Source organism: Myzus persicae, unplaced genomic scaffold, assembly GCF_001856785.1.
Source record: "Myzus persicae strain clone G006 unplaced genomic scaffold, MPER_G0061.0, whole genome shotgun sequence".
Taxonomy (NCBI): domain Eukaryota; kingdom Metazoa; phylum Arthropoda; class Insecta; order Hemiptera; family Aphididae; genus Myzus; species Myzus persicae.
The window spans coordinates 38,685-110,773 of NW_019104032.1; the positions used below are offsets into that span (position 1 = coordinate 38,685).

Here is a 72,089-nt window from a genome sequence, read left to right on the forward strand (position 1 = left end):
ATTTGAAAAATACCGGTCCAAGGGTACCAAAAAAGAAGAAAAAAAGGTTATAATTATCCATGCATTTTTATTTAACAATAAGGTCAACCAACACAAATACCTTCATAGTACGTTAATATAAATCTGAAGCCATTAAGGTAATAGGATTTATTGCAGCAGTATCTGATAACCAAACAAACGATAAAATATTAATTTATTTATATCGATCTTTCGCCGAAACTATTACTCTCGATCGGATGGAAATACCAAATCTTTATAGGTCGGTGGTAGGTTTATACCGTCAGCCGGCTTTGTAAGTCCATGGAAGTGAAATAGTAAATACCTACTGGTTGGCAACCCTAGTTTTAATATAAGTACCTCAGTGACTGGTTGGAGGTATTGACGTAGGGTATTCCAGAGTCGAAATTCGATATTCAAAGCAGCAAGATTAGCATCTATGAACGGAGCGCGAAACGAAGCAGTGGAGCAACAATAAATTGCGATTGCAGTAAACCGCGAACGAAAAGTGCTGAATCGAAAACATTTACGCTGCTCTACAGGTAGAGGTAACGTTTACATTATATTTTTTAACTTTTACTGTTGTTATTTTGTTGTGCGGCGTATAACTTCGATTTCGCAAAAATCGACCAACACCTTATACTATTCTTGACAAGTAATGAGTGTATGGGAAGCTTAACAACACAGAGGGCTCATTTTGATAACTCGATTAGGTAATCGTACGGAAAGTAGTGTGGGGGTACTAGGGTAAGAATGTAAGATATATAGATTATTGTATTTTGTCGTAGACAGGCTACACCACTGCGAGATGCTGTTGTCATTCAGTTCTTGTCTAGTAGTATAAGGTCTACGCTGTAGCCTGTAAGCATATATACGCATTGGCATTATGCTGCGAGGTATACAAATTATTAAATAATATAGTTACCGGGTCTCGGCCAAAACAATAACGTGGTTACGACCGCGACCTAAGCCGCGGTAGCAGTAACAACAATATTTAATATACCTAATAGTATAACAAAGACGGCGACGGCGATAACCGTATATCACGGCGATGACGTATCGGGCGTGTGAACCTCCCGCGATAGCGGCTAATTGCGTAATCCGACGCCGGCGTCGGCCGTGGGGGTGTGCTTCTGCGGCGGCCGGATATGACGTTCTTGCACGGGTCACCGATATCGTGGCGCCAGACATCCCCAAAAATTAATTAGTGGAACCAACCGACTGTGTTAGCAGTTTATTTTACGGACGACCGTCGCCATTAAATGTGTATATAATAATATAATATAATACCTCCGTATATAACGTCAAAATACTACGATTCTATATATTATTATTAAATCATACATCGCAAGAGTGCATGCGGCTTACATGCGTATATAGGTACATACCTAATAATTTAATGACATACACACGATTTCGATTTAATGAATATAAACCATATATAGGTGTACATACTAAGTACACGCTTAAAATATATACGCGTCACATAAAATCTGGCGAGGGTTTTTTTTTCCAATAGACTTTCACATATAGTATTATTAATTTCATTTTATCGTATTCTATAAGTAGGTATCGCATTATATACTATTATAATAGGTCCTACTCCCATATAATATTGAAACGCGCACAACATGATACGCGTGTTATTATTTTGCCTGGCAACCTTTTATTGTACAGTACCTATATAATAATATACATATTTTACAGAGCGAACCGATAATTTAAATTTTAAATATTATACATATTATTTGACAGATGTACATTGTGTTTGGATTTTTTCCCCTCCTAATTCCAGAAAATACATTGCTAATGGCATGATACTACGGTATATACACTATATACACAATATAGGTATAGTAGGTACATATAATTGTTATTACTTATTGTAGTATATTTTTTAATTATTATTAGGGAACGGACTTTAATGCTATAAAAAATAAGAAAAATGTTCTAAACAAATACGACTTAATGCCTTAAAAAAAAGGCTTTAATATCTAAAAAACTTTAAAAAACACAATTTTGAACAGATTTCTGTATGTATAATATGTGTAATATAGGTATTAATATTGTTATTATAACTTATCACTTATAAAAAATACATTGTTATAAAAAATTTATCCTATAAAAAAAATATTTAAAGACATGAAAAAAAAACTTCTCTAGTCTTCTCACTCATCTTCTGTTTTAACCTAAAACATGTTTTTAATTATTAATTAATAATTCAAAATTATACATAATATTAGATGAAATTTATTTTAGTTTTTTTACCTGTTTATTATTTTTGTCACCCTGAACAATAACATGCTGCTTAATATTTTCGAACAAAAATCTTCTACGGTTATCCGTGAGTGTCGTTTTGTATGCTAAAAAACTTCGTTCGACGTCACAAGAAGTCATTTGGGTAAACTTCATACATGACATACCATCGCCGGTTAGTTCTTCAGATATATCGTCTCGAGTTGTTATATTTCCCTCCAGAATATTGGAAATATTTTTCATTGCTTTTTATCCTTTATTTTTTTCAAGTACATTTTCAAATTTTTGATTTACGGCTTTCCCTATTTTATTCTTATCTATTCCGATTTCATTTCTTACTTTTTCAATAATACCGCTTGCACCAGCCTACAATAATCCAGATGTTTTTAAAGTTGTTATATACTTAGGTAAAGTACAATAGTTTGCTTTTATAAACGCTAGATTTAATTCCAAACTATTATCGACCAATAATACAATTATTGTAAATTTAATTATATATTTGAAACTTTTATAATTCCAAGTAACAAATATGTATAAAAATTACTTAAAAACATTAAAATGCACTAAAAATGTCAAAAAATGCTCTAAAAAGCAAAAAAATTCTTAAAAATACAAAAAAAATGCAAAATAAAAATTACAATTTTTAATTCCTTGATTTATGAAATGAACTTTGTGCTTGGAAAGAAATGTTTTCGGACATTGAGAATAAGATGCAATTTGCTTTCAAATCCGTTCCCTAATTATTATATATTTATATGGCACACATTCACCTATGCGTACACAAGTAATAATGTATTTATATGTATAGGTCATACTATAAACAAATGTCTAAAACACTTTGTTGACCACAACCCAGACGCAGAGAAATAATTTTACATAATCATAGCCTTTTATTATACACCAAAAATTTTCAATTATAATACTATACACCATAATTTGTTTTCTATGTATATGTTGTACCTATAATATGTACTATGTAGTTTGGTTCAATAATTAATATAAAATAATAAGGCTCAGATACTTTTTGTTTGTGGTGCGATAACACATTAAGTGTTCAAACAGAATTTATTAGATTTGTAATTTATTTATCTATTAATTAATAGTGTAATATAGCATATTGTATTATAAATGGATTTCCGGTAGCTCTATACACTTTATTAAATTATGTTGGTTATCAGTGTTATGTACAAACCTTATTATTTTTCATATACTGTAATTTTCCAATTAAACCTTTGTTTTTTTTTTATTCCCTATACTGATAGCTGATAAGTTTAACACTCATTTCCAAATTAATTATTCTGTAGATATTACACTGACCTTCAGAAATGATCTCAATAAATGTCTTTAATAGTGCGATTTAAGGTTATTGTTGATAGCAGATAAACTGTATCATTACAGTTTTTTTTATAGACAAATTAATGAGGTATTATTTAAAATGTATCGCTTAAAATAATTGGAAATTACTGAAATGTGTATTATTTATTATACCAAAGTATAATTATCTAATATTACACAAACAAATAGTTCAATTAAATTGTATAATTTATTATTCGTACGTGTACATTTCAAATTATTTTATTAATTAGATAAATAAAGTTCTGTAATCAATTTTTACACTTTAAATTATTTTTGACACGTTTTTCCATAGAACCCAATGATGCAATTTCGATTTGATTGCGTTTAAAATATGAACACTTGATTCGAAGGGAGATATTTTACATATATTTATACTTAATTTGTACTCATCTCATATTTTTTAAATGATTGACAGCTAATAAATTAATTATTTACAAATAAGAGATTAATACATTTTTAGACTGATTTCAATAACCTTGATTAGAGACTTATAGTATAAACGAATGAACTATACATATAGATATAGGTTTAGGTATAAATGCGCTTCAACTGTATAAAAATAAGTCGTTTTTCCGTTAGATAATAGCAACGTTTTCTGTGTATACTTTTAACGTAAGTATAACAAATTATAAAAGTTGTTGTATCTAACTTCAAAAGTGTATAGTTAATTTTTTGTGATTTTTATCATCTTAAATAACTACAAGAACTATATATAATAGTATTTATATACCTGTACAATGTTATATACATGTTTCTATGTGTTCAAACTAAATAAAAATTTATCATATAAACCATACGTCAAACAATAATAATAATTTCAGTTGAAAAAGGGTGCAACAAAAATGATAAATGATAAATATTGTTAGAACAACACAATACGTAATTTAACATCTTTACATTTATTTTAATTGGTAGATTACAATATTATGAATATAATATGTAGTAGGAATATTATAATAATAGGTACCTGAAAAAGTTCCAGATATAATATGTTTATATATTTATATATTTTCCGTGGCCAAATGACAACAAATTTAGTCAAAAAGCTTGACAATTCGATACAAGATTTTCATCATTAGAATTTTTAATAGAAACCATATAAATATTTGAAGTTAACATTTCGGCGAAAAATTTGAGGGAAAAAATAAGGATTTTTCCTCTAACGATCTCATAGTTATATTGTTGTAATTCAAAACATATTATTTAGTCATTGTAAAACTTGAAACTTTCCGACATTACAATTTCTAAATTCACAATAGCACTTTCAAAATATTTAGACTGCAGTTTTAAAATCTTTAACTATTTATATCTCGAACCTTTTCCCACTGTTATACAAAAAATGCATCGGGCGTCAGTATTATAATTTATTACTTATGTCTTATGACTTATAACTTAAGTTATAATATAAGTTAACCTAACTTATAATTCATAAGATTTAATACTTTCAAAATTAAAAATCTACTTATGCTAGCAACTATTTCCAGTTTTTTTTAAAATGCAATTTCGTAAAACTTATTTTGGTTTTATGTTAATGTGAATTATAAAATTAATTAATTTATATTGTATATTTAGTATGAGGGCTATATATTTTAAATTTTGTATTAATTTATACATATAGTTTTAAGTTATAACTTAAATGTATTCCTTTCAAGCTAAAAAACATGAAAAATGTATGTAAAAATTGTTCCGTTAACCGGCTCTGTAGTTATGTAATAGCTAATAATGTACCTATATAGGTATCTAAATATTTTATACAAGAGAAAAGAGATTAAATGAATTATGATTATTAATTCAAATTTCTTATAAAGCTATTATTTAATTAATTAATTTTGAAATAATTATTCGATAAAAATATGAATTTACCGGCCATGACATTTGACTTCTTAGATATAGAATATGTTTTCCAACCTACAAATGCTGTACACATTTAAGTCCATTTATTGTTTTCGACAGTTTCTGGAAGCACTTGAGCAGTTGTACAATAGTCTACTTTCATAAAAGATCATTAAATATTTCGGGTGTTATCAAATATACCGTGTTAAGATCAAATATTAGTTTTTAATATAACAATTACTTATCACAAACTACTAAATTTAGGTATGTTAAATAATTAAAATAGAAATGTGATCATACTGATTACATATAAATTCAATAATTTGTTCAGAATTAATAATGCAAATGATAAAAGTAATAAATATAATGGTTTAAATTACATATATTTGTAAAAATGTTATGTGCCATATTTTTATACTAATAATGATATAATCCCAAACCAATAATAGAAACCATTTAAATAAACCAAAAGAATATTCGATTTTCGTGAGCTAAGACTAAATTCACGAGTGATCCAATTTATAGAAGCCTATAGGGGCTTTAAAAAATAAGAACATACAAATTTTGGATAAAATTAATTTTACATAATATTTTAATTTTTTATTACAAATAAGAGTATTGTATTATAACTTATAAATTATAATTATATCATAGAATAAGTAAATTTACTGCTTATTAGGTATATTCGGCTTCTATAAACATAAGTTTAGAACACGTTATATTATCACCGTTATTATGTCCGTCCGTTCGTCCCTAGTAAGCTTCCCTACCTCTTTACTAGTTACATCAGTGCATATGGTCATGATTGGTTGTATTAAGATCCATGGTTCTATTCAAAGTAAATTCAAATAATTAGCCTGCAGTATTAAAAAATATCAAAATATGAGTATTTAATATTGATTTAATTTTATCTAAAAAATAGGTATCAAAATATAAAGGTTATAGGTAGGTACTGAATAATTATTTTAAAATTGTGTAGTAATATTATACTTATTTGCGTTGTATTAGAACGCTTTTAAAACGAGGAATTCAGCACGGAGTAAGGTTTCCTTTATAACTTATTATAATATGATACAAATACTTATTTTAATATAACCTAATTTTAACTTTAATTTAAGTAATTCAAATGACATTATAAATTATTTACAATTACATCATTCTTAAAATTACATATATTATACAACGCAGATCCAAAAATGTATTATGAAATTAGGTTTAATGTACCTACATCGCTTATTTACATACAAAATGTCGACGAATAAATTATTTAAAAAGCCTGTAAAAAATTAAAATCGATAACAATATTATGATATTGTTTTCACATGGTAAAACATGATTGACTTATTAAAATTAAAATTAAAATGTTTCCTTTGAGGCGGTTGGTCTTCAAAGAAGAGTTTAGTTAGAACCCGTGATTTGCAGTCGATCGATTTAACGAATTCTTAATGTGGTTATATAGATAGAAAAAATAAGTTCGGTACATTTTAAAAGATCTTGTGCCATTGGATTTTGTATAATATTAAGAAACAATTTTTTTAATTAACAATATCACTAATCAGTTAATTATATAAAACGTTATAATATAACGAGGCATTCGTTAAGTTATCAAAATTAAAACTGAGTAATCAGCAAATAGCTTATCAAGCATAAAATATGTGCCTGCAGGTACCAACGCATAAGACATTTTTTTGTCTATTCAATCTATATACATAGTGTATATACATTTATAGTGGAAGAAATTGCATGTATATTATATTCGTTTGTGGAAGAATCATATTATTATATGGTCAATAATCTATCGATCATTTACAGCATATATGCATATATTATAATAACATAATTTGTGAATTCATACGAGATACAATATTTTAAGACATATTAGTTTGTTTGAGCAATATGTGCATTGGATAATATTCTAATCGAGTCGTTAACCAACAAAGTATATATAGAGTAAGCTGCGTATAGCTTATAGATATACATATTACATAATACATATATTATAGAGGTACGAGTATATAGTAATACTTTATAATGAAGTGTGAAATAGCCACTGCAGTGAGTATTGAACCATATGGTATTTTAAAATATCATTTATTTTTTTATTTGTATATTCAACAATACTGACGGAAGCCAAAATATTACATGGGCATATAATATTAAAATTAATTGATAATTTATTATACATTATACGGAACATATATATAAACGTTATACTTGCCATAAGCATGATTCTCCAGATTGCATGGTTCTCAAAATAATTGATGTTAAATTTATGGATAGAAAATGGATACAAAGGTGGAAGTGATTTTATACTTTATCATAGAGATTAGTTTACAGGAGAATCAACATAGCCATCAATTAGTTGCAGATTGAGAAAAATTAAATTAGCAACTATTGCCTTCTACCAACTAAAGAAAATAGTTGATAAAAGTCCATTAACTTAATTTCTATCAACTACTCAAACCAAGCTTGTTCATTATTGGATAATAATCATTAGATGAATTGTCAATATATTTAATAAGAACACTGCATAGATATAAGGAATTCGCCCTATATGCCTACCCTTTAAATTTCAAATAATTTGTGTGTTGTTAGTTTTATTTTAACGTACAGACAAAATCGCAGCCGCTGCAGAATCTATCAGTGGCTCCGAAAAATATTTCAAAACCATTCGATAGGAATGTACCATACGTCATTATTAAACGTTAGGTATATATGTAATACAAATTACAATCTCCCGTCGAGTTTGTCGTGGGAGCAAATAACACTACCTGTACCTGTACGCAAGAACGGGCTAAATCAGCATGACAAAATACCCACGATTTTAAGCAGAAGTTTCGGTCGAAATGCTCTTAAATGCAGTGCGTAGGTATATGGTAGTGTCTATACCTATTGCCCAATGTTCGTTTTGCCGAGCACAAAGGCGTAGGCGGTGGATGCGGTCAGATGCATGGTGGTTAGCGAGGGCTAACCACAATTGCTGCATAATAAAATATTATTTTATACGCATATGTACCTAGGTACTTGATATAGGTACCAACTATGTGATACTATAATAATAATGCGGTATGACGTCATGATGTATCATGGGTGCCGCTCGTGACCGCAAAGGCGTAACGATGACGAGATAAAAGGATATTGTTATACTACGGGGGCCACGATATGATATGAGTGGCAGCGGTAGAATATACATATAGGTATAGGCAGCAAAAGGATGACGGCAAAGACGGTGACTTGGAGTGGCGTGGCGTAACGACGAAACTAATACGCAAGGCAGAAAGACGTTGCACAAGTACAAAAAAAACGTAAAAATGTATAAACACGAAGCGAGTGCTGAGCTGCAGATGATGCGATGGCGACAATAAACCCGAGCCGCGTGGCGGTATAAATCATATTGGTTGTCCATTAAAATAAAATTACGAGTCGGAACACGGGAATGCCGCCGCATCGTTGTCGCGCTTGCTGAACGGCTCGAAAAGAATAGCTTCAGTTATACAGTAGGTACGCAAGATAGGTATATAATAATATAATATAACATACGCACGACAACGTCGGCCGTGTGATAATATGGGATATATTGTAACGAGTCGTTTAGACGCGATTCCCGCAGCTGCCGCCTCGTCCGCAGATCGCCGAGTTTATATAATATGCATTATTATTATTATTATTATTATTATTATTATTATTACTATTATTATTATTATCATCATTATTATTGTAATAGTGTATTCGAGTGGCGTAAAGAGGAAGGGTGTCATCGGAGAGGCAGGGGCGGCGCACGGTATACACCGCCGGCTAATGGTAAAAAGAAAAATTAACCATTAATATGACACCGGGGACAATAGATTAAGTGACTCCATTCATTGTTGCCGCCGCCTATTTAGCCCGCACCGCGCAGTAATAATAATAATAATAACGACGATAGACGGCATTATGATATAATATACGACGCGCGCGAGCGTTTGTGTGTGCATGTGTGTACCTATAAACTATTATTATATGTGTGATGAATTTATCGCGACAATAAAAACGAGTATGATATAGTGGGAAAAAAAAATTAAGCAGAGATTTTTTTTATTCGCCATATTATCTACAACTGCGCGCTGCAGCAGGAGTGCCCGGCCGAGTCCTCCTATCGTTGACGTCGTCGTCGTCACGGGCCGCCGATTTCTAGACTCAACGGCCCCGGTCGACCGGAACTAATTCGCAACTCCACATATAGGTATACGTGCCGCCGCCGCCGCCGGTGTGTCTGCCGACACCGTATATTACGCGTATACACACGGTTTTCAAAATTAGATGTATTTTATAATATAATGTATACAATATACATATAGAGGACCAAACGGACGATAGGGGTGGGTACACTCAGCGGTGCACCCCACGTATATCGTTATATCGTGCTGCTTTATTATATAAGTATGCGACTACAATATTATTATACTGCGACGATGCAGATCGACAATGCAATTATCACGCAACACGCGCAGCCATTTTGTTACCAGTTTCCCGAATCCGTCCACCCGAATATGAATTTGCTCCCCCTAGCAACTGCGACTCACGATTTCTTTCGCCACCGAGTCTCCGTAGTACACGAGTTTTGTTTTTCCACTCTCGCAAAGTATAGTCGAAAGTGAATATTTTGCAAGTGCTTTGGTAGTGTATAATTACCACGGTAGATGTATTAGAAATTCGTTTTCAGGCTCATGGGGAGCTAAGAACGCTCATATTCTATGAGACCCCGCACAAACCGTTTGACCGCGGTCAAATAAAATATTATATATATTAAGCGTGCAAAGTTTGACGTCTATAGTTACACATACTTACCTATAGGCATATTATGTACTCTAATTAGAGAACGGACCAAGCCGAGTCGTATAGGTTTTTGCAGGACACGCTATTTGAAAATTAGTTGGTCAATAGTAATATGCGTATTATAATATTATACGCTCGCCGCTGTCGGCCGTTGTAATTCTGGTTATTTTACGAGCGTTCTAAACTTCTATGGACCGTTTAAAATGTTTGAACTTCTTTCACGCCGCCGCCGAGTATTTAGGTGTACATTAATAATTGTATGCATTGGTACAACATCATAGAAATGCTGATTGAGTTACTCATTTACTCTGCTCTTGTTCGGACACGTGACGCACACATTGTCTATAGTGTCTACTATAATACGATGTATCTTAACTGCCGGCAAATGAGAACAACTTATTTATAACACTATTGCGACCTATTATCCGACAACCAATTTATTGTTTTAATTATATAAACATTCCACTATAATAATGTAATATAGAGAATTCATGTAAAATAATTTGAATTGTAATCATTGCAAAGTTGTAAACATTAAAATATTAAAAAATAAATCTGTAAAAATTGATATTGTCTTCGATAAAACATTTCTCGTTTATATTAAGTATACACGTCATCATAACTTTATAAAGGAAACCTCGTTCTGTTTTTAAATCGAAAACTAACACTTCTCACTGAATCGATATAATATACAGCCCGTGCTTGACGCTTGTTGAAATACCTGGTATGGCGGTACAATAATAATTGCAATACCATCGTTGAATGCTTATCACTTCGACGACTTTTTAAATCTTTTTTTTATTATATATGTATTACAATAATACTAACAACAGTTATAATAAGCTCGATCTGCGTCCATCAGAATGCGGTTTTCATGGAAATGGTGTGAAAAAATTGGAATTTACGTTCTTTCGCGTCATTTGTTTACTCTAAAAGGGGTTTCACACTGAAAACTCGTCCAACACTTGTTTCTGGTTTTGTCGCTGCGTTTGGACAGGGATCATTACTTACGCCTCGATTTGTATGATTTTCATAAAAAATAAATAAATTGCTCGTGTTAAAGACTTAAGAGAAAATACACCGCTTTGTATCGATCAATTTATAGTATAACGTCGATATTATTAAACTCGGACATGCTATAAATTAGTAACTCGAGTAGGTCTGCTTGAATAGTAGCCACCACAGTAATTTATTGTGGTAGTGAGATGGTTCATTTTTCTACTGGTTATAAGACTATAAGGGTCGAATAATAATATAATAATTAATAATTATTGTTCTGTAGTCATGGGTCTTTGGTCGAAAGTCACGGTTAGCCAAATACAATGTCTGGTGAACACATTTTTGTCATACGTGGAAGTCGTGAAGGCGATTATAAGGAGTTTATTTGTAGAGCCAAGTCTAAATACATAATTAATGTAAAGGAATTAGATGTGGGCAGACAAATAAATGTTTGAATTATTATTAGTCTCTGTTTTATACTTTTATTTAACATAATGATGTTTAAAAATATAGCGATGTGTAAATGCAAAAACAAATGTGAAATAAGCCAACATTTACTAAACATCAGAACACCCAAAATTTGGCACATGTCAACTTCAAAAGATTATCACATCACTTATATCTGCTAGAATCCTAAACGAAAAATTTAATTGAGCGACATTTTAAATCACCTAATTCATTTATTCGAAACGACACGTCACTTTCATGCTCTGAAGGCTAACCGCTTAAATTGTTATAATTGGTCGGACCAAAATACACAGCGATGCGAAATGTGCAGTAGTCTTCTCGTTTAGAACCATTCATCTCGTCGATCGATTTAAAATAGATTTACATTATGTGGTAGACATCGTGTTTATGGATCACGCGCCGCCATCGTTATGTGGTGAAATTAATTCGTTGTTTGTTATTTACATGAGTAGGCTTACCTATCATTTAAAATATTATGCTTATGAAGTTATGAATATGAAATTTAAAATGTATTAGTTCAAAAACTAAAAAACGATAAAAATGGTAAAAAAATGAATATATTATGTTGTGTCAATTAATTTAAACAATGTGTACAATTATTTCTAATAACATTAATATTATTTTTCTCATAATATACCTAAGCGTTTAAAGTAAAAAAAAAGATTAATGATTCGTATTACTCAACAAAACGCAAAGTAAAAAATAATTGAAAGCGACACATGCAGGCACAAACATTATACTCGACGGCCGCGGCCGAGTGCCAACTACACTGGTCTTTTAGTATACATATAAAACTTTTATATTTATTATAATGCACATGGCGTTTGGTGTCTAATATAATCATATCCGTCTAAACTGTATATTATAAGTCGTATATATATTGAAATAATATACCAATATTATATTTTACACGGTTAATGGTAGTATAATTTTATAAAGAGACGAACACGTCCGCCACGGTGGAGAGAGGCGAAATGCGTGTAAATCGATTTAATAATTCAATAAACAATAATAATATTGCATTATTATAACACGTAATCCTTTGATCCGTGCCGACCGCCCCACGTCCGGCGACGGCAATTTATTATTATTAGTGGGGCGATACGAGTACTTGTATCGGAGACTCGGTTTCACAACAAAACCCACGATAGTACCTATAGTTGTTCGTTTATAAGAAAACGAGAGATCCAATCGTTTGCATATTATTTACCTAAAGATGGATTTTTGTTACTGTAGCGGACATAAATTTACTGTGTCATAATCATCTATATAACTATAGAGTTACTCAATTCATATATATAGAAAGATGTAATATAATTTATCCTTAATAATTAAATCATTGTTTTTAAACATTAAATGGAACAAGCTGTAAGAAAAATTTAAACAAATGCCATGCATATGAACTGCGGCTTACATGGCTTGAGTTAATTTTTTTTTAACAAACAGTTAAATCTTCTTTAAAATGTATAAACATAAATCTGAACAACTACTTTTCTCTTTTGTTTTTGATATTTGGACAAGCGTTCAATAACATCACGCTTAAAAAAATTGTTCACGATTTATTATTCTCTATGTATAGAGAATATAATAATAATATGTAACAAACAAATCATTCCTGTATGACGAATAACTTGCCCATTGTAAAAGAGAGGCAAATAACTATATATTATATAGCATTATAATATACTATAGGTAGGTACTTACATCGAGTGTTATATTAAAGAGGATAATAAAACAAAGAAGAAAATTAAGTAGTTTTATGGGCGTTTGGGGTGGGTAGACGATTCTTGGTAAGTAGGCATATTATATATTTGGCGTGTAAGATCCGATAGTTCTTTTCCGTACAGTGTACTAATGAGAGTCGTTGCGGAGGCGGAAGAGAGTAAAAAACGAGAAAAAAATCCAGCCACATGCGGTTCGATACAACGTAATATGTATATAATAATAATATAATATATTATATTATAATGGTTTCTAAGAGACGCGTACACAATGACCTCCCTCATCTGCAGCGGAGTAGGCAAGAAGACCAAGTGGGTTTCTCTCTCCGTAGCCATCAGCCGCTGAGCGCGTTTAACTAATTACATTTTTTCGGAAGTACCCTCTCGCATATGCACATAATAATAATAATAATGTTATGTCATACGCTTGGCAAAAACAGTATAACACACGGACGTGTTTATAGTAAACTCATTAGCAGAGTGGGCTTTTAATTGGTAGGTTTTTACTGTTGTAGGGCTCAGGCAAACAAGCTGCATAGTGCATAGGTATATTAATATTAACACTACACATGCAGTGTACACAACGGTTTCCTTGTGATATTTTGTACTATACTTAAGGAGTATCATGTGGAGTACAAACTTCTGTTTTCAAATGAGAAATCACCTTTTCTACAGTAAATTATTTAGCAGATAATTTTTCTGATGAGTTGACGTATTAACATCAAAATAAATTTGAACAATTAGTTTTTGAGTTATTTAACTTTGTTAAATGAGACAATGGTCCATATTATGATGACGGGTATGGAAGATAACACAGGAATATCATAATTTGAAAATGTATACAATAAATATTAATCTATCAACATGTGTAACAAGTAAAAATTGTTGAAGTATAATATAATTACGCACTAGATCCAATATTACATCTACTTTATATTTTTGTATAACCATTTTTAGGTACTCTAGTTAGTACTTTATAGTTTATACTGTTTATAGTAAAAATAAAAACATTTGAATGACTAAAAATTACTTTTTCAAATTTTGAATTAGATACCTCATCAATACAAATTTTACCAAAAAATCACCGGCTTAATAATTTACATTAGAAAATGTGTTTTTTTTCCGAAAAACAGTAGATTTATTTAGTTCCAGGACAAATAATAATAAAACCTCATGAATTTGAAAACATGGTCTTTCATAGTGGGATATTTAAGAATTCCAAAAGTCAGAATTTGAATGAATTTATTTTTGAAGAAAAAAAATGATGGGGGGGGGGCTATCATTATTCTCGGTTTAAGTGTTTAACCACCCTGTGTATTATATTGTTATTAATTTAGGTATAGGTATATACCGACCGTTATCAGTACGCAATTAACACGTGCAGCTAGTGCGTGTGTTTTGGACGGTGTTAAATACTCAACAAGTGGATGACACAGAGTACCGCCAAATACCTATATGATATTATATAAATGCAGAGTGTTACGTTTTGAATTAAACATGAGGTTTTTTTTTGTCTACTGGTTTAATAATAATAAACTAACAACAATGTAATATAAGGCTGCTCGCGTTACGACGACCCTGGGCTTCGCGTGGGATGCTGGTTGCTGTACACCGATATGATGTACGATCGACAAGGATTTAGGATATTACACTATATCGTTGTACGTACCTAACTAATTTGCCATCGTTTCATAATCCCGCCCCCGCCACACCCATATGATGGGAACTACGGTGAGGAGGAAAGAAAAAAAATAAAGTATATACTCTATTATAATATAGACGACGTTTTATATACACTTGTACATAATAATATAATACTAATATTATAATTTATAATAACGTACGCGCGAGCTCTTCGGAATAAATTGGATTTATAATATGCGGCGGCGCTCAAGGTGGTCCGTCTCGACCAGCGCGCGATAATAAACGCGTTGCAGTCGTTGTAATTATTACGATTCGGACTCGTAAATATCATTTAGAATCCGTTTTCGTGGGTAACCGGATTTGAAATCAAGTGCTTGTAATGGGAAGGATGAATACGAGTCATATACATACATACACATATATTTATATTTTATTTATATATATGTTTGTTATATGAAATAAAAAACCTAAATTTGTTGATAGCATCAACAATTTTAAGCATCAGTATGCACAGAAAAAGTTTTATTTGTTACACATTACCATGTGTATTATCATTTATAGTTTATAACAAAGTACTTATATCTACCTGATTTTATAGGTACGGTAGGCACTTATTTACGTTTTATTAAAGTAAACAGTTTTTTTTTAAAAATATTGTTTTTCATTGAATTGTTATTATTCATGGTATATATAATTGGGTACCGAAGGTATGAATTTGGCGTGGTGGAATATAACTGTAAGGAAGTCTTAGACTTTTATAATTAACAGTAAATGTCAGAACTGCACTATTAAAATATGAAAAATCATATTAATAATTTGTATTAGTGTAGGTCTGATATATTTATCCAACTGACAGGTCGACTGTCGAAAATTAAACATTTCTCGACCGACCCATCATGTCGGTCTGGTCTGACAAGTGCGATAATCGAACATTATACTAGTTTCAGCCTTTTTAACCCGGCAATGCCAGTGTGACTGTACCAAAATAAGGTTGACCATGACCAGGACAGTTTCCGGATTGATACACACACGTTGCCGAGGGCTGTACGAATAATATACAGAGTGATTCAGCAAGTCCGCTTGCCCCTATTTTGTTGTGATGGAAATGCAAGTAAATAAAGTATATTAAAAAGTTTCAAAAATCAGAATTGTATATTAAGGGTAAATGGGATTAAACGCTATACTGGCCGTTTTTAATGGGTTTAATAAAAGCATAAGGAATTGTCTCCTAAGGAATCCTATAAGCATTAGGAAATTGTCTATGGGTTTGTGTGTTGCTCTTGTAAATGTATGAGTAGTAAACTATCATTAGTATGCATAGTATGTATGACTGTGTGTACTAGAAATAGTGAAGCAATACCTCATGTAGGTACATGTCAATAACGCGCATTCCACGAATATTAATTTTTTTTTGTTTTTGGTAAAAATCATCAATCTTTGACAAATCGTATTAACTTTTCTTTTTAGCCGATAACATTTCTGAACGTATTTGAATTTGCCATGAAGTATAGTTACTTGAAAAAGATTTCCTCATGTTTATGTTCTTAAATTAATTTTTCACTCAAATATTATTAATATTCTTAGAAATTCAAATTCAAAAAAGTGGCAATTTGATTTCGCAAGTAAACTTTATGACAAATTTATTTATGTTTTCAGAAGTTTTATCCGAAGACCGGAATGGTTAGTACAGTCATTAGCATCTAATTTTTGTACAAAACATAGAATCGGGGATCGAATCTCCACCATGGGGTGACCACTGAAGGCATGCTTGGTGAATCCTCCTGTATATTATGTGCGTATGTCGGATACTCGACACGTGTGTGTGTGTGTGTGTGTGTTTTCGAGGACATTGGAGAAGACCTCCCAGCGTGGTGTCTGACGATAATATTATAATAATAATATAAGTTATATAGACGGTATTCGCGGGGGACACGGCCATTTGCCATATATGACAAATGCTCTGCCGTTGTGTTGTTGCAACGACGACTACGCCTCTGCCTCCTAATATTTATAACTACCCGATGATGTAGATGACCCGTGACGAGAAGATCCGTGAAGGTTTTTGACGTTTTGACAGAGGTATTGCGGCGTGTCATCCGCGTTCGCAGTGATTATCTGTAATCCCTCCCCGGGGTCCACACCGGTGCGTGCGTTAAGAATCAGCAATTTTATTATTGTTGAGGAAAAAAAACCGTCCTTCTGGTAATCTCGGTCGACTTACTCTATTGAGCCACATGTACGTCGTCGCCACCGTGACAATTCTTTTCTTCTCATATCTACAAAAAATAACGATTTCATAAATTTGTGGTGTTATTATATAATCGTCAAAACGGATAGTCTCCTTTCGACTATGGTGTATTGATATCATTATATTATATTATTTACGTATTATAATATACACCGAGACGGGTGTGGTGATGCGCACTATTAGTGATTTAGAGATAAGTCGCTCGTCTTCCTTCACTATAATACCTACTCGATTGCCCGGCGATGTTTTTATTTGATTTGTCGGCACGCTGCTATTATATTACTATTAGGAGATAATAATATGCGTTTGTTCGACAATTTCATCGAAAATCATGATATGCCAATACCACTAATATTGAATTCGATTTTTATTTTATCCGCAGTGGCGCAGTAGTTGTGTAACACTGTGCAATAATTGCATTTTACAGTTGCAGTCTATAGTTTTTATAGTTGTATACGGTTTTATTTAATTTCTATGCACGATTGAAAACTCCTACATATTGCATAAAAGTCGGTATTCAATATTCGAAGTTGAGTGTTCATAATAATACAATTATTTGAACATTCATAATAGTTAACAATTATATTAATTGGAAGTAGGTAATCAATATCATGAAAAATATAATAATTTTAAAATTAATTAAAATAAATGGAATATCACTAAGTGTTGTGTAATTGATTGATGTAATAATTATTGTTCGTCATCAAAAAATAAAATATGAAATAATAAATTACGATTAGATGAGGTTAAATGGTTAAAAGAAGATATTACTCAAAATGTCGTAAAATTATAATTAGTAAAACTAATGGTTTTCTTTACATGGATAATAGGTAATATATTTTTGTAAGTTGCTTTCTAGTTTCTAATATAAAGCGAAGTCGTGTAATAGGTATCCATTAAGTGAACTCGTTGATTTAATGATGGATTTTAATACTGAATATTATTATTATTTTTTTTTATTTGGATTAAGGCTTCCACTGCTTGGGTCATTAGCCTGGTACTGTGTGTGTGGGAAGGGGGGGGAAGTTGGTTGGAACACGATTGTATGTGTGGCAAGGATGTGTTGCTCAGAACCCTGGTGGTCACCCATCCAAGTACTATCAACGACGGCCAGTATGGGACCCTCAGAGCGTTGTCGCAGATTGAGCATACGACTACGCCTCACCAAGCCACTGAATCGTAAACTATCAAAAAATTTTAAACTCTAACTATTTAGGTGTACGATTGTAATGTACAGTTCCAATATATATTAATTGTATTGAACATGTTTTGACCTTCTAAGTTGTTTACGGTGTGTTTTGATTTAATTCATTACCGATTTTCAGTGTGGAAATTCTCTATTCTTGGACTAATTAAAATATACCGAGATAAGTAATCGATTATATACGAAATGTTGATGATTATAAACATTCTAATTAGTTGTATTAAGATTGTGTTTAGGTTACAATATACAGGTTAGAGAATTATTATAATTATTGGTCTATCAAAAATATTAACGGTTATCAATGTTTCAAAAGATATAACGAGTAAATAATTTTATTCTTATTTTACTTACTTAATGAATGTAAAAATAATTTAATTGAAAGTAATAATATCAATGGTCAATATCTAATTGATAGGTGAACACTATTTATTCTAATTTTTAACGGATTGTTCAGCGCATTGACGCATTTGTGAACAACAGCTGTGCCCAGTTATAAATTTATAATTATTAAAATATCTGAGTTGGTAAAGAAAATAATAGCATTTAACCTATATTAAATACTTACAATTTAAACAATACAATAATTACTATGATATATATGTATATGAAATATAAATTATTTACCTATAAATCCTGAACAGAGCAGTCTTAAGCAGTTATTATTATTTATTATGGTAGTACAGCAATGTATCGCATGAAAAGTTAAAATGTGTAGTTATTGTGTAGGTGCCTTTACACATTTGTAAATGTATTGCTCTAAATATAGATATTCCACATTATTTAATATCTAAAAAAAAGCATCTATTTCTAATAAAATCTTGATTATTTTGGACATTTATGAGTATTTTTTTAATAAAACGGCATGAATAAGTATCATAGCATGGACTATGGTTATATAATTTATTATGATAAAATTATATAATTAATACAAAGTAAAAATTGAAAATTAAAGAATTTAACCGATACGTGTAAATATTTGGTATATTAAATTATTATCTAGTTCATATAATATTGTGTGTGGTAATATTATTAGAATCACTAGGTATATAAAAATAAATTATTAATATAATATCGTAGGTTAATTATTGCATATTATATAATGTAATGAATGATAAATGAATCTTAGGTTATTACAAAAATTAATTTATTTTTCATATCATTTAATAAACTGCTGTTTTCAGTTAAGTCATAGATCAATCATATAGTTTACAGTTACAGCTTAATTAAATTATAACTGCAGATAAGAACGTCCTGACCAGATTTGATTGTAACAGTGTAAAAGTAGAAAATAGACACAGGTTGCACTCGGGCCAGAATAATACTACTTACGTCTCATTATCCCAATATAATTGTAGTGCCTGTTGTGGAATTAAGTTGTTTATCTGTAGAAACGGACGTACACACCCATATACGTCTGAGAAATTAAAAAGCTTACTTTTTTAAATCAAAAACTTTCAAAATGTTGGGAGGTGGAAAATCTGTAAAAAAGGTTAATAAAATAAAAATGTCATTATCTAGGACTTTTAGTATAGTTTGCATTATAGTATATAACAAGGCTTTGCACCCAAATGATTTATTCGGGTTATGGTTTCAGGTGCTTCAAATAAAAATAGAGGTTGTGGTTTCAGGTTTTCTTCATTTTAAAGAATATGGGTTTTGTTTAGCCAGTTTATTTATTCGGGTTATGGGTTATTTAAAATCGAGTAATATATCAATTTTGTTGTGCGTAAAGTGTTAAATTTGATTAAGCTAAGTATAAAGTTAAACGATCAACTTTTCAGTACTAATGTCTAATACAGTAGTGACACACGTAATATTATAATTTAAATTTAAATTTAATATAATTTAATATTTTATAATCATATGTCACTTGAAAAATGTAATATTTTTTTTATACGGGTTATGGGTTAAAATCCGAATTTAATTTCGGTTTTAGGTGTTTCGGGTTATACTTCATCAAAATCAATCGGGTTATATGGGTTTACGGTTTTGATAATTTTTAGGGGTTTTTTAAGGGTTTTGGCTATATGGGCTAAACGGGTGCAAAGCCTTGGTATGTAATAAACTGTACGCATTATTGTTTTGGACTCATGTTTTCGTGATTTGTATTCGTATTTTATATAATTGAAATAATTGAAAATAATTTAATTAGACGATTAGTTGAAAAGTTAATATTTATTTAAAATAAAAACTGACACAGACTGTGGTGCCCAAACTATATTTTTATTCTGTTACAAGGTTGAAAATTCAAAAACATATAACCACCCTCCCCTTTTCATTTCATGTTAAATGTTTCATAAAAACATATAATCATAATTAACATAACTAAATTTAACCATACATGTAGAAATTGTTTATTACAGACCTGGGTCTGTGAAATGGAAAGGAAGATATTTTTTTTTTTACAAAGTTTGACGGGACTCAATTAGAACGTTCATTATTAAATCAATCCTGGACTCAATATGTTCTAAAATATTTTATTGGGACTCAGTTCGTATGCAACCCTGAAATTAGGACCCCTTAAATAACCTACACAAAAGATCAAAACACAATACTCCATACGTAATTATTTACATTTAGTTAAGTTGATGATTATTAAAACAAATCTACATCTCATACTATAATCAGCTAAAAATAATTCTGTTCTAATTCATTTTGGATATTGTTTTACTGTTACTCGCTAATTTATTATAATTTAGTATAGTAAATATATAATTGTAACTTTTTTATATATTATATTTATTTGGGTGTTCCTTTTTTTTTCGAAAAGAAAATACATTATAGCATTTTCAATAAGTATAATTGTCGATGAATTTGCTCGCGATTTTAACTACAATAGGTATCAGGTATAAATTTGTCTAAAACCAAACCATTTGAATGCAACTTATCAATGGTAATCTCATTCAAAATATGCTTCTGAGAAGGAGTTGAGGTTGAAAGTTATTCAGACTTTAAATTTGTACGTAATGATAGTTGATCGAATTAAAACAGGACATTGTCAATACAAATGTATGACGTTCAGATATTTCAAGCATGACCAATGCCCATTGACCTTGAAATTATGTATACATTTTGTATAAGTTATTTATTATCATGCTTGTATCACTATAACAGAGGGAAATAGGTATGACAGATTCATGAAAGATATTAGTGAACATGCACTATAAATGACACGAATTGAAATCATACCTAATATTCCTAAATTTTTTGCAAAATTAAAAATATGTACCTAATTTATATTTTTTCAGTAACATTGTATAAATATCTGTAATCTGTTAAATATATATATAAATATGCTATGACATATTATAGGTATCTACTGCAACAATACTAAAAGCAAGGTCAATTAATAATATAACTACACATTATTATATTACAAATTAAAAAAGATTAGGCTCAATAGATTAGGTACAATAGTACCAAAAATCATTTGAATTTGAAGCCTGAATAACATCATAACTATAACCTGCGTTGACATATATGTATATGGTAATAATATAGTATACCAAAAATGAAGTGTTCACTAATCAATTTTATTGTTTTTGGAATTGCTGTTAATTCGTATACAAGTCAACATTTGTTTTTACCACAATTACCGGTTGTAAGTATCTAATTAGGTATATTTGTCAATAAATCAACCATCAAATGTGACATAAGAATGTTCTCTAATACCATCATATAATATAATATGATACAACTTAAAATGATTTAATATTTATTTTCAGGGTGAATACCGAGTGAATTTCTTAGGAGTTCTGCGTTGTGCAGATTTAATCCAGTCGAATGAAAAGATTCAATTTAATTATTACTTAAACAAAACATCTGCCAACACTACCGAAATCAAAGGAAACTTTACCAACAGCATTCCAATAGATGACTCTTTTGATGTAAGTATAGATATTAATATTATTAACTCATTTTCTCTTGATGTAAGTTGGTAGAATTATTAAATTGTATAGTGTCAAAACATATATGTATAAATTGTTTTCTTTATAGATTGAAATCAATATGGCAGTAAAAGATTCTATTGGTGGTTGGAAGGAGAATGCTCATATTTTTAAGACTCCCAAAGCTTGCTCGTCAATCAAATCGTTCTTCGGAGACACTTTCAATCGAGTATTGGATGGCCTAGGAATGTACAACATCTCGTATTGTCCTTTTCCTGCGGTATAAAAATTTTTTATACATTAAAAAAAAATATTATAATTGTTGATTTCATAACATAAGACAAGTTCTTAAATATCAACATATTTTCGATTGAATCACTTAAGATGAATAATCGAACCATTGACATATTTATACTAATTGAGCTATAACGATCATTTCTAATGTAAAAACGTTGTCTAGAAATAGTGCATTTTTTTTTGTCAAAATGTTAAAATGGTTAAGTCTCAAAAATCTCGATACATTTAATTGGACACAGGACTTGTAAGTTGTAAATGCATAAGTGTTATAATGAAAAGTTTTTTTGTATTAAGAAAATCACGATAAACTGGAAAGTACTGGTTTGCTGTAATTAGCTGTTGAAAGCGAACCATTTTTAATGGTTGGATTTTAAGGCTACATCTCATATCCATCGAGAGTGATATGTGACTGTGTGTGTAGGAGACTGATCATTAGTGTGCGTGAGCTCCTTGAACGTTTTATGTCATTAAACATAAACTACAGCTAACATTTTTGAAAATTTGTAGCGTACATACACGCAGTCAAACGTTCCTATATTTTGCGATCAAAACAATTTAAACACGCGAAAGTCCCAAAAAGCAGAAGAAAAATTCACCCAGTACCAAAAGACCGATTTTAATTTTGAAAACATATTTGAATTCCTCATTTTCTTTTCTAGGTTATGTAGGGAATGAATTACCAAAAATACTAATTTTTACGATTACTATTATAATCTGCAAATAATTGCACTGATTTATAAACAAAAAAAATTATTTTCACCGTGAATCTCTAAATTGTTGTCTGAGGACCTCTTTGAACTTGAATTTCGGAAAATCCTTTCTAAGTGAGTCTCCACATCATAAAATAAAACTACAGATCAAATTGCATATACTTATAAGCAGGGCTGGGATTTTATAGCATTTGCATATTTCTTATGAGATGCTTAAAAAATAGCAGAGTAAGCTAAAAATGTGTTTCATGATACAGAGAACTCAAATTAAAAATTTTATTTTGCTTTTTTTTGCATATTTTACTACTTTTTTAGTTTTTATTGCTTTTTTTGGGTTTTTTAAGACTTTTTGTATTTTTACCTGTTTTTGAATCAAAATCTGTCAAAATGTTATGAAATTATATTTTAGTAAAAGTGTTTTAAGATTTTTGTCAATTGAATTATCAAATAAATTGTATTTAATTTATTCAAAGGTACACATATTACTCATTTAGTTAAATTTATATCTCTATTTTTTAATTCAATTTTATTTTTGTATTAAATAAAATTAATTTCAATTGTTTATTATTAATCCACGATATTTGTATGTTTGTAATATAAAAATGCAGGCAATAGTAGGTAATGCTCTGCTGTAAATATATATGTCTAGAGAAGTTACGGTAATGGGTGTGATAAATTTGAATTCATAGACATAAAATCATTGTATACGGAAAAGATTCAGAGCAAAAACAGTCTGTCAGCCTATAATACTACTGTGTATATTTTATGAAACTATTATGGTTAAAGTAATTTATTTTACTATTCAGCATTAGTACCTATAGGCACACTACAGTAAAACTAATGAGAATTTCAAATTTGGACTTTCACTAAATTTACTTTCCTACTGGAAAATATACCGAAGTTGAAATTCTAATTATCGTGTGCACTGACACAAAAAAAATGTATTTTAAGAAAACACACATTATTGAAAAATCAATACATTCATCGCACCGCACAAAATCTAAAAGAAAAAAATTGGTTTATATTTCCAGGGTTTTTATAGAGCACCTGGCTTGAATACTGAAGACTTGATTTCTAAGTTTCCCAAGAAATTTTTTTATGGAACATACAAATTTCGTTTACAATATTCCAAAAATAATGTGGTATAATGTGGTGTATGGATGTGTAATTCATATTTTACAGTTGAAGAGGCCTTGGGAAACTGATTAAACATTAAATTACAATAGAACTACCTATATAATAGTAAGTATTCACTATATTACATTCATGTTTAAGCACAAAATTATAGAATTATTTTTGGTCTGTTTACTCTAATGTATAGTTGCTATGGGAAACTAATTATACATTAAAAATTATAATACAATTATAATACATTATTTAATATTATCTCTATTTACACACATTATAGAAAAGCAAAAATATTTGTTGTCTTTATGTTTATTTATTTGAATATACACATGCAACATGTATAAATTATATTTTTATTTTTGTTATTCAAAACTTACATGATTTATATAACATAGATTATATTGTTATAACGTATAATATTATAATATGTATAATGTATATAGTACATATTAAATTGTTTTTTTAAATATTAAAGAATTAATAAGCATATAAGAATCTTATTCATTTTAGGTTTTGAGCCAGTGTATTGATTTTACAACGATGTGTATTGGGACAATAAAAATGCTTTAATTTTCAACATCGGGAGTGGTTTTTGGTGGAAAATTTGATCAAGATGGTTCTTAGGTAATCCATTAATAAACAATTTCAAAATATTTTAGTGAGTACAACATTTTGTTTATTGATGGTCATTCAAAAGTTGTCCGAATAAGTCTTACCAATTATTTACAATTCGTAGTGTTAAACATCGATATCGCTATCACATAGGACAGAGTACATCGAAGAAAAATTCAATTAGCAGGTTAATGTACAAATTTTTAAAGTAAATAGAAATTAGAATATTTTTTAAATAATTAAACATTAATAATTGTTTGGAATGTAACGTTCTTAAATCAAAATGATATGGACAAATGTCTTACAAACGAAATCATAGCAATTCAATCCAAAGATATGATCGAATATATTATAAGCTTTTTTGGCTGTTAGAAACATTTACGATGAATAACCAAACACTCCCGATATCTATTTGGGCAGAATATTCTATTTGTACAATGCGTATTCAACCAATGTGTGTGTATATGAAAAAATAAATAGTTAAAAATTAAAATTAAAATACTAGAAATCGGGAAATATAAGAAAAAGAAGAATTTATCAATATACATTGATGACGAAATTTCAAAATAATATGAAATTAATGGGACTATTATGCATGTAAAAAAAGTTTGCATGACGAAATTAGCACAATAATATATGACGTTGAAAATGACAATTTAAAGTATTAAAGATGCCATTATGAGTATAACTAAAATAGTAAAATAATATTGTTATGTGGCATTATAATATAATAATATTTGTTCATTAATATATACTATACCAGAGGTATTCAAACTGGACGTCGCGGCTCCTAGGGGCGTCGTGGGAGTAGTCGAAGGGAGCCGAGTAGTATAATTGAAAACCAATAAATATTTTTACGAAAAACGTTTGCTATTATTATTGAGGCGTGTGCCTGTTGGGAAACGTTGAATTGTCTACAACAATCATTCGCTAAATATAGCTTTAATTTTTTTATATATGTAATATGGTAAATAAATAATAAGTATAAATTATAAAATATAAATTACATTCATGTAAACATTGATTTTTTTGTCATTTATAATTTTCGAGCCGTTAACATTTTGTGAAGACTTAAAGGAGCAGTGGGATGAGAAAGTTTGAATACCTCTGTAGTCTGTACTATACTGATTTAAAAGTGCATTATTATGAATTAAAATCCTAATAATAATATTCTCCGTTCAATTTGGCATTAAAATATTGCAGATGATTATTTTTCACAATTGTTTAAGTTTAAGACAATACTTATTATGTGAATTAAAAATAAAATATTTACTATGTTTACGTAGATCTGTGTTGTCAACTGCATGGACTCAGGTTTCATAACATACGCTCAACTATCATAAACATTTAAGCAGTACAACACATTAACACATTGTATTATATAGGTAGGTACTTACCTATATGTACTTAACATGATAGTGATTAGATGTAACTATACTGCATTATTGACTATTGTTTTAATAATAAACCATAAATTAATGATCCATATTACATTCATCCCAATGATAATTTTATTTGTACAAGCACTAAGACACGTGAAATGAAAATATAAGTTTATAATTATGATAAATTAATAATCGGATGCACATGTGGAGTAACGATAACATTATATTATATTATATATAAATTATTTAGAGAGTGGCTTTTATGCTATTATTATTATTATTAACCATCATCGTGTTTTATTGATAACAGTCTGTCTGATAGATACCGATGAAGGTTACATTGACGCCGGAAGCGTGTATATATAATTCAACAATCTATAAATTAAATTAAAATATTATGTATATTATCGTTTATCCCGACCGAGTGGGTGGTAGGTTATATATACCATTTTTGAGATTTAACAACGATGGACATCGTTATCGAATAAGCCACGGCTTCCCAAGTCGACAAAAATATGTCTCAGTTACAAGGGCCAAAAACATTTAAATATTAAGTATTGGTTCATATATTTTTACTACAAGTCAACATAATATTTTGATAACATTTTGTAGCGCTATAGCTATCAGTATACTGATTAAACATTCTCAAATTTTGAAGTATAATATAATTTATGAATAAATAGTTTAATGTGTGTCATTTTAAATATTCATAATTGGTAAATAGGCAGGGTACACAAACAAACGGACTTTATTGTTTCGAAAATTAAATGTTAAACATGTTTGAAGCGTTTTTGTTTTGCAATAACGCAATAACAAAAAATATCACGGCAAGGTCCGTTTAACGTAATAGAATATTTATTTTTCGAGCGATTAAGGCAGACAATCTAACACACTCGTTTGTCCATCACGTCACACTCCAATTATTGCCAAATTGCCACTATTATTACAGTGAAACCTCTATAGTATGTATAATATCATGGGAAATTTAAATCAGCCCACAATTGAGAAACATTTTTTTTTTAAAGATATATCTGCAGTATAATATAGGCAGGAATATTATGTATTTTGTACCCACACTAAAAGCCTAATAGTAAGTTATATATTTATTAATAGATTTATAAAAGAATGTATTATTATATTATTTAACATTTTGTAAAACAATCTGTCATTCTTTTGTTTTTGTCCATCGAATGATTTAAGTGTACTGTTGTGCATAGTGTTGTGTTTAATGGTCTACTAACATTTCATCTGCAAACGTGACAATTATATAGTTAAAATGAGTTCACTTATGTCGTACGACTTACATCTTATAGTATACAATTTTATCGGTATCGACGTCTCGTATGGTTATAACTAGGGCTCAGATTTTAAAGCAAATGCTTCTATTTATATATTTAAGATAGAAATCTAATTTTTATACATAAATTCGTTTCACGTTAATCTGATTCGATATAAACGAATTTATTTTTGCTTTTTTTTGCTTTTTTTAGTATAAATGCTTTTTTTGCTTTTTTATTGCTTTTTTCAGTTATTCAAGCTGTGGAATTTTTATTTGTTGTTATGCTATGAAAATAAAATAAAAGTGTAAAGTAAAAGTTAAATGAAGCTCATATGGAGATATTGCAACTGCTATTTCTGGTAAACTAAATCGTGTTCTTTTGAAAAACAAAGGCTGGAAACAATTACTGGACATCAATACTATACTGTGTGGCGTTTCATCAGATGAAATTAATTATCATGGGTTCGATTTAAACGAAACCTCTTGCATGAAGTATGCACCGATCACTTCAGTGGATGTAGAGCGTTCGTTTTCGATATATAAAAACATCCTGTCTGACAAGAGAGTCAGTTTCACTACTGAAAATCTTACCAAATACATGGTAGTAAATTCTTTTTTTAATTTAAATTAATTTTTCAATTTTTTTTCATTCAGTTTTATAAAATTATAACTAATTCGTGTTAATTTTTAGTCGTGCTTTTTTTTTGCTTTTTTTAAAAATAAATATGCTTCATTTTTGCTTTTTTTAAACAATTTTATGCTTTTTTTGTTATTTATTATGCTTTAAAATCCGAGCCCTAGTTATAACATACAAATTAAAAGATAAATTAATTTGAATTACCTAGTTTCGATGGGAAATGTTGAGCCATTTTAGTGTCATATTTCAGCGCATATTTTTTGTGTATTTTTTAAGTGGGGTTTTAAAGTGGGGTCCACACGTTAAGAATGCGTCCGCTTTTTAGAGGTGTCCATCAATACAGTTTCATTTGACATACCATAGCTTGATTTTATTTTTTTATTTTAAAGTTTGGCTTCAAAAAATACCAATTTATTCATTCATTGTACAACTCTGTTCACACTATTAATAACGATTAATATGTATACATTATGCGTAAATACTTATAATAATTATTTATCGCTTCTATTAAAACAATAGGAACTTACAATTCTTACAGTTGATTCAGATACAAGAGTAAATATAGATCTGTAAGTAAATACAGAATTCCAGAATTTTAAAACAGCTATCAATTCAATATTTTAAAAATATCTGTAACATCTGTACCCAGTGTATACTAATTAGGTAGTAATTACATTTATATACACCGATATTATTTTCGAAATAACTATACATATTTCTATTATCTCTAATCGTTTAAGTTTGATAACTGTAGTCTGTAATTTATATTTATACATATTTTATTAGTATAATTCAAATCGTATTATATTTCACTATTCGAATACACTTATTAATATAATTATACTAAGACTTAAAAAGTACAATAAATTATTACATATTTATAATTTTATTGTGATAGTTACTAGATAACCGAAATGATTATATCGCCAAATTCGTATATTTCAATTGTTTTTGAATTGCCTTCTATTAGGTACGTGTAATATTCTTCACAATCAATGCATCAGTGGAGTGGAGTGGGTTGTGAATGAGTGTAAGCAGTGCTAAATATTAACTTACCTCCCCCCATCAACACACCAATACACACAACAGAATTTAATTGTGGTGTTAACAATTTTTTTTCAAAAGCACATACCTAAATAATAAAAATATTTTATTTAGATATTAAATCAATTCTTCTTGTTTTTTAGTAAAATCGTTAATTACAATATTGTTATTACCAGCCGAAGAACCCAATTTTTTTGTAATATGTTTTTAATAAAAAGTATTACGATGTGCGACAGTGTATGGTGGAGGCTCGGCGGCCCGTTTGCCCTACCTTACCATTGTATAAGCTACCATCAAACACGTTTCGCATCCTAAAAATAATTGATAACTTTAATTAAATTAATTATTTGATTTGATTTTAAACAAAACACTTTTTTCTTTTTTTCAAGTGTAATAGCACCAGGTTTGCACCTATATATTGTATTGTTGGCGTCAAGGTCACTATAAAGATTTTTTAACAAAAAGTCCTGAAGATCCGCATTGTCAGAATCTTTTTCTGGATTTCGAATAACTGTTATTGCAGGTTTAGCATGTATTATGATTCGGGACGATCGTTACACGGCGATTTGTCGAGCACGTTTTGGAAATAAAGTGCGACACGCTACGCGTTAAAAAAGTTGTAATAGAAAAAAAATTCCCAGAAGACATATGTATTCCCAAAACGTACAGAGTACCTGCACTCAGATGCATCTTAATATCGAACATCTATTTATGGTAAATTATTGTCGATTGCTTTTTTCGAAATTGTGCTTCTCCAGTTCTCCTGCTAGGGGCCGCAAGTGTTTCTCGCCGGGTCTAGTGTAACACGCACTTATGCCACCAAAATTTTGGTCGATTTTTTTCTTACCTACTCAAATATTACCTCCTATATACTATCCTACCGGTACTACTCGCCCTCTATGCTCCTACACCATATCATATTATACCTTTTCATATTATATAAGCTAATCTTCAAGTTAAAAAAAATCGCTTCTAGGTCGTTCCAGACGTTTAAACGTCATTGTATCGTAAACACAAACAATTCAAATTATAATATAATAGGATAATTTTGTATTGAATGGACACACTTTATTAGATTCGTTACAAAGTTTTAGATTATGAGACTTTTTACGGGAGTGCTTTAAAATATAAATAGCATATTGTTGTGTCAATGCATTTAAACTCATAACTCACCGTATTATAGAAACTATATTATTATGACGTTGGCATATTATATATGCAACTCGAAGTGTGTGCTTTAGTTCATTCGTTTGGATATTCAACCATTATTCATTTAAGAAAAATCACTTTATTTATATTTACTGATTTGTATCGGAATTAATTCATCATTAAAAATGTTAAAAATAGCATGACTGAATAAATCATAGAACAATTAACTAAACGAACAAAACTTTTTGAAAAATAGTCTTACTGATAACAATAAGAGTGTTGCGCAACTTCGACTGGTAATGCTATTTGAAATTAAAACGAATATTTTACTACCTATTCAAATATTAATAATAATATATTAATACTATAAATTATAATGCACAGTTATTAGAATGTTAGGTAATTTTACAGCCAATACTATATAGATTTTAGATTATTATTTTATTCAATATAAAATCTATTGGGTAAAAGTATATATATAATATTAATTCCGGTTAGTAATTTTGTATGATTTATTTTTTACAAAAACCATTTTCTTATCTGACTGATATATAGTGTTATAATCATAATCGGTGAGTTTTAATTTTGTTTTCGTACACATAATTTGTTTCTGGCATTATACCTAATATAATATTATGTAAATTCAAGTAGAAATTAATGATAAATATATTATTAGTATTATTTATTAGTGTTTCGTAAATTGCAGTATTCCTACCTACGATTGTATGGATAAAAATATGTTTCATCAAAATTCAAAGTACATTGTAACGATCCTGATTAAATGTTATATGAAATTCAATAAACATTGGTTTTCGTTTGGCTTAGAAGCTGAGGACTTGAATAGAAGGAGTAGATTCATATCATTATACTGTTGTATAAAAATCAATCACTATTATAGGTACACCGAACATGTCTTTTTATACATACAATAATATGCACTATTAAAATGTATGACTAATGGTTATTATGGATCATTATGCATGATTATATCATTACCGAATCATAATATTGTCATGAGGCATTCATAAGCCCACACGAGTATAATATTATATTTATTGCGAACCATAAATTATAATATTACTTTAACCTCCAACATTTAAATGTATTATTTATCCATTCAATGTTTGATTCTTGTATTAGCTAACCCATAGAAAGAAAATTATAATGAGTACAGTTTTGGAAATAAAATTAATTTTAAAGTTCCTTTTATACCTAATTTATTCGAACAACAAAAATATGACAGTATAAGGACGTATAATATTATGTTTTCTATCGGGGATCGATCTAAGAATGAAACTTGCGGTGAGCAATATACCCACACAACATCTGGACCTAAATAAGATGAATAGATATAAATTATAAATACAAAAATGGCTTAAAAAATGATAAGACACTAACATTTTGAACGTTATTGGTGCTCATAGATGAGACTGACTATAATACTATTATAGATTACTAACTATTTGAGTAAGTAAGTAAACTTACAATACAATCGATGAAGAATTATTGGATGATAATAATAACATATAATAATAACTTTATACATATAAATTCCAATTTAGATTTTACAGCGACCCTGCGACAGTAAGACAATAGGCAAAATATTATGCAAAGTGAGGATTTTCAGCCCGCACATAGCCAGTTAGTATTTTTTTATCAGCCACTGTTCACAATGAGTTCCGTTATTACTTTTTACTTCAAAAGCGTTTCAAAAACACTATGGTTATATTTAGAACCAGCGCATATCTCGGTTTATGTTGTAGGTAATTAACAAATATATTATTATGTTATTTAACATTTTGCCTATTGAATTACCAGCGTACCAATACGATGTATATATTTTTTTTAAATCTCAAACTTCAAATAGGACAAATAGGTACGTTTTGTAAGTTTATATCAGGTTATTTATGACAAGAAAAATATAGTCCAATATTTGTTGTGTTACATTTATTTAAAAATTGAATGTGTTTATAAATCAGTTGCTTAATTTTCTGAAATTTATCGGCATAGCTTGAAAGATTATATTGTTATCTTCAACTCAGGAGGTTTTTTTTACTGACTTCCATTTTTTGCTGTAAAGTGCTAAGTAGATAATTGTTTTTGAAAATGTTTGTAAGCCAATTCGAAATTCGAATGAGTAGTTTCAAATCACCATAGCTTCCAATTTGGAATATAACGTAGTATCATCTTCGTTCCAATTATTATTTTGATACTTCAACGTTTTCGGAAAAATTATCGACTAAATAATTTACAGTAGAAAGAGAGGTCATTTATTTCGAAAAACAGAAGTTCATCACGTCCTCAAGTAGCAAAAATAATTACAAGAATTTGAAAATATGTTCTTAAAGTATATTTGAAAATTCCAAAAGTTTTTTAATATAACTGCATAGTTGAAGAAAAAATGGGGGTGAGTACGCTTGTTAATCACGTTGTATATCATATATACGCAAATATATAAAAAACATCACTTCTCGCTGTATGTTCAGAATCTATAAGTAACTATCGGTAGTAATTTACAAATTTTATTTGTAGACATTTTGTGTAAAAACAAAGTATAGGGTAGTTTAAACTCAAATTCACTTGGTGGGGGGGGGGGGGGGGTGGCTACAGCCGTACGTGTAAAATGTGCAAGTATAAAATATTTAGGTAGTATTTCCATTTTTCTCGTTGGGTTGGCACTTATGGATTGTATGGAATATAAACGCTACAGTCTTCGGACGACTGTTATAATAATAATATAAATGCTCACTCAAACGGACACTGTCAAATATTTTTCTTCTGCAAAAACTTAATGAACTGTAACGTTAGAATAATGCGGAAAAGGGGATGAAAAGGGTTGTGTCCCTTGTCAACGTTGGGGCGTACCGAAAAACAACAATACAAATGTTTCGCATGTAATAGCTAATAAGTTTTGAAAATTGAGCACCCTTCATGTTTTTAAATGCAATATCCGCCTACAGTTTATTTCAACACCGCCGTGGCCATTACTTCAGCGGCCCCGTGACTTTTGAACTCGCGATTTTATCTAGTACGTTTTACGCCACCACCGATGTGAAGAGTGTATTAATTCTACACCATTAGTTCAATGTTTAATGTAGACAAAACTCTGTTAGGTCACTTTATAAGCACGTAATATATATATAATACAAATATATATAATATTATGCGCGGCGTAAATGCCGCAGTGTTTAATTACGTCGTTGTTTCAACAAAAATAAAATAGTAATAGTAATAAAAAGATAAAGATAAAACATGCGACCGAAGAAATTAATATCATAATATTTTAATTTTAGAAATACTAAATGTCTTGATTATAGCGTCTAAGTAATGTATTTTGACGAGGTGCATTAAAAAAAAAAAAATGTCTTTTTAATTGTATTACATTAAACGTTTTTTACGAGACTATATTATTATTTTTAGTAGTATAATAAAAGAAAAAAAAGTAATTTAAGCCATTATGTAACGGCACTAATCTATTTAAAAATAACACTATACTACCCTAATAGCCTTTGACATTAATTTTATAATTAAATACGGAGTTAGGTATTTATTATTATGATTTTTATTTTTTATTTTTTTACCTTTACACGCATTTATTCGGTGAAAATAGCTTTTCGTAATAATTTGTTTTTCCGAGTAATTTTTTTTTTTACTCAAGTCGTTGATTAAATCATGAAAATTTTGTTCAAAATATCCAACAAATAATATTGTATTTATACACAAGACACAATATTTATCTTGTATACTCGTATGTGCAGTTATTAATATAAGTAGGTACAATTTATTATTTAATATGTAGCAAGTTCCATATAATTCAACCGTAATGTACTATAACAGCAGCTAATGTGAAATGTCACTGTATTCTGTGTGTAAATGTATAATGTGAAATTATCCATTTCTGCAGTGAGTTCTGATATAAATTATTATTGCGAGCAATTTAAGTTAATGTTCTATGTTCAGAGATAAAATTTACGTGGAAGATATTTCGTAATGATTTAGACAATTTTCGCTCATTATAGTTAGTGTAGTTATAGTATAGGTACAGCGCAAAATAAATATAATATATTGTACGTACATAAATAACCCGAATAAAGTTGTTATTGCTATGGTACACTAACTACAATATATTTATTATATTATACATGTGGAGACGTATTTAGTCCTTGGCACAATAATAAACATTAAAAATTGTTAATGTCGTTAAACTGTAAAAGTATACAATGTTATTAAGCATTGAGATAAAATCGATTTTTATTTGATTTTACCATACATTAAAATTAGCATTTTCTATATATGATAATATTTTCAAAATATTATGAATGTATTTGAGCTATCTGTGACTTCTATTGAAATTGTATACTTTTTAGTCTTTTTCTCATAAAATATCGATAAAAATTTAACGCTGGTTGAAAAACTCGGAAATTTAATACTAGGATTCTTACAAGTTGTCATAATATCCATCTAAAACATTGCAGATGTGTATGCACAACTTTTTTTTTTAAGCATTTGAAGTTCAAATTTATTTTGACAAAATTAGTCAGGTATTGCCTCAAAAGTGTACAACAAATATTAACAATAATACAATAATATGATAGAAATATAGGTACACTATTATAATAATTAAATATTAATGTAATAAATGTACTATTTTCGATTAACATTAAATCAACCTACCGTAATACGAATAGTAAGACACGTTACTTAAATATACCAATATCAAAAAACACATCATGAAATTAATCTTAGCGATTGAAAAATGTGATACAAATTGAAAACACTTCTCGAATTCATAATAATACGTGTGATAAAGAATGGAAATTAATCTTAAATAGATGGTGACTGTCTATAATTGTTATTTGTTGAGCTATATTAGATAATACTTAAAGCTAAAAAAAAAATAGATGTGACACAACATTTGTAGTTTCCGTCCTCCGTCCATAAGCGCAATGACTATCGTTGAATTAAAGTTGTACACATCTATTACTGTAAAAATTAGATCGTCTCCACTCAGGATCACTCTTATCTTTGTTTTTGTTTGTCCCCATAGTTTGTAGGTAGTAGGCACCAAAGCCATAATACCTCATAATCTTTGAATAAGTTTTGAATTTCATATTGACTCATTTTGTCCATTTTAAAGATATTTTAATAAAGTTTAGTGGAACCACAGGCCCTTCAAACTTAATACTCTTTAACTTGTGCAAATATATTAATGATTACAAATTAAATGTTAGATATTTCGAAAATAGATGAAGTAATGGAAATTATTTTTAAAATTTAGTGGAATTTCGAAAGATGTATTATTTACACACGCTATGTCATACATTTTTTTCCCTAAATAATATAATTATTACTTCCTCAAGATATTTCGCACGCGATTATAATATATTTTTTCCCAATACCAGTTTCAATGTGCAACGGTATGCGGTTACTGATTAGAAAGAACAACTTGCAATTTATCAATATATCAATCAAACAAATTATAATTTATTAATTTCATATGAATGTTAAAAAATGGCCGATTAGTACCAAGACTAAACTCTACAGTCCTCTAATGTTTTTTATTTTATTAAACAAGTATTATATACTATTTAAAAAATGTAAAACAGTTGTATTGATCCATGAGTTAAAATAATTTATAAATAGGTAAAATTTGTAATAATTGATAATTGAGATTATTCGACGCTTCAACCATCGTAATTGATAACATTTTTATTTAATCTCACCAAATATATTTAAACGCGCAATAAATTATTAATACAATTTAAACAACTGTTGATTCGATATTGATAAGAAACATGTTTTCAATGAATTTAGTGCGTACACAAATGCCTTTCCTTTCTATGCGACTTGTATTTCCTTGGGAAATAGGAAGGCTTAGTCTAATATAGTAATTTGAAAGTATAGGTACTCATTTTTTATTTATTTTCAATATGTATAGTGATTGTTGGAAATTAAAATATATTTCATTCGCCTTTTAGTTTTTATAAACAATTTCAAACTCGATTTTATCCATCGATAGTCCATATTTTAAAATCTTACTGCTATAATATAACTTGTCGAGTACTGTCTGTCAATAATGTATGCAACGAATATTTGCACTTTTTAAAACAAATTACAAATTAAACAGTTAAAAAAAGTGACCGAAAACAGTCCATATAAAAATGTTATATTTTTTGGAGCCGATTCTAAGTGATCGCGAAGATCTACATCACCCGCGTCTATTCTGAACATCAATAATTCTTTAAATATTCCAATATTAAAATTATTCTTTGCTTGGTCATTTAATTCATTTTCAAACAACTCGTTATATGAAATCAGATTTGATAAATTAACATCGTCTCTATGCCCCCTTAAAGATATATTATGACGACCACAGAAAATAATTGTTTTAGTTATAGGAATTATCTTCTTTTTATTTTCTTTGACAGTTTCATTTAGTTGGTCATCTAGTTGAATTTATATTGTTTTTTGTTTTCCTTCAAAATATTTTATAAATTCTAAAGACCACACAATTGCTGTTTTATGATATTCTCTTTCCATATGTATCTTAAAATCTTGTAAAGCATCTTTGTATTTTATCATAGGCATTTCTTTTAAAAAGTCTTTGTCCTCCAACCCCACCAAACTTGGGTCCAAAAAGTGCACATACTTTACAAAATACTCCTTCTCTATTACGACTATAAGCTAACGTTGTGCTTATTTAGCCATTCAATTTGAAAGCTTCTTTTATGACCTTATTTATTCATACTTACAGGGAAAATATAATTTTGTCTTGGTGACCACGTTTCTTTTAAATATTTGTAAATCATATGTGGTTCGTTTCGAATTTTTAGATTTGAATTTTCTTCAATAGCAAATGCAATATCATATTGACTGTTAAAATCGACTACATACGAATCAGAAAATGCCGCTGGCTCTGACTCTGGTGGTAACACGGTTACATTTTCTATGCCTTCACTAAGAGATGGACTATTTTCAACACGAAGCTACAAACGAAAACTAAGGACAACAGTATGAATTACAATGACGACCGTTGTTATGGGTTAAATCTATATTATAATCGGGTGACAAAAAAATTAAGATAAGATAGCGATGGCTAGTGGTAAAGTTACACGGCAGAAATAGGCGATCTGCGTTTAAGGCGAATTGTCTTTATACCCGCATAATAAAAGTAATGTGTTTGGGAGAATTTCTTACACAATGTGTTTGAACGAAACAATATAAATGATAAAATTGTAAAAATTAAAATAAACACCATTGAATTAATAAAATTTAACTTATGCCAATGGGGAGAGGGGCGAGGCCCCTCGGTCCCCCCCTTAAATCCACCACTGCAATCTACTATGGTTTGTTGGAAAAAAGGAAATCGTGATGACCGCCAGAGTGAATACAAAAAACTTGCAACGAATATAAATCTATCCCGGAATATTTTATAAATCATGTAATAACTAGAGCTCGAAAGTTTTTGCATTTGCATGTTTTTTTGGGATGTTAGTTTTTTATTATGCTGAGTGAGGTTGAAATTAATTACGAAAAAAATTTAATATAAGCTTATAGTGCATTTTTTTTGCATAATTATTAGTGATTATAGATTATATTTCTCAATTATATCATTTTTAAGAGAATTTTTGATATGTTTATAATATAGTTTGAAAATTTGACAACAAAAAATACTTTATACGTAATGTTTATTTATGTTTATTTTTTTTAAGAGTTTTCATTATAAAGATATTATATAATACTGATCGCGTTTTTCAAATCCTTAGTTGCAGTACAATTTCCCATCTTTATTAATAAATATTTAGTGCAAATTATAAAATATAAAAATATTTGCAGTGAAAGTTACAAGTGAAGGAAGTGCGTATGTGTTTCGTACTATTTAAAGTGCATTAAGTCCCGAGTACTAGTAAGAATAACATTGCATGTACCCCGCGGATTTAGAAACGGGGGAGCCGAGTGAGGCTCAAACCGAGGGATTTCTCAAATTTAAAGCCCTTCGATTTTCGTAATCATCCATATATATTTGCAGTAAATACTAAATATACAACAAGACATTATATAATCGTCATATTTTGTTAATTGTCAATGCATTCGAGTCATTTGACTGTAGGCAGATAGTTAAAGCATAAGGACAACGCGATATTAATATTATCTTATTTTATAGTGCTGGATTGCTGATGCAGCTCTTATAGTGCCGCCGTGAACCGAAGCGCCTGCAAGCTGCAGGAGGTCGCGCACTCCGAGAAGTGTATTATTCAGGTATGGTATAATACTATATAATAATATATAAACTGCACCGGGTTCGCGATGTATACGCAAAGGAACGACGACACAAAAAACACGCGTTGGAATCTCGAGTTTATTTAGTCGAATAATATACAAGGAGTGGATTTATCGGCAGTTCATTTATATGTATTATTGTAATGCGGCGTATAATAGCATATATATATATATATATATATATATATATATGTACGCGCAGTGCATAATACACATTATAATATTCGGGAGAGAGACTCTATATAATATAATATCTTATGTGTACATACAGTGCGCCGTAGCGCGTCGACAAAGGGGCGTTTTGTGAACCTCAACGGGATCCTCAAAATCAATATTCGCACAATGCGCGGCGATCGACCTCGCGCGTGTATGTATGTATAAAAGAAAAAAAAATGATAATAATAATTCCGGTGACTTGTGCCCCGCATTATAGGTATTATACACACACACTCACTTGGTTATAATGCACTTCAGGTGTGTGTGTGTGTGTGTGTGTGTGTGTGTGTGTGCATATATATATATAATATATATATAGGTCGACTTGTATGCAGTATATATGTATAGGTACCCACCGCCTCCGTCCCCAGCCAATTATACGCTCATTATTCGATCGGCGAACCCCTCGGGCCGAGGAGATTGACGCCGCCGCAGCGGCTTTACAATAAAATAAATGTATAATAAAATATAAAAATATATAATATCGCACATGTGGAGCGCCTCCGCGGTTGGACGTCCCGCGTTCGCGCCCCGGCAGGTGCATCGTCCGTCCGTCCGTGTCAGTCTGTCACAGTCACACCCGCCGCGAGACGACTCCGAGTCCGCAGCAATATAATATATACTTTCGTCGTCCGTTGTTGTATTACCGCGTAAGCGTTATTGTATACACACATTGTGTGTACCGGGGGAGGTTTTTTTTTCCCGAAATCAAACAAAACGCTCTGCTGCGTCGTCGGGTATGAGAGAGAGAGAGAGAGAGGAGCCGCGCGAGTCTCTCGAAAAGTCATTTGTAACAAATTTCCAACGAGATCAGCTGCCCGCCTTATGTACACAATAATATGGAAATTTCATTGACCTAACTCGCGCGCGAGTGTCGAGCACAATGAAAAGGAAAAATAATAATAATAATAATAATAATAATAATCTTCGGCGAGTCGAGGACAACAATTACGCCGATTTAAGGCATGCTATATATATGTAGGTACCCGGAATAGTGGCGCGCGTGCTGCGTTCGTATACATTATTATTATTATTATTATATTATATTATGCATTGTTCGCCGAAAATAAATCTTGAAAGTATATTATATTATATTGGACGAGCATATTATTCGTGTACATAATATATACCATTTAATTCGGAGGCGCTTTGCCCGGTGCGAGTAATAAAAACTATATCGCCCTGCACCAGTTGCAGCAGGACTCTCGGCGACACCACGGGCTGCCGATCTCGTGAATTATGCGGTTTTCCGCCGGCCACTCGAAGCATTATTAGCATTATATAAACGCATATAATACGCCTCGCACAGCGGTATGAGGTAATAATAAAATAATAAAATATTATATGTATTATAAGATGAACCAGCGGCACCGGCCGTCGCGGCCCTCTACGAATTTCGTTATAACAAATCGTTCCGAAATCATCTGCTCCTCGTCTTAAGCATTTTTTTTATACATGGCAGCCTATGTTTATAGGTAGGTGTACGCGCCTAAACGTCTTATATCGTGGTTTAGGTGTGGTTTGGGGTTTTCTGCAACGATGTGTAACGTGTTATAATATAATATGTATTATTCAAGTACCGCATCTACTTACATACTGCCATAAAACGTCCCTCTGCAAACCTCTGAACAGAGCGTTATTTTTTTCAAACAAATTTGACGGCCTGCACTGTTTCAAAAATACAGAAAGAACAAACGTTTTTTTTTTGGTTACCTATTTATTTTATTAATGTGGGTAGTATCTATTGTTGTTGGACATTTTTGGTATAAGGTCCGTATCATTTGTCGAAACTTGAATGATTTTTTTTCGTACGAAGTTTGCACCAACAGTCAGCTTTCCTAAAACTTTAAAAAGTAGAAACAATGTACATAATATTTAGATATATTTCTGACATTGTTGGGTTAGTTTTTCGCGTAATTTGTTGGAAATTCGTTTTCTATATAATATGAGTTTTCGAATTTTACCAACCAACGAACTTTCGATATCAACAAATTACCTATACATAAAACTTACTAGGTATTTGGGTAAAACCAAACAAATATAGTGTATGGAAATGGATATTATATTTTTGGAATTCAAGTCCTAAACGTTTCGACGCATGCAATTTTTAAATATTAATAAAAGATAAGTAAAAAAAAATTGAGAAATCCACTTAATTTTTCGAAATAATTAAGCTTTATTTTATGTGTAGTCAGTCGTGCCAAGCAACGCTTTTTGAAGATATAATCGTACTTTTATATTCTCATATACCTCGATCCTTTGTCATTTTCAACACTCTTGTAATGGTCTTTTTTTTTTTTTTTTTGAAATATCGTTAAGTTATTTATATACGATTTTTATTTACAATTGATTATCTCGTTTAAGCATTTTATTTTACAAAATATAATCGTGTCATCGGTATCATTATTGTAGAGAATTAATGGATCTTTTTTATGATATTACATGGATTTAATAGTGTATATTTCACACGGTTTTTACATTCGAATATTATTACGACCCATAAATTGGCCAGCTGACTATATATAAAACCCACACCCACGCGGTACGGAAATCGTGATGTGATGTTATTCATGTCTTAGGCTATCGACCGACTTTTTGGAGGTGGTATATTTGTGGAGGCTTTTGAGTCATTTGGAGGTGCGAAATGGCGACGGTTGTGGTTGGTGGAAAACGATGAATGATGATAATATGGTACTATGGGGCATCGCCGATTTGCGCCAAATTTACCTACGTAAACATTTTAAATTAACGACTTGGTTAATTCTTATATTTTAAAGACGTCATGTATGTAACTTGTAGTAAAAAATATGTAAGTTCTATTAACTATTATTACTTATTTGCTATAAATTATAATAGTTCGTAATAATTTATTACCTATAGTTTTTAAAAACAATTTGTATTTATTCTGATTTTTTTAGCTATTATTGATTATTATTTTAAAAACATTCGTATAATTAATTATGATATTATATGGTATTAGGTATGTGGTTTGTAGTTTATTCCATCACAGGCCGGATTCGCTGTTACTTCATGTGTCGTGGCATGCAAAGGCGTATTAACTATATGGTTATAAGTTACAACTGGTTACAATATTGGTTTGAAAGTTGAGCTGCAGTCAATTCTTAGTGTATTCGATTGCGACTTGGTTATTACACGATACCAAAAAAGTAACGTCTAATCACAGTGGGGTTTGATCGACACGACATGACACACGATATAGTTGTGAACGCACCTTTATATTATATTCTTTAACGAAATTGCATTATTGATACTTAACGCAGTTTCAAGGAGGATGTAAGAATATTGCAAATTATGTAGTACTTATATTATGTCAGTATAGATTTGTATAAAATTAACGTGGCAAACTAAGCTACTGGATAACAATTTAAAACTCTGAAAATGTTTACACAACGTTCACTGTTGGCGTTACGTCCTCGTAAACGCTTCGAGACTTCGAGTAATAGGGGTAGAAGATACTATCTTCAAGATAGGCCAGGTACCTGTTTAATAATATAATATGACGCGTACTGTAATATCTTACCCATCGCTCGATAATCATCGTTATTATTTATTATATTTTATACAAAATAATATATAGTAAAATCTTTCGCGCCGTGGCGACGATACTTGCCGACCGTGAAAAATCGTTATTTGTGTCTCTCTTATATACAAACACAACATAATAATATATTATATAGGTACACACGCCACATTAAATATTATACTTATAAATTGGTATCGTATGCGACGAGACTTGTATAATATTATTATAATAGTATATATTGTGCGCACGCACTACGATATTATAAGTGTCCGTGCGATTGCCGGGAAAATAATAATAATAACAATAATAATAAAAAGGTATATAATATAATATATAAATCGATTGTTGGGTATACGAGCGCAATTACAAAATATAATTGCCGCATTGTCCGGCGGTCGGATTTCCAGGGCACGGTGAATGGGTTCCTAATTGTTTCTGAAATGAGTCTGACGTACCGTGAAATAGGGTGAATATAATATTCGCCCGACACCGGAGAAACTGTCCATTGTGGCGGCAGCAGCGGGACGCGTTCAATAGGACTCTGATTAACCGGTCGCGTGAGCGCTCTCCGCGTCGCTCCGTCTCTGTAAAAAACGTAAAAGTATATTATATTTATATGTGTGTGTGTGTGTGTGTGTATAGCTATGCCAATTACCATAATTTGGTTTACCGATATATCAAAGCGGTTTGAAAATTGAAAAAACAACATTCGGTCGCTTTACAGGTACCTATTATTATTATTACTATTATTATTATAGTCGTCGCCGTCGTCGTCGTAGTCGTTATAGATTATTATGATTATTACCATTATATTGACGGATGTAATTGAAAGGATATAATATCCTGCTATAAATCCATATACAACATATATTATTATTATTATTATGATACGCGTATTAACGGCGTCCTGCAGCATGCAGTTTATATAGGTACGTAACAATAATAATACGTATACCGATATACGTAATAATAATATGCTCGAGTGTTATAATGATCTAGCGGCGGCGGTGATTTATTTCACGCTCTTTATTATAATATACATTACATTATGGGGATGGCGGTGGCGGGCGGCGGCTGCCCTGCACACCTGCCGGACAATCGCGTCAGAATTAACCGAACGCCAAGAGGTTGTCGGCGCGCGTGCGCGCACGGGCTCGTGTACAAAAATAATATATTATATAATATCATAGTAGGTACCTACCTATGACTGATAGGTCTCTTCACGCGCACACCACGACTGCCGAGCCTCTTTGATGTGTGTGCCGTCGTCTGTCGTGACTAAACGATTATTTGTACAGCGCGCGTTATAATATTATGCGCATAGGTTGGTAGGCACTCGTCAAGATGAAATATTACGTATCTATACCTAATGTTAGGTAGGTATACTTTATGTGGTAATCCGTATGAGGGGAATATTGTGTTGCTTACAGCTTACACCACTCTGTACGACGTAGAATACACGGGGGTTGCGTGTGTAATAAACCGAACTGCTTGCCGCAGCAACAAGATAAGTCCGCGTCTTGAAATTGTTCAGGGCGACCGTTTCGCAATTCCCTAACCCTTTTAACACACGGAAAATTATAATTCACGAAATGTATGATGACTCGGAAGAAAATAATGTGATTTGTATGGTTGTTACTTGTTGTACTACACTACTACCAATATATTATAAAGGTATTTCTTCCATGAAAACGATTTCGTGGAAAAGTCGATTTCTCTAATATAGCGATTTAATGTCTTGTTCTTAGAAGCACTGTTATATACTGCATAATAATATGCGTAAGTATTATACTGTTGTTGCAGTTGTGGGCTAGGTGCATATTAATCAAGCGACTTAACATCGTGTGACGTGTACTGCGAGAGCGTGGTAACTATGGTTACAACTGGTAACCATACTGGCATAGAAGTTAAGCGGTAGTCAGTCCTTGGTATAGTGGGTTGCAACTTGGTCATTACATGATACCAAAAAAGTAGTGTCCAATCACAATACGATTTGACCGACACCGCACAACACACACGACGCGTAGTTGTACTTGATAAACAACTCATATACCAGTTACCGCGTCGGAGGCAAGTATATACCCCTATAAGATAAATGTACATCACTATGCCATAATAATATTGTGTAGGTATTGTGTAGAAATTGTCGACATTTTGTTATAAACCAAATATGAGATGGATTATCTGCAGTGATCTTGGAGTAGGTACGTTGAATAACTTGAAGTGCCGACATGTTTTGCAGCTCTATCACTCTGAAAGAAAATGTATGCACAGCTCAAAAAACGAAAACGTAAGCAATTGTTTAAAGCGTATCGAAACATTCGATACACATATACTGCGGTAAATATATATTATACAGTGTTTGAAATGTCAATCTAAAAATTTATTATAATTTTTATATTGTATCATGATTTTTTTTTAAATCTTTGACAACTGTAGTACCTATATGGTTCTCCGCCCCGCTGGACTCGGAAGTACATTTTGTGGCATGTTTTTTATGTAATGATTAACCATACATTTGCTAACCATATATGTATACAATGATTTAAACGTTCATAGAAAATATAGATTTTTCATTTAGAAAAACCATCGATTTTCTGTTTCCTTCGTTAAAAAATTCCTTCTGCAGGTTGTTCGGTATGGCAGGCCTCGATCATATGGTCTCGTTCTCATTAATCACAGCTTACATAGTTACATGATGTTATAAGGTATGAGAGAGATTCTGACGACACTAATATCAGATAGATTTATGGGGTAATTTCTGAAACAAAAAGGAACTGATGTTTAGGGGGGAGGGGTAGATTTTAAATTTTGAATTTAAAAAATTATTTGTTGATAAAACATATGAACCCTTAAACCCTTGTCATTGCTCGTATCATATCACTATATATATTCTCAGCTGTGCCATGCGAATGTGTGTTAGGTATATATATATATATATATATAATATATGTTTAAACGTCGTGAATTACTTTTATTACCATCCCATTAAAGAAAGACAAAATTTTGTCAACGTACGTACAGAATGAAAATAGGGGAAATTATGTTTTGCTATAATATATTATAGTGTACCGGGTACCTCCGTTCGTGGGCGATACCCGTTTGCGTACATTTAACCTTTTTTGCGACTCGTTTGCGTACAAATGTACAACTCGATTGCGCACACGAATTTTTAATACCTGTGATAAATGACCCAAAACGTAGGACTCGTTTGCGTACATAAACTATAGCAAAACAGGCGTGATTAAAAATGTTTTATTTTTTTTATTCAATTTAATTTAAATTAAATTTGTCATTTTTATTTGTTGTATTTGTATTTTATTAATCTTAATGTAATTGCATGCTATAATATTTGGAACCGACTTGTTTTAAATATTCCAATCGATTTATGGATTTGTTACATAATTGTCTAAAACATTTATCTAAACAATTTATTTTTTCTATGGTGTCTTTTCGTTGAACATTAATAATGTTTTTCTTTATTGAATTTAATTTTAATTCTGATTCTGTTTGAATTTGTAATATTGCGTCGATAACTAGGTACATGTTTGGATGTGGCGAGTAAAATTGGCTATTGTAATGACGATGAAAACTTTCTACACCGTTTGTTGTCTTTGGATTATTACTTGGTGCACTTGCCCACATAACTGGAGGAAAATCAGAGTCAGGCAAAATATAATTTTCCAGAATATAATCTGTGAACTCGGTAAACATATTCGTAGGTGCAATTGATAGTAAATCGGTAAAGCCGTCAGAGATTTCATTAGGTGGTAAATAACTTAAACCGAAAAAACATTTTAACCATGTGCCAATTTCTGATGATTTGTTTAAATATTCTTTTAAAAGTAGTTTATTTTGTTGTATACGTCGATACCAACTTTGACCAAGATGGAAATTACAACAAACTATTACACAATTCGGAAACTTTTCTAATACAGCATTATGAGCGGCTTTTTCAAAATCAACATGAAAAACATTTATTTGAAGTGGTTTGTTGGTCAGTTGTATACACAATTTTTCTAACATATCCCATAACATCAAATAACTTGAAGTTTGTTTGTTACGTAAAAAACAATACACAAGAGGAATATAAAAGTTATTTTTGTAAATATGTAACGTATATAATTGCATAAAAAATTTTGGAGCATAAGTAAATGTCCCATCTCCAAAAACATGTTCCGCGTTTGAAATTGCCTCTAAATTTATTTTACATGTAAATACAATTATATTTTTATCATCACTCATAAAACAAAATTGTTCACCCTTGTATTGAATTTTATTTTGCATTTCATTTAACTGTTCAATAGCAATTTCGATCGATGTCGGTAAATTCGGAAAATGCTTTCTTCTTATATCATATATAGAACGCCTAAATAATTTCATATCTGTATGAGATAAATTTATCGAAATATCTTCCATACTTTGTAAATTGCGACGTATTAATTTACTTGGAAGTATATGTAAGTCATCGTTTGCTTTTCGTTTTAAAGAACTTCTAATAATTTCTCTAGAAATTACCTGGTCAGTGTGTGCCTCGTGGTTGTGCGTGTTTGATGTATTCATTACCTTGTATTCTTTATTCACTGTAATTCTTGATGCACATTTTTTATTGGTACATCTAAACAATAGATCACCTGATTTTAAAACACGAAACTCACTAAACTTGTAATTTTCTACATTAAAACAACGTTTTACGCAGCGCGTTTCAAAAATATTTGATATTTGGATATCCATGATGCTACGTTAAATGAAATGACTAAAGGACTGACAACTCGTTAACAATACACGTTCAACTAATATACTAATACTATAGTAATAGGAATAATGGTATAAAATAACTCAAAAAGTCAAAACGTAGCCGAATTATCACGGGCTAAAATTATAACTTATACTCAATTCAATTATTAGTACGTGTATCTTATCGATAGGTTATCGATAATTGATAAATGGTATCTATATTAAATTGCATTAAGTACCATGGCTAAGTTACAATATAAGTCTAAATTGAGTACGCAAACGAGTCGTCATTTTACAGGTCGAAATGTGTATTAGTGGGTTTTCACATTTTTCGTTGTACGCAAACGAGTTGTCGGTTTACAGGTAAAAAATTGTGTACTGTGCGCAAACGAGTATCATCGCCGTTCGTGATATATATTGTTTCTCGAGACGCGAGCAGTTTAATGGATTTCTTTTCGTGGCGGTCCAATATAGTATATTAACCACGACAGGTATTATAGTGTTATAAACAGGTATATAGGCGTAATACTTCTTCCTACTTACTTATATCGTTGTATTGTAGGTAGCACAATGAGGTGGTAATTGACGGCGACTTATAAGTCGTAATAATACAATGTAAGTAAGAGGAATGTCGACGACGACTGAGGTATAATTGCCGCGAGCCGGTGAACTTGTTGAGGTCAATTATTATTGTGGGGTAGGTATACCTATATAATATTACAACTATATGAGTATACTGTAGTAAATTAATAATATGAAATATTATAATTTTTCGACATTCTGCCGCTGTATAAAACGTCATGCATACATGGTTATCCAAATTTTGTGATTCAAAATGTAATCCTTCTTAAGCCGATATTTTGTGTCCTCAAATTTTGAGCTGCCCTGTTTAAACCATTGAATGTATCGACAGAAAGGTTTCGTTTCATTAAATTATGTATTATCAACTGTTATTCACCCTGGACGTAAATCGCGGACGAAAAGCGTAAAATATAATATTATATTCATTGACGCAAGGCGTAACCTATATTTCGATTTTTACGAAACGTTTTCGACGTACAATAAGCTTGCTTGAAACACTGTTTCATCAAACACCTAATCACTAGCCGAATTTACTATTTTTATGCACCTCCGTCAAACACTCGTACACAATATAATACACGTAGTCACACTTGAAATGCAATAACCTACCATATTATATTCATATCTATACACGCACATGTATATAGTTATTTATATAATATTTTATACATATCGCATGATAACATAATTGTTATAAATATATGTTTCTGAAGCAGTGAACTTTGCATGGCTAATAAAGTAATATACGTCTATATTTAATAAATTAAATCAACTGTAAATTAGAGTTTATAGTCCACATGATACAGGCATATCTTTTATAAATTATAATGTACTGTTAAAATAAGTACATATTAAATAAAAAACAGTCAATCGTTCAATATGTAGGTACGGATTGAATAGAAATTTTTCATGCATATTGCAATACATGTAATTAAAATAACAATATTAGACATTAAATAAAAAACAGTCAAAATAAATAAACGAGTTCTAAATTGAGCATAATTTTATTTAAGGGTACCAGATAATTTTGATTAAAGACCATATATTTAGAATTTTTATAGGTCGTCAAATCAAATCATTATTCATGCTATTTTACAACAATATTTAATACCTAATTGATAAATATATATTAATAATAATATTGTAAGTATATAAAAGATTTTGTTAGGCAATTTTTAATATAATATCAAATATTTTATATGTGCTTTGAAAACGAATTATTTTAAACAAAAAATATTTAAATAATAAAAATGTATAAGTAACAGTGAGATAATGATAAAAAAAATTAATTTAACAGTTGAATTTCAAAAACTATGTATTAAATATCTCTGGTACATATACAGAGTGGGTCAGAGCGTTTTCCCTGTATGTTATTCTAGTAGAATGAAAAGACAAAATTACGTGCTCATACTGTATGCTGGATTTCTCTTTTTCTATCCGCTATGATATGACTGTTGTACAGGTTTGAAGTCTTGTAGATTTATATGTTTGGATTTGCAGTATAATAGTACCTACATAGCTAACAAGTAACAAGAAAACAAAATAATAATAATAATAATAATATGTATTATTCTCTAATTATGTGCGTGTGTGTGCATTCGTGTATAATGTATAAGTGTAATGTTATTGCACGTGGCCGAAGAGTGATAATTTTTTTAAAAAAAATAACTAATCCATTTATTGAATAGGTAGGTACTCGTAAAATATCATCATTATATTCTACCTACGTATTTAGTCGTGTCTGCTCAGCTTCCGTAGAAAACACGATAAGGACGCCCCGCGAAGTTCTGAAGGAGCAATCCTCTCGGCCACAACAAACAACACGTCAGTTCATATTATATATATATGTATATATATATATCAATATGTGCGCGTTATATAGATTTACGGTGTATATATCTAATACTAGTCCGATACCAATTTTATAATTCATTAAGTGTAATAATTAATAAAACAGAACCAACTGTAAACAGGTCATTAATAAGAAAAAATTTTTTTAAAAATGTATATATATAAATGTATGTATATAATCGTTCCCCTGACCTACGAACCTTACATCCGTTAAACTTTGATTTGGACCAATTATCAACACTTAAATGATAAGACTCGCGCTCACACACGCGCTCCCAGACACACGTTGCACATAATATATTGTAACAATTTATTATAAAATTATACCCACACGTACGCAGACACACACACACACACACACATATATATTTTTTATTTTTTATACCTATATGATATTACCGAACTCTCGTGATAAGGATTCAAACTAATTATGGATTTATATAGAGTTATTGCTTTGGTCGTTAATTTCGCCAGCCGATAATAATATAACATTATACGTTCAGGCTCGGAGAGAGAGAGCTGCTCGTACAGTCCATCCCAATTCCCAAGCAGCTGTATACAATATCATAATGTAATAATAATAATAATAATAATATAGATAATTAATATTCTATAATAAGGTATTAAATATCCAAACGAAAAACAACACGTTATTAGTTTCGTTATAATTTATTATCACAGTATAATTATCACGTATATAAATATATATACCTACTTTATATACATAATAATATTATAAACGGTGTGTACGCCAAATATGATATTATTATGTTTTTATCATCGAACCTTTATATATAGTGATTCTATTACGACGTATATTTATTTTAATTACTCTAACTACACAGTGGCCTATATTATAAAAACCTGTAGATTGGTATGCGTTCAAAATAATGTAATATACCACTGATTCTGCTGCTACTACTAATGCTGCTGCTGTTATTACAGTTATTATCAAATAAAATTATTTATAAAATATCAGATGTTTTCCTTTTTATTAGATTTTTTTTATTGAATTAATAAAATATCATGTAACCCATAATATATAATTAATAAGAAAGCGTCAAATACGAAGCAAAACATGAATTTAAATAATAATTAGGCATACCCATAATATGTTTGTATTATAAATAACTATAGAAAAAATAAGTAAATACACGCATGAAAAAAATTAAGTTAATTACGTTGAGTCAATATAGTTAACAATTATTAAGTTTATATTAATTTTAAGATTAAAAAAGCTTAAGTTTTATCATGGTATAAAATTAAACCAGCTAATTTATTAGGTTAATAACTAACCAAGATATTTTATCATGGAAAACTAAGTAGCCAATCAGCAAAATATTTAATGCTCTGTTCACGTTAGTTATAATTAGATTTTGTATTGTATTATACTAATTTATTAAACTGTTTCATTGCAAATCGCTCGATATACTAATAATCGATGAATAATCAGAGGATACACTCATGCACTGGTGTCTGGTATTATTATACTAATACAATATTGTATTCATCAAGAAATATTATAACACATGTTTTCAGTTTTGTACAATATGATTGATTTCACCTAAATGTTTGGGCGTCGTCTCACACAGAATATTTTCCTTGGTGATATACGGGATGGTCATACTGAATAAAAATAATAATAATATTAATAGTATATTGTTATTTATTCGAAATTCGTTGTCAAAGAGACGACACGATGTTGAGGGCTCACGCGTTATACAATCAGAAGAAAAAAAATGTGTTAAGATCGAAGATCGAACCCGTACTCAGTGGCCGGGATAAACTATAGAGACTGTTTATTTTATAGTGCAGTAACGCTAGTCGCTACACATAGCTACGTCTTCCTAAAAAAAATAGTTCACCAGCTATACTGCTAATTTTTTTTTAATGTAGCGCACTTCCTCTAACGCTACATTAAAAAAAAATATATTTCCTTTAATCCACTTATTTATTTGTTATTTATTTATACTCGTCACGATTTTCAGACTGCAGGCTTGTTCCATGTATCACATAAAATATATTATGTCATGTATTTTTCGTAAAAATGTGTGACGTATCTGAAAATCGCGCGATATGTCACAAATGTCTTATTGGAAAATTTGAATAGTTTTAGTAGGTACACTGACATCTGGTCATTGGACGAGATGGGACTATAGATAGTGTGAATTTTTTTTTAATAAAGTTGTTGACTGTAGTATGACCATAATAAAATAATATATCTTTTAATATTATACAATTTTTTGCTTGTCTTTGGCCACATTATTAGCTCAATTATCTATATAAATTATATTTTATTAGTTTGTGCACATTCTATTTGTCATATTTCGTGATAAGACATAATATGAGTTGTAAGAACTAAGAAGAGACTGAAACATTTCAGCGTCCTAAAGTATTTCGGCACGTTGTATGTACCCACTAGTTACCCATATACTGATTACTGATCGACGCTACAACTATATAGCGACCACTAGCTGCCCTTACCAGAAGATATTGTAGTATATAGCAAGTTGAATTAGCGTTTATCGACAATAAATAATATCGTAATAAATTCACTAGAATATTAAGTCTTTCGTAGTTGCCCGCGATTACGTGTAATGCGTTTGCAATGGGATCGAGGCGTAAAAAATAAAACGTATAAACGACGGAGATTGGAGTCGACATCATTAGTCACACCGGAAACTTGGACCGTAAAAACCGTAGTTAAATTTCGGTCAACATCGCCGTCGTAGGATACCATGTTAATAATACAATTTAATAGGTAGGTGTATCGACGATACGATCGAAACTACTGAGCGTATTTAATATTATATTGTGTATTGATTATTTTAGTGTTTTCGGAAGCTCGTAATTTTCGCAATAAAAACCTTGCGGGTCGCACCACTCTGCCGCGCGGGATACACCGCAGCAGCAGGACAAGCGTATATATTTTTCATTCATTTAATGTACAATATTATAATATAATGTTACATTGCAGACGTTACGCGTCTGAGTAATAATAAAATGATATTGAGTTGACGAATTTTTTTTATGGATCAATATACGCAGGTATACCTTATAATATTTTAATAGTGATTGTGGCCGTAAAAATCGAGAAAACCGCGATTACACAATATTCTATTATAAAATGCGCATGTATATGAATAAGCGCGGCGCGGGCGGTTACTTTATTTTTTTTTATATATTTTATTAAACACGGTTTATATACATGTATGTGTGCTACGGCCGTAAAAACGTAGGTATTGGGTACCCATGTCATGTTATAACGCTGTTTCCCCACATACAACAAGTTGAAGGATAAACGGTCTGCGGTCTTAAATGCCTACACACACACACACACACACACACACACACACACACACACACACACACACACACACACACACACACACACACACACACACTACAATTCGGTGACTCGCTGTCTGGCTGCGAGTCAATACTACCACGTCCGGACGAAGAAGCGCGGGGTCAGGTTTTTATTTTTATTAATTTAACGACCGTCGTTTTAAATTTATTCGAAACGCTACTATAGCACACAGCGGACGGTCACGTAGTAATAATAATAATATTACACAGGTATAGAGGTACCTAAATATAACGACAGACAACCGCGACTGCTGATTAAGAATTGTTTCTCGTTTCCTTATATATATCAAATAATAATTATTGTTTTATTATATTTTTTTTTCATCTCCCGTAAGGTATAATACGGGTACGGGACCGCATCCGAAACGTGATGTCTAACCTATTTGATATTATACAATATAATAATATACGAGTCGAGATCGTAAACGTATGCGTATAATAATTTCCGGCCGCAATCGAAATTTTTATGACAAATCGTAAATTCACACCTATCAATATACATATATACTTATTATACAAACAGGATAAAAAAAATCCTCGAAACAAACACCTTTATATGTGTACATAATATTATAACCTACGTATGCGGTATTATATTATACATATATTACATTATACGACCGTATCAGCATCAGTAGTGGCTGCAGCCTAATTGGCGACGGAAACCGAGAAATCGATATTAAAAATATAATAATATAATGTACGTTATAATATGGTTACGATACATATTATATATATCGATGGCATCGCATGGATTTCATTAATGAACGTCATAAAAGTAAGAATGCAGTCCTCGTATAGTATTATATAGTTATGTGTAGTATAATAATGCGACGCATACACTGCACCGCGATCGAGTGGGTTTGATTAGGATCCGATATCGATGTTTTCACATGTTCTTTTATAAGTTTATTTTTTTTCGTACCTATATTTTCTTTTTCCCATAAAACTGTACACTGCGTGGTCGCCCCGAAACACGTATATACCGACGATGAATGATCGATCCCATCCCCATGGAATGAATTTACTCAGGCACAGTCTGTAGCCGTAAACGTAGGTACACATTGTATAGCGGCCAGTGGCGTATATACGAATTATTTTCACTATGGGCCGATTTATCAATTATCACTAGTCAAGCAGCATAGCCATAATTATACATTTTTAAGGGAGCAGCTGTTATATAATTAAGAATTATGACGTATTATACAGTTCAAATAAAAATTGCGCAATTCAATTTTATAATTATTATGTAAAATTAATTTTTTGTTTCTTTTTTTAAAAATATTGACAGTGTCGTTTGTATATTTTAATGTTATCTTACTATGAATTTAACATCAAAGTCAATAAGTCATTAAAGGAAGTCTCGTCAATATATCTAACATTTCCTTGTAGATTACTCAAAAATGATTTTAATCAACCGGCTAACTTAATCATGGTGAAAAACTGTTAACAGTGTAAATATACATGCAATGCTTTAATTGAACCTGCAATTTCACTATGGGCTAGGGGGCCTCCCCCCTATATACGCCACTGATAGCGGCGTATAATAATAGATAGGTATCAATAAATTATATTGTACATCAGAAAATAAACTTTAAAAATTGTAAACTACAATTTTGGTTTTTTTTTTGAGCTTCCGTAATATACCTACATTAGTATAATATACTACAGTGAAACTTCCATACAACGAATTATTTTTGTGAGGGTACGTCAACTCGTTTTCGGAAATAATAGGCTTTTGAAAAACAACCATAAATTTATTGAAAATATATATAGCTAAGTACAGTACACATACAATAGCTTACAATTTCACAACTTATTTCTATTTGATTATGTATTTTTCAAATGGATCTTTAGTAGGTATCAAGTATTTGGCAATAGGTACTCATTAAAATTAAATGTATTTTGTATTTTAATATAATTTTGAAAGTATTGTGCCGATTCCTGATTTAGTCTTACACTCTTATTATTGTTTATGTTGTAAAATGTATGAGTGTGTATAAAAATACCTGTCAATATTTCTTGAAAACAATTTCATGTAACCACTTGCTTCAGGTTAATGAGGTTTGTATTTTGTACTAATTATAATTATTAACGACGTGTCGGTGTTTATCCATATTAGTAGTATTAGTTATAGGTATATAATTGTAAGTTATGAAAAAAAAAATATTGTCAATATAAATCTATAAATTGTTCTTTATTTATAATATTAAACATATTGATATATTTTTTTTATACAGCAGCTATTGTCCAACGATCACTTCAGGAAACCGGACAAATCTTTGGGTAGAAACTCTAGTCTGAAATCAGGGAATGTCCATTTCCACCTTACGTCCTTACAGACATACTAAACTACAACAAGAGGATTTACGAACCAGGACTGTCGGACCAGGACACAGAGCCCGCAGGGGGGTTTTCGTTGAGCTGCAACGAGAGCACAGTGCACTACAATATGTGCTACTGACTGTGGTTCAGCCGGCAGTATCCTCCAGACAGAGGAAGAGGATGTACGGTGTTAGAAGGAGATGACTTTGGCATGCAACGGCAGCAGCCACTGCCGGAGCAAGATCAGGAGCAGCTATATAGGACGAGTTTGAAAAGCAGACTTTGCTGAAGGACCACAATCGCCGGAAATTCTACCTACGTTCACAAGTTCGTTCTGTGACTATGGGCAATTCGCGGCCGGGCGGTTTGGACTAGAAAGCTTGAGTACAGACACTTCGGACACGGAGATGGTGACTGCAGGAGGAACTTTGGACTTGACGATGAGACTGGTAAAAAGGTAATAAACTTGGTGGTGGCTGTTCTAAGAAGATTGACATGGATTCAAGAAATCTGACGATAAATTTCCGGTTATGCTGAAATTATGAAACAAAATTATAAAAATATTGATTTTTTCACGATTGTTTGAAACCGTTAAATATTATGGACTATATAATAAGTTGCGACATTCTTAGTTAACAATAATGTATACTTGAATAACTTACTTATTTTGGTATTCAATTTTGGTATACATGTATACTATTTAAATATGACAATATTGCTTGTCGCGCTTCTTAGTGAACTGCCACATCCCTTGCTGTTTGCCCCCTTCAGTTTAACCGTCACTTCCGTTAGTTCCTCCGTGATCAGGTTGCCATCTCCGGTTCCGATACCCACTCGGGCACACGCACCTCGATCTGCAGTTCGGATTTCTAGCCCGTTTTGGCCGGCCGCTTGCCCAAACACAGGACGAACACGGGTGGATATAGAATTTCCATTACATGGTAGTATACTTTCGTAGGTCCTTTGGCGGTGGCTGATCTTCAAGCTTGTCCTGCTGATCCTGATCCTTTTCCCGTATTTGTGGCTGTTGCAAGTGCCGCTGCATGCCATATTTTATATCCATCGTCGTCGAGCTCATCCTCCAGCTCCGCCGCGGCTAATTCACTTTCGGCAGCACTACTGTAGTATACCTCACCAAGCCGTCGTCGCAAAGGCCCATCCAGAACGTGGTCCTGTCACCTCAAAGGTCCACGTCCCTCCTTGCATCGGCCAAATGGCATTCCGATCCGACAGTCAGCCGCTAATCCTCTCGTTGTCCTCCTTGCAGCATGTCTCTTTAAGGGGAAATCCAGTTCTAAGGAATGGAACATTCCCCATTTGTCTACATCACGACCAGCGTCTCTCCTTAGGTTTGTCCGATTTTGATTGGTTCAAAGTTGGTGTAAATAATTAGTTTTAAAAACTTTAATGAGAATAAACAAATCTCGTTACTATGGTCCAAGATATTACATTTATATTATTTCGTTTTTTTGCATTCAAACGGAAATGTTATTAATTCAAATATGGCCAGATGCATAAATTGTTGCAGTATATTTATACCATATTAATGTTATACCTATACCTTATAAATTATAAGTTTTAACTGAAATCTGCAAATAATTAATAAAATAATGAACAATGGGTATTTATTATTTAAATGAGCTAACGTAAGGAGGATGGAGTAGTCAGTTGGCTATGCCTTCTTAAAAATCCCCCCCTAAAAAAATATTCTCTGAACTCACATAATTTTAAACCAAAATAAATAAATTAAAAAAGGGTAAGCCTTTATAGTAGGGTACAAGTGGGTCACTGTAATGGATGGTATTAAATTTGAGTTCAATGATATAAAATCGCTGTATTCGAAAAACGATTCTCAGCGAAAACGGTCTGTATAGGTATAGAACTGTAAAAAAAAATAATATAAAAACATAGATTGTAATATTGTTAGTACCTATTTAAAAATTACTTATTTTAGTATGATTGGATAGTACTATTACAAAACTATGCACTAACTTATTTCCTAATTAATTAAAATATGTATCAAAAAATATAAAATGAAAGAAATATGCAGCACTTAAAGCAAAAAAAATTATTCTGCTATTTTCATGGTTGTGCACATGTAAAACAAATATGCAATATATGCTACAAGTCCTCCGCGCTATTTATGAGGATAGACGAATTATATGCCATCAATTATTACCAATAATATCTATTTTTCTTATAAATATATTATACTTACGAGGTCTAAGGAATGAAATTTCATCCCCAATCGCGGTGATGCCACGCAGCACAAACGCGCATTGTGTGTTAGCGTCGTGTTTGTAAAAAATAAAACTTTGGTATTTTGCGCTGTTTATATGCGCATCCATAATATACATAGATATATAATATTATACCGCAGCGCTGTCGTCTCGGAAAGAGAGAGACTCGGACGTACGGTTGACAGCCTTTTGAAAGCGATTGAAGATCACAATCGCGGAGAGAGCTGGTCGCATTATAATAATAATAATATGATTTATTTACAAAACGCCCTTTATTTATATGCTCCGATGCCGCCACTGACCGATTTATAAAAGCACGCCGTATAATGTAATATAAATATTATAATATGCTATTGCGGTGCGTCGTACAAGTCGCCCAGTATTAATGTTAAAATAATAATTTATATGTGTCATAATATACAATATTTGCAGAGTACGTTTGACGCGTGTATTTACTGACTTAGTTATCATCACGGTTGCTGCTTTAGTTGTATACGTTTGTAGTATGCCAGTACATAATATTGTATTATTGTGTACCATATTTAGGTATATGGTTGATACCACTACAGTGATGAGCAGGATCCTTAAACATGATAGTTTCGCTCTAAATTCGAAAAACTATATTGTCTTTGGAATTTTGTGATACTGCAGATCTCAATAGTACCTAAAATGTCACTAACTAAATACTAGAACAAGTCGATAAATTATCATTAACAAATCATTCAAAAATCCAATATTTTAGGGGACGATTATTATTTTTTGATTCTAACATAATATTTATTTATTTATTTGTCTAAACGTCTGTAAAGGCTCAAGTAGGAACAATATAAGAATACATTAATTGACTATTAGTACGTAGGTAGTTAAGTCATATTATATTATTATTAATCGGCTAAGACAATTGATGACGGTATGATATTTAGGTATTAAATTATTTGAAAAATAAAATATTCTATGTTAATTGCACCTTATGTTTTTGAATGTTTTTCATATTATATATTATTATATATTACATAGTAATAACCAACGGATCAATGTCTGCAGAATTCTGTGTTCATTAGTTCACCTGATCCAATCGAAGTATTATCATTATGACAGTACGACGTGTATGATATAATATATACTATTAATTCGACTGACGTGCAATAATAAACTATTTTATATTAGTATTATTATTATTTACCATAAAATACAATATACAAGGTGTAACAGAATGACATAACAAATTAAATAACTTTTGTTATATAGCTGGTAATCGATGTATAAATTTGTTTGTATACTATTTATAGACGTTTGCTCCACAATTACAAAATACAGTTTTTAATTTTATTTTTTAATACTGAAAAATACAATTTGAATATTTGAATTTTGAACAAAATTTTTTTTGGAAAACTCAAAATATCCAAATTATAAATCTAACTTTTAGAAAAAAATTGATAGTAAATAATAATATATTTTTAAATCAAGTAGTTTATTTTTTGGAATTTCTTAAAACATCAATATGTTTTTGTAATAATTTAATTTGAAACTTAATGACTTTTTTCAAAATATTCTTTTTGGAATTTTTAGATATACCAACCTAAATAAATTGTATACTATATTTTATTATTCATATAATTTTCATGCGTTTAACCAGCATCAATTTTTCATTTTTCACCGGACAGGTCTTAATGTTTCACTCTGTATACACTATATACTTACTGATAATCAATTATTTAATTATTTCGAAATATGTGTCGGGCATACTGTACCGATAAACTATGTATTTTAATATTTATAATTTTATATTTATACGGTTGGGTCGGTAATATGTTTTTAAAGGAAATAATATGATGATAATGACTTATTCAAATATTATTATGTATAGCTAGTATATCAGGTATTACGCTCTTATTAACCTAGCTAAAGAGAATTTGTAATTAATTACATAGACAATAGAAAACAAAGGACTGCAATAATATTACGAGTTAAGTGAGGTATAATATGTTATTTTATATTATACCATTAAAAGAAGCTTACGTAAATTGGTTAAAAACTATATCGATATAATACAGCTCAATGGACTTTGAACGATCATTTGTAATAAAATCATTTTATTGTTTTACGAGTTTGTACACATACTGTTCACCCCTGCATAATGACGTGTTCGGTTGCAGGTAAAAATAAATTATTTAAAAACTATGCTTATTTGAGTCGTATTGATATTCGTAACAGCTGCATAATTTAGATTCTGATGCATTCGTATAATCTCATAATATTATTTAAAAATGAATATGCCATCGTTAATAATTTCTAAATCATGACGTCAACGGAATTCAATTTGTTTCCGATTATTGACTTAAAAAATAACAATATTAGTATAACACATTTTTTGTTCTTCAAATGTCAAATGACAGCAAAAATAAAATAAAACCGTATAGAGTTTTTTAAAAACAAAATATTATTTGTGTCGAGCACTACAAAACAATAAAGTGTAGTGTATACCTTTACCTCGATTATTGTTGGAAAACAATTTTTAATACGTTCTTAAATTAAGTCGATAATAGGCGCTATAACGTTATTATTATATAGGTACGTATACACTATACAGCTATACAGATAAAAAAATACGCATTATCGTAGTTCGTCCGTTCATCTGTAGGTATATAATAATATACTTATATAGTTATATCTTATATGCATTCAATAAAAGGTGTTCGCCGTTCGGTAATTATGTTATCCAGCTACCACATGTATCCATATTATTATGAAATCATACCTGTGGATATTATTGTACAGAATAATAATTATATTATTATATTATGCCTGTCTGAATTCTGCGTCACGTGGGTGATTGATAGATTGATACATCACTCGTAATAATTATAATAATAGAAATTCGTTTGAAATTTGTTTCGGGCCTTTGAGGGCAGATAAGCAAAAACGGCCAAGGGAGTGTTTTTCGCGGAATCCGATCTAATAAATTATGATGTTACCTACCTATAATGATACTAACTTATCGATGAAGCGCCTCGCTACTAGCTAGACGGCAATCTCATTACAAAATCGAAAACTTTTTCTGTTGTTGATATTTTTGATACCAGAATACTAATTCTCTGAATTACATATATAGTCAACGGGCACAACTTACTGTCATCACTTCAGACGGTTTGGTAAAGCTAGGCTGCCGTGACAGTCAGTGACCGTCAAGAGAGTCAGCCAGAGTCAGCCAGTCACCGAGTTCAGTATCAGTAGATGGGTTGGTACAGACCAACACACAACGAGACATTGAGGTACACATTATAAACCTATTTTATTATATTATTATGTTGGGCAAGCATGCGGTTTATATTGCTCGCAGTATTTAATCGTTCTAGTTCGATTGTTTTCCACCCACGATGACTGTCGTACATTGAAATATTGAAATATAGCTGGTATATCTAATATATTATAATAAATATTATAACTTATAAGGGATAATAAAATAAATGTCACAGATAAATCATTTGTAACGTATCCTTTTGAAAGTCATATTACGGGGCGATAATTATTATTATATTATCACCCACGGCCAAACGCGCGTAATAATTTCAAAAAGAAATATTGTGATTTTATCGGTTTCTTTTTTGTATTCTCAATTACAATTATTATTGAATTATTTAGCTACATCTACCGACGCGGCGACGCACAGACGTATATACATTCAAATAAATCACGAGCCACAGCCTATATTATTGTAATGTAACGTCGACCCGTAGTGGAAGCGTTTTAATAATTTAAATCCGAATCACCGAGATAGATAAAAATATAATATACTGGAGATCATAATATTTGGACTCAGTTGTAAAAACGAGCCATCGTGTTTGACGTTACGCCTACCGCCGAAGGGCAAAATATTAAACGCCTGTAACTTGTAAGATTAACATAACGATTACAACGTAACATTTTTCTGGTATTAATTATCTTATCACGTTCAGTTATAGATACCAAAATGTGACCTTTAAATACATATAGATACCTATATAAATATAAAAAATTGTAGCTATCGATATAGTTCTATTTTAGTATTTTATTTGTATAGCAACTCCGAATTACACCAGAAGCTATTGAAAAATGATAACAGATTTCCGAATTTGGTCAAATTTTTTTCAGATTATGACTCTAATTAACAATACATTTAAACTACTGCGATAATATAGTATATTATTATCTTTAAATCGATTTATTAATTATTATTAACTATAATAATACTATAACAGTATAATAACTAATAAGTATATAAAAATATAAAGTATTATAATATACATTTAGGGCCGGTGTTCGAATGCCTATTTAAAATGTAAATTAAAGTGATTAAAAATAAGTGGAGATTTACTAGAATTTTCTTTATTTTAATCAAAATTTAAACATTTATAAACTTTTATATAGCTTTGATGTATCTTGAGGAATACATTCAGAGTATAGTTTAACGAGTTCAAACTAAAAAGTTTAGTTTTATCTTGCATAAGTACTCGAGGAACCTGTTGCTGGCTATTTTCATTACTATTTTGCTTGCTTTGGAATTTTGGAGTTAGAAGGATTTCCGAGCTAATTTCAAAACAAACTAGAAAATTAACGGGTATAATAAGTTGTATTTTTGCATTAAAAAATGTCGGAAATGTTAGTTTTAACTAGGAAGAAGTAGAAAATCGTTTTTCTAGCACCTACTGTGTGACCTGGATTTTAAAGGAGAAAGGTCTTGCGATGTTCCAAACTGGGCTTGACCATTCATTTAAATAGCGATCTAGTTATCGACAAAAAAATTATCAAAAATATTCATTATTTTTTTTCTAACTACTGTTGAGTGTAGATTACGTGGTCCAGTCCACATTTTATCATTATCCATCTCCGCAAATTATTTTGACACCTGTAGATTGGTGGTGTTTATGCCATGCCGTGAGTATAATTTCGCTTGTCTAAGACGTACTCCTAAAAACAACTGAAACACAGTTTTCCGACGGTGGTGTGTACCTACCTAATACCTATAATATATTCAGTGAGATTTGAGAACAACACAATAATAATAAAACCCGATGATCCCATTATTACACTTTTGTGTATTAGTCAGTCAATAGTAGACGATAGACACGCGGAAGTGAATACTGAATAGACATTATAATGCTATAATATATTATTTTATGTTTCTAATTTACTCAGAATTGAAGTCGTTTCTATAATGATAGTATTATTACTGAGTGATAAATTTAGAACAATATCAAGAGCGTAATTATATATTTTATACATCGTATTATTACATGATGTATTGTTGTGAACAGATGATATTATAATTATTATTTGTACGCATTGTACATAACACCGAATCATTAACGCAATTACGTACGGTTAATTTCTCATTAAATAGACGCGTAATAATAAATATTAAGTGTTTACCTGTAATACGTAATGGTAATACGTACGCTTTATTATATCAGGAATGCCATGTTTTTAAAGTATTTTGAGTGTTAAGTGGTAGTCCCTGTGGACGATGTTTAATTAGGGAACACGATAATGCCATCGGGAGATATTGCGCTGTACACCTATCATGTTTACCACGGTTACCTATGGTTGTATGGAAAATGGCAACCCGTGATAATAATATAATATTATGTTGTGTGTAATATATATTATGTGACTTGACGAGCCACAATTGAATGTATTTTTAGCTAGGTGACGGCAAATTGATAATGCACAGTAATTGCAGTAACATAATTGACTTGAAAATTCGTTTTTCGGCTTACTCACGGCCATTCCGTCATTACAGTACTATAAACTTGGTACTTAAACGTAAGTACACCAGTACCAACACCATTACCCATTCACATTCACCTACACTTCTGCGTTACATACACTACTTAACTATAGCCGCCAATAATAATATATTCTATAGTCGCCAAAATATGCAGATCTGATGACTGATAGATAGTCAGATATATGGAAATATTTTTTTCCCAATGGATTCTGTGAGTGATTGATTGACAAATTGTTGTTCATCATCTTGAAGCTAATTTTGAATTTCAATTCTATTAAGCTACAGATATATTTACTGAAGATTATAAGTATAGGCAGGTAAACTTTCTTAAATAATAACCATATACTACCTTTCAAATTTAAGCTTTGATTGAATTAAAAAATAAAAAACCGATGAATTATTGTTAAACGGTCGTAGTATATTAAATAATAATTTTAAATCTGAAAGTACCAGCTGTTTTGATAAAGGCTCTGATTATGGTTGGCCCCTATTTTTATATCGTTTCGCATTCCACCAACAATTCTGAAATCACTCCCCTGCATATAATATGTATACATAATACACGATTTGACTCGCTTGAAAAGGGTTAGGTATATACGTCAATTAGGCCACATAATATTGACCACGGTACACATACCTATATTATATTGGATATCGTCGCAAATACCGGGGATGGATATACCGACAGCAGGAGGGGATAAGGCGTTAACCTCATAATATTTATAATAATAATATTATATATCTTATCACGTGTGGGATTGCGCACTACCTATTATAATAGTATGCTACAATAATACCATTCATGTGTCTCGGAGCTGCCGTAAATTAGTCAATTTCGCATACTCGGTGAACATATTATATACTCGCAGAGCTGCAGTCCTGCTGCATATATATATAATATATATATATATATATTATATATATATATATATATAGGTAGTACCTACCCATTATATATATTATATTATTACCTCTCGGCGGCGGTGGATCATGTGCGAAAATGAGACAGTTGACCGTACATGGAAACGACCGCATGCCCCTGAAGTTGTTTAGCGTATATATAATATAATATTATACGTCGAATTATATTGTATATTTATATAGTATCTATATACGCCATTGCTATTTAGTACCTACCTCTGTCGTATAGATATCCGTCTGTGTCGTATTACTGTTTTCACCGTTTTTCGACCGCCGTCCGAGCGAACGGACCAAGTCTATTATAAAATATTATACTGAACCACCGAATCGCCGACGAATTTAAAACTGCGCGCTGATAGATACCACAAAACCCTTGTCGAAACGTTACCGCTTTAACCGAGCTATAACACATACCTACGCGGCTATAATAACAGACGTGAATTTCGTTTTCGACGCATTTCTAGGTATTTATTTGTGTACGCACGTGTTCATCGGCTATATTATACATAATATTACAATCAAATTTTAATCAATGGGGTATTACTCACGAGTCTCCTCCGACGACAACACATAATAATTTTATCTATTGTTGTATTTAGTGTTTTTACCTTGTTGTTGTTGCCGTTGCACATACAGGCGTTAATCGTTTGTTATAAGCACAGACAACATCGTTTTTGTATTTAAAACTACCTAATTCACGAAGTGGGAATGGCAAAAGGGCGATATTATTGTATTGCCACCCCTCCCCCCCCCACTTATTTCAACCACTACTGTTTACAACCTGAGACGTTCCCTCTCCATCCTCGATTACTGAAAAGTGTGCCCTTCCCTGTTTTAAATTAAATTTTTAAATGTATACCGTAGGTTTAACAGTTTTTAGAAAAAATAATTACACTCAATGAAACTGCCACCCCTAAAACTGTTAGAAATTTGCAATTCATTGACAAACATAATATCACTAGTCCTGTCCCCAACCTAAAATACCTGGTTATGTCGCTGAGAGTGCTGCGTGGAATTTTCTCAGGAAAAATCCATTTAATTTTCAAAAATGGCGACGAATGCCAATGCTATAGTTACAGTACCTCCAATGTATACATAGTATTATAACAGCATCACGTCAAGCGCACAGAATTTATTATCCACGAAGTAAATATTGGATTCTTCTTGTCGCCGTATAATAAGCGAAATTCCTGTGCAGTGCTACTAGGTATTCGGTAGGTAGTTAAAGCGGTGGTTACGTGATGCGAACAAATTAAACCAATAAGAATTACGCTTAATGATAATACGAGTATACCTATACGTATGTATTACACGACAAACGATTCCTGCGCAATACATACAATTACGAATAAATAAAATAATTAGGTTTATGGTCATGACATTCCTTGTTTGGGCACATAATATACATTTATACGGTGCACTTAAAAAAATGTTTAACGACGAGAAATTCGAATAAAATGTAATTTATATAAGCTTGCATATAGGAAAATTGTGTATGTTTTATATCAGCGGTACGCGCGCGTGTATAATATTGTAATATGAATATGTAATTCGTATAAATGTGCAGTAGCTGCAGCAAATAATAATAATAATAATAATAATATTAATATGCCTCGTGCACATAACGAATGTAATCGTAAAATAATATAAAAACGCCTTTGTACAATTCTTTCTGCAGAATGATTCATGAAATTAAATTTTATTTCATACATTTGCATAAAGTATGCGCTAATTAAGGTGTAATGTTCGGTTTCGCGAATTCTTGCGTATGCGGAGAATAAAATCGTACAGATATTATTTCACTTTAATGAATCACGAAAATCCGATAAAATCTTAATGTTGTTTTATCACGGATAATTACGAGCACAAGGTTGCAGCCACACAATGTAGCCCGCGGTAAGTATATAGGTATATGCACCTACTACCTATATAATATTCCAAACCTATACCTAAACAGTATTATACCGCCACCGCGGGTATGGTAAAACACGGTATACGGGTAACGCTGGAACGTTAAAAGTGTGTCTATTTTAATGCACCATATTATGTTAATTATTGTTTCATACGAACGTTCTGTGATATTCCCCCAAGATTCGTATCAATTAAAAATGATAAAAACATATTGTTATAAAAATATATACATTGTGTAATTTGTGTTTTGGTTTTTCCGCCGAGTTAATAGTGCAATTGTTACAATGTATAGCGGGTACTGCAGTAATAATAGATACAATTATTATTAAAAATTATTGTTGCAAATATTATTATTTATTGCACGTTAACAATTAATAATTATATTATATTATTATTACTACCGTAATTATTTTATGCGGCATTTACAACATTACGCGTCTTAATATATAATATTATCTACGCAAGTATTGAATTATCATTATGTTTACATGCACTGATTACGCGACAACGTTAAGTCTTGTGTGTATTGTTTTTCGTTTTGAATGACGTACCTCGTCGTCTGAGCCCTTTGACCTACTTATTACTATTACCACTATTACACATTGATTTAAAAATAATATTCATCATCACACACGTGATAACGTTTGGAATCAGACGTTTCACGGTTCAGTAATATAATAATATATAAACTATCATATTAATATTATAAAATATTATTTTACTCTGTACATTGAATATGTTTTTTTTTTTATAATTTACAAGGCGCGTTTAAATTAAACGTTACATAATTATTAATTATACACGCGGTACTTACCAAAGATGATAGTAATAATATGATGGTTCGATATTCGTGCGTCTGTGTGTGAGTATATATAATATTGTGTTAAAATAAAATATAATATTCTGCTTACGTATATCATGTTCGGACGTGGCGTGGAGACGACCCGAACGTTCATGCAAAAAATAAAGTCAACGTGCACAAACCATTATTATTATATTTTACAATACAATATATAATGCAATAACATATTGTGTTCGATTTTTCAAAGAAAAACACGCCAGTCGGTCGCTAACGTATGCGCCCACCACGCCTACCTACGCCAAAATATAAGACGTATTTTAGGTATTTTAGGTATTTGTAATATCATTATTCGTGCGTAGGACGTATTAGGTGTACAACATGATAATATAAATGTGTATTATGCTCCCGTACAATTGACTGACAAATTTTTTTTTGACTATTCAGTATTCGTCGAACCCGCCGCGTAGCAGCAGCCCTACTTCGGCCGCAATCGGCAGGAAGTGAATAATGAATGTGCATGTACCGACACACAAGACCTCGAGGGTGGTAACACATTCAGAAAGTATCTAAACGACATTATAATGGTCTGCTTTTTTGTCGTAAAAGTTTTTTTAGAGAAAAATAAATCGATTATTTATTTTTTGACCGCGGTCGATATAATAACATACCTATAATATTATATCCCAGCGGGTTGTTCAGTCATCATTATGTTATACTTTATTTTGCACGAACCCGATACGAATCTACGAAATTCGCTTTCGACATAATATGTTACTATTTATCTTTTTCTCCTTTGTAAACTCAAACAAGATATTACTTTTCGCCTAAATACACCATAATACAAGCATCGTATACTATTATAGTACCTTCATTATGATGGGTGTTGGGTATCCATTATACTTATCACACAATAATAATAATAATAATAATAATAATAATACAGTAGAGTCTCGATGATCCGGACATCCGGATAATGCGGACAATTTATATTTCATTCTTTAGTACTTATGTATGTATACATACACATAAATATTATATAAAAATGATTTATGTCAATGTCGATTGTTATCTACCATAAGACGTATACTAATGAATTGTATAAATACATAATGTGTGTTTTTTTTAAATATTTATTAGTAAGTTGAAAAAAAGTCATCCCGTTTAATCCAGATAGAGTCCGGTCCCATCTAGCCTGGATCAGCTAGACTCTACTGTAATAGTATTAGTCCCTATAAATAATTGTATAACAGACGGCTCTACGGGTCGATGGCCGTCTCCTCCAAAATTATTTTCACACTCAGTACAAGTCTTAGGCGATTCTCTGTTTAAACTATAATACCCATTACATTAGCCGATCGTCTACCGCGTTATCCGTGACCGATAATTAATTGATGCCAGTTAATTTAAATTTTTCACCCTGTCTTAAGCTCATTTTTAAATGTAAACTACACATATTTGTTACATACCCACTGGGTGATTTTGCCCAAAATATGTAAAATACAGGTCAAAAATTACATCCAATTATGATGACCGTTTTCTTTTTGTAACCGCGGATAGAAACCATATTATATAGACAAGAACAAGTTCGTTTTTTCGTGAGCCAACAAATCCCATTTAAAATGCAGCATTTTGGAAAATCGTCTTAGTCACATCCTCGGGTATTGGGTTAACTATACGCACCAAATTACAGAGCCATAATGAGTGTGATACACACACACACACACACACACACACACACACACACACACACTTCGGCTTTATTAACATAGACAATATAGATATAATGTATATACCTATATTTTTTTTTCTCTAAAAGTCCATTCACAAACGAAGAGTGGTCGCTTCTCCTATACTATCTATATGTATCACATATTGTTTTTAATTGTTATTATCATTATAGTTTGTCGACTTCAAGGTGATGCGTTTCTCAATTGCTATCGCACTTTGTTCGGCACCACAATGACGCGTCGCGTCGCATTATGAATTTGTCGGGTGCTTCATACAATCATACACCATATATTACCTCTTGTCGGTTAAGCGACTGGAAACAAAGCGACTGGCATGTGTAAAGATACCCACAACAACCACAACACGCTGTCGTGTTATAAAATCATTACTATACCTACTCCTTTTTATACTACTTTTCAAAAGAGTTGAATAGAATACAAAAAACAACAACAACAATAATAATAATATAAAATATGCTTATTTACAGTAAATGACAGATTAGATCAGCATTATATGTATATAATACTGTGAGATGGCGTGTTGGAAACATGACGTTATACCTACGACGTTGTGTAATTTTCTTTGGAAAACCATTATATTTTGTACGAGTTGATGCGTACAAGCTCGTAAGTTTTTCAACTGGAAATCGTGGCATACGAGATTTAACATTTTAAAGATGTAATTATTATCAAGACGTATTTTCCTATCGCTATTATCATAAATAGGTAAACTTATTCGAAAACAATTCAAAGTCAAACGCTTTCGTAAAAATCACTGCCTACCTACTTTAAATATTAACTCCGTAAAAATGCAGGCTTGTGATTATTTAGATACAGATTTTTTTTTCACCACCAACTTCCATGATGACTTTGCTCTGAGAATATAATACACTTGAATGGGGCAAGACGTGGTGTTCCGTGGTGTATGCAAGTACTTACTTAATAGATAGCTGATGTGCATGTGCACTCGGATGGATAGCGTTGCACAGCGTTGTTTATCGGGCGGTTAAAGTATTATGTTATAATATATTAAACGATTTGAAATGTATTTGCAATCGCAATGGCATGCAACTACTATTATAAATGTACATAGTATAATATAATATGTTTTACTCTATACCTACTTAGGAACAGCTCGTTACGCACGATAATGTAAAACGGCAATACGCGCACGCACGTCAATACGTCATGTTAAAAAACCAAACGCAGCTTGTAAAAAACCGATACAGTACGCGCGGCCGGTGCCAGTTTTACCTATATTAAAGGTACTTACGCGGGGTACTTGCCTACTTATATATTATATCGACTACAAATCGTGTCCCAGATGTGGACAAGAGCGTTTGGCGTGTAAAATGCATTATTAATGTAGTAATATGTAATGCCTGTGCACAGCGACTATATTGACACGGTACGGTCGAACCGCGGGCTCTCCTTATCATTGCAGCTGCAGCTGGTTGTTATATCATAAAAAAATTGTAGGTTGTAACGACATTTATGACGATCAAAATACGCAAAATCCCTGCATGTACGATATTATCGTTCTCCGTGTCTTAACATTCACCACTTATTACAAAATCGGTTGCTATGCTGGTTTTACTGCAGGACACTGCCAACAGGTGGCTATAATATATAGGTAACGTTATAGAAAAAAAATCAAATAATTTAAACGATTAGTAAAACGAGTTACTTTAGAACGACATTAGAACAACACAGGTGAAATAACACTTTTGAATAGTATCAAAAATATTCACATAGAAACCCATAGCAATATTTTTTTTTTAAATAATATATAATTTTAACATTTTATTTCAATTAGTATATAGGTAGCGCGCAATTTGTATTTTTGTACATTTTTCACATTCAATATTTGTTTTGCAACACACAATAGTATGTTTGTTCTACCTACCGGATATTTTCTATTTAATGATTTTTTTTTTATCAATAACGTGTCGCCGAATAAAATATAGACAATTCGTTTATAAGAATATAAATCGGTTTAAAAAACCGAATTTACAATGCTCTCCAATTTCATCACAAGTGATTTATATTACTATAGGTATTATAATATGGTCAGTAAGTATTTACTTAACCTTACTACAAATAATGATACAAACAGTAGTCGTCAGTGGCACAATAATTATATAATTGTTATTTAATATACTCAGGTGCATGACGTCTTGTACATCGGCAGTCCACAGGTGATGTCTATCGAAAACTCACTTACATTAATTATGTGCAAGCAATCGATCTACACCCAATACCAGAAGCGGTCTATAATATTATGTACATCGGTATAATTACCGCAACAGGTAGGTATACACCTTGATTACTGCGCAAACGCATACACGCACATGCGACACATATCATTCTACATCGCAGCCGCAATACTAGTTATATTATTATATTATATTATATGTATGTGTTTTACACGGTTTATGTATAAATGGTCGTTTTACCCATGTAAGGATCGCATTTAACTAAGCCTATATACGAACAATATATCCAAAACGCGGCTCGATACGTGGCCGCAGCGGTGTGTCCGTCAACATTATCCGCAAACGTTCGAAGATGAATATTATTACTTTATAATATTAACCGTCGCCATAATATCATGTTGGGTTATAATGATTATATACTTACGACGAGTCGACGCCGTGTGTGAGTGTACGACTCGAGCAAACACTCCCGACGATGCGAATTTGTTAATTTGTCCCGATCGATATGGGTTAAAAACCGTCGTACGTGCGATATTTGTACGTACTGCCGAGTGATTCACCGAGCATTCTCGTGCCACCCATTTTCACCTTTAATATTGACTCTGTTCAAATTCCGATTTTTGACATTTTAAAATTAACTCAAAGGGAATATTTTCAAATGCTTGACATATTTTTGTACTACCCCAGGAGTTCCGCGTCCCCCAACATTTTCTTTTTTTTTTTGAAAATTTTGATTACTTAATTCAAAATTCAAACTAGTAGTTTCTCAGTTCTTAAGATGCTTATACTAAAGAAATAATAGTCCTTAAAAATGGTTGAATACAAATATTTAATATAGATAATATATAATGTCGGTTCCATAGTAAACATATTATATTATTATACTCGGTCCATTTTTATAAATTATAAATATTGATGGATTAATATTTATT

The 72,089-nt window shown here is 31.0% G+C and overlaps 3 long non-coding RNA genes and 1 pseudogene across 3 annotated transcripts; 2 read left to right on the forward strand and 2 right to left on the reverse strand.

Moving 5' to 3' along the window:
• Positions 1–15,286: 15,286 nt before the first annotated feature.
• Positions 15,287–26,530, reverse strand: LOC111037822. The gene is made up of 3 exons (XR_002604914.1): positions 26,449–26,530; positions 19,871–20,019; positions 15,287–17,365 (listed from the first exon to the last, which is right to left on the reverse strand). It is a non-coding gene; the product is annotated as an uncharacterized LOC111037822 (long non-coding RNA).
• Positions 20,778–24,834, forward strand: LOC111037820 (annotated as a pseudogene).
• On the forward strand, positions 26,467–45,312 carry LOC111037821. Its single transcript, XR_002604913.1, has 3 exons — positions 26,467–26,560; positions 38,834–38,928; positions 44,513–45,312. It is a non-coding gene; the product is annotated as an uncharacterized LOC111037821 (long non-coding RNA).
• LOC111037823 lies at positions 43,017–44,489 on the reverse strand. The gene is made up of 2 exons (XR_002604915.1): positions 43,911–44,489; positions 43,017–43,293 (listed from the first exon to the last, which is right to left on the reverse strand). It is a non-coding gene; the product is annotated as an uncharacterized LOC111037823 (long non-coding RNA).
• Positions 45,313–72,089: the final 26,777 nt, after the last annotated feature.